At 50.2% G+C, this 68027-nt stretch overlaps 4 protein-coding genes and 1 long non-coding RNA gene across 10 annotated transcripts in view; 3 read left to right on the top strand and 2 right to left on the bottom strand.

Moving 5' to 3' along the window:
* Positions 1-3397, top strand: part of HNF1B (HNF1 homeobox B) — a 22511-nt gene extending 19114 nt beyond the window's left edge. For both annotated transcript variants that reach the window (XM_053995512.1, XM_053995511.1), the window contains exon 9: positions 1526-3397. In XM_053995512.1, coding sequence (XP_053851487.1) covers positions 1526-1546 — 21 coding nt within the window. In that variant the 3' untranslated portion in view covers positions 1547-3397. The remainder of the gene's footprint in view (positions 1-1525) is intronic.
* Positions 3398-9868: 6471 nt separating this feature from the next.
* Positions 9869-10685, bottom strand: LOC128817397 (uncharacterized). Its single transcript, XR_008440184.1, has 2 exons — positions 10299-10685; positions 9869-10004 (listed from the first exon to the last, which is right to left on the bottom strand). It is a non-coding gene; the product is annotated as an uncharacterized LOC128817397 (long non-coding RNA).
* An 89-nt stretch (positions 10686-10774) lies between these two features.
* Positions 10775-16729, top strand: DDX52 (DExD-box helicase 52). The gene is made up of 15 exons (XM_053995326.1): positions 10775-10892; positions 11010-11226; positions 11535-11665; positions 11864-12049; positions 12276-12419; positions 13194-13305; positions 13548-13620; positions 13696-13899; positions 14293-14383; positions 14570-14692; positions 14919-15069; positions 15303-15378; positions 15594-15665; positions 15784-15876; positions 16148-16729. The coding sequence occupies exons 1-15, from the start codon at positions 10806-10808 to the stop codon at positions 16233-16235; spliced, it is 1848 nt and encodes a 615-aa protein (XP_053851301.1). The 5' UTR covers positions 10775-10805; the 3' UTR covers positions 16236-16729.
* A 1790-nt stretch (positions 16730-18519) lies between these two features.
* Positions 18520-54520, top strand: SYNRG (synergin gamma). Of its 5 annotated transcripts, XM_053995321.1 has the most exons (23): positions 18520-18590; positions 22092-22132; positions 23465-23583; positions 24813-24943; positions 25230-25335; positions 25602-25713; positions 26839-27129; positions 27835-28062; positions 29441-29518; positions 30231-30427; positions 31076-31372; positions 32124-32251; positions 34188-34306; positions 34501-34563; positions 35985-36926; positions 43754-44356; positions 44713-44876; positions 45578-45631; positions 46321-46417; positions 46683-46831; positions 49410-49520; positions 50047-50082; positions 51016-54520. In XM_053995321.1, exons 1-23 carry the CDS (start codon positions 18520-18522, stop codon positions 51145-51147), a joined length of 4269 nt encoding a protein of 1422 aa, XP_053851296.1. In that variant the 3' UTR covers positions 51148-54520. The 5 variants fall into 5 exon arrangements, with proteins under 5 accessions (XP_053851296.1, XP_053851298.1, XP_053851297.1 ...); XM_053995323.1 differs by lacking the exon at positions 26839-27129; XM_053995322.1 differs by lacking the exon at positions 27835-28062.
* Positions 54521-56717: 2197 nt separating this feature from the next.
* Positions 56718-67733, bottom strand: DUSP14 (dual specificity phosphatase 14). The gene is made up of 3 exons (XM_053995918.1): positions 67556-67733; positions 59033-59127; positions 56718-57658 (listed from the first exon to the last, which is right to left on the bottom strand). Exon 3 carries the CDS (start codon positions 57538-57540, stop codon positions 56944-56946), a length of 597 nt encoding a protein of 198 aa, XP_053851893.1. The 5' UTR covers positions 57541-57658; positions 59033-59127; positions 67556-67733; the 3' UTR covers positions 56718-56943.
* Positions 67734-68027: the final 294 nt, after the last annotated feature.

Raw genomic sequence — 68027 nt, 5'->3', positions numbered from 1 at the left:
ATCCCACTCTGGGCAGGTCTCAGGGTGAGCATTCAGGCACGGCCGCCCCTGCGAGCTCCATTTCCTCCGCGCAGCTTTATCGGCCCATCTGCTGCGCGCTCAGCCCGAACTGCCCCTGATTAATCGAGCTCTCCTGCCTTTGATGCCGGGCTGGCCGCGGCAGCCCCGGGACACAGGAAATGTCCCTGGCAGGGAGATAGAGCCCGGCCATCCCCGCTGCCCGCGGGCCCTGCGATCAGCCTACCCTGACCAGCGCTGCCCGCCGGGCTGGGGCTCCCGGGGGTTCCTGCCTCCATCACGTTCTTGCTCTTTAGTCAAAGCAGGAGGAGGTGTCACGGCTCAGGAGGGGGGGTATGGGGCCAGGACCCTTCACCTGCTGTGGTGAAGGAGCACCCACCCCCCTGTTACCCCCAATACATGATAAACGTCCTGCAAGCACCAGGGCAGGATGTGTCCTGTCTCCAACAGCAAACCCTCCCAGCCCCCGGGGTCGCCTTTCCTACCAACCATTCTGTGCCCAAGCTACAGCTGGAAAAATTTATCTTTGGACATGGATCTCTTTCTTGGTGGTCAGCAGTTTCATTAGCCAGAGGTGAATGGAGTGTGACTCATGCAGCATAGGGGCCCCGTAAATGCTGCTCGCCACCCAAATTGCTCAAATGCCTGAATATTTCTGGTGATTTGGGTTTCTGTCATTGACTGGGGCTACCAGGGGCTGTGCCCTGGCTCCTCCACACCAGACCCCAAAACCTGTTCCGTGGTGGAGGGAGCTGCTCCGGGTCCTGCTGAGGGGACAGAGCTGGAGGGAGGTCCCTGGTCACCCCCCAGCCCTCCCCTCGCTTGCTGTGGGTCTCTTATCAGATGTTGTTATTAGACCTGGAAGGGGCAAATACCTCCCTGTTCCTCTGACAACGCTTGAGGCCGAGCCACCATGTTTATTACGTTGGCAAACACCTGATAGCCACGGCCAGTCCCTAATGACATGTCACGGGAGGCTCCTGGCGTCTCCTTATCTCCGCCTGACGATGTTTGCTGTGCGCTCCAGCCCCAAAGGTCACCCCCACCCCTGCCCCCCGCCCACCGGGGACTGGGGGGACCCCAGGGATGGAGGGGGATGGAGAAGGTGCCTCTGCAGTGGGGTGGATGTGGCACGGGGGGCTGCTTGGCTCTGTCCCTGGAGCTGACAGCGATGAGCCCCCGGCGCCGCTCCCACCCCAGCCGAGCTCAGCCTCACGCCTGGCTGCTCCTGGGCTGCCTGGCACAGCCTGGGCACAAACAGGACCTTTTTCAGTCTTATTATTTTTGGGAGGGGGTGGCAACAGCTGGCTAAGAAAGTATTTTCCCACTGCCTCCCCCACAGGGGTGCCGGGGAGGGCTCGGGGCCGGGCAGGGCAGCCCCAAGGTGGTCACGGAGCAGCGCAGGAGGTGATGCCTCCAAACGCTTTGTGGTGATGCCTCAAATGCTTTGTGGCGCTGCCTCCTCCTCCCGGCGCCGCTCACTGTGCTGCTCTCTCTCCCTCCCCAGTGTCCCCTGCAAGCCTGGTGATGCTCCACACCTCGCTGCTTTTGCACATAGCAACGGGATCTTATTTTCCACAACATCCCGCCGGCGAGCCGCGCTCACAGCCCGGGAGTCGCCTGCCTGCCAGAGCGCAGCCCAGCAGCGAGGAGCCCGACACGGAGCCGGGGCTCGGGGCTCCCCGCGGCCCTCCCGGGGACCTGCCCGGAGCCGCGGCGCCCAGCCGGGACCTGCCTCTCCTTCCCTCCACGCCGTGTTTCCAAGATGTGTCTTGGGGATTACTTTGCCGAAGTGTTTGCCTTCCGAGAGGCTCTCCCGAGGAGCAAGGCACGAGCTGTGCTGGGGACTGGCAGAAGGGGAAGATGGATCATGTTTTAAGTTATACTCCTCCACTCGGACTGAGAGGGACCGGGGTCTGTTACTTGGCGTTTGGAGGGAGGAATTGCATGTGTTGTTGAACTGAGCCAATTAAACTGTAAATATAGGTACAGTCTGCTCCATCCTTCCCCCGTCCCCACCCCTATACATAGAGATTTATATAAAAAAGAAGTAAATTTTGTCCAATGGATGTAAACTACTGTAATTAAGTGCAATTCCCCCATCTGTATATATTGGTCCTGAATATCTTCTTTTTCTCTTTTTTTTTTTTTTTATGGTAAAGGTCAGAGCTGAGGATGGTTTTGGTTTTGTATTCCTCTTTTTCCTTTAAATGAGTTAATTCCAGTCCTGGGGCTGGCAAGGACCCTGGTCAGGCAGCACTGGGCTCTGCTGTGCAGGGGGACAGGCAGACACGTGTCCCCTGCACGGTGACATCCCACGTGAAGGAAGGGCACAGGGTGAGCTGAGCGGAGCCCTGGCAGGACCTGGATGATCCATGTGGGGACAGCTGCGATTACCAATCAATCTCAATGGACTTCCCTGCTCTTGGGGACTCTGAGGTGGGCTCTGGTGGGGTGGGGAAGGACTCAGCAGCCTGGTGAACACATCCAGCTGCTGGGAAGTGCCAGCAGCTTCCAGGTGAGCCTGGAGCACTTGCTGCTACAGAGCGAATGAGGCCACAGGGAATTCTGATGGGATCTCCCCCATGGGTTCAGACACTCTCCCTTTTCTCCTCTCTTGGGGCACAGAAGGGAGTGCCCATCACTGCCTCATCTCCTGCCCAGTGAATGGCCAGTACAGGTGGCTTCTTTCCACCTTCAGCAGTTGATGATGAACCTTGTTAGCTCCACCCTTAGCTGTGCACAGGGTGCTCTCGTCCTCGTGGTGCCCTGGATGGATGGATGGAATATGGGCTGTGGTGTGAGCGCTCCAGCTGCTGCCCTGTCTCAGCTGGCAGCAGCTCCTGCATGGAAAGCTCTGCAGAAACATCTCCAGCCTGTGAATGATCCCAGCTCTGTGCTGAGGGCATGCCCAGCCCCTCAGGCACTCGCTGAGGACACACACCAGAGCCCTGGAGGAGTCTGGGTGCCCAAGTCCGACCTCCCAAAGCCATGGAAGCTGTTAAAGGCATCGTCTGCCCTCTGTGAGACACGAGCTCCTCTGTACCTGCTCCCCTCTGTAAATGGATCTAATGCTCCCCAGTTGTGCTGATTTTTCATTAACTGTGTGGCATGTGCCAACTGCTGAGAGGGATTTCGAGAGGTGGACAGCAGCAGAGGTGCCCATGGACAGATAGCCATGCTAAGAAGGAGAGCACTGGATGCTCTCTTTGGGCTGACAAAGGCTCTTTGACTCAGTTGTCTGCACAGTGGGACCCTCACCCTCGCTGGGACTGACAGGAGCTGCCCACCGGCGAATAAGTCATCAGGAATTTGGAGAACAATATTCAGAATTACATTTAATTTAATGTATACCATAATTAAACACCATTTCTTCTGAGCCCTTGCTGCTGCGTGGTCTGTGAATTCCACAGTGATCGTGTGTGGTGCTTTGGCAGAGGTGGGGCTGGCAGGGACACGGGCTGGTGGCACGTCCCTCCTGCTGTCCCTTGCAGTGACCATCTCCATTTGTACCTGCCTGCATGTGGGGAGTCCAGGGTTTCCTGTGAATGCCCAGGAGTCGCAGGAGGCTTTTGGAGGTGGGGAGACCCACGTCCTCACCCTCCTAATGATGGCCTAACGATGCTGCCCTTAGCCCAGCAGTGTCTCATCCCCTGCCAGCTTTAGCAGCCCGGGGCTAAGCAGTCCAATTAGGAGGGGAGTGCCAAAGCCGAGCCCTGTCTGCTCTGGATGCTGAGCCCGTGGGGCAGTGCAGCTCCAGGGGGAGGTGGCAGGGTGTGCTCCAGGGGCTGGAGAGCTTTTGAAGATCCTTGATTGTGAAGAGCTAACAGAGCTGAGTGACTCTGAGCACAGCAGTGGAAAAGGGTGGAACCTCTGTGAAGTTAATGGTAATGTGAAGTAATGTGAAGTTTTCCCTGGCTGATGCAAATCCGGGTTGAATTGACCCTGCAGAGGGAGGAATGGACAATCCAGTGGGAAGCAGGTGGGAGAAGGAGGCACTAGACCTGCTGCAGCTGAGTCTTCTGATGCAGTGCCTTTTGGGGCTTGATTTCTGCACCAGCTGTAAGAGAGTCGGAGACTGAAAGGCTGGAGCTTGGGGTGTGAAGAACCCCTTGGGAAATGGTCCAGGGTCAGTGCTGCTCTGCAGAGAAGGTAAGTGAAAACCTTTGGAAAAGGAGGCTTTGAGAATTGACCCCGCCACAGAGGGATGTGGTGAAGGAAGAGGGGACAGAGCCAAAAAATAAAGGGGGGGAAAGGACAAAGGATACATCCAAGTGAAGGCACAGAGGGAGCAGGTGGCTCCCACGGAGCACAGTGTGATGAAGCAGACAGGATAAAGTCAATAATGTGAGTAGAACAAATGATTAATAGCAGATACTTTCCCCAGAGGTGTGGGTTTCTGAAGCTGCTGAACAGGGATTGTGTGCTGTCACTTCCCATCCCTGGGCAGCAGGGTCTGGGAAGGGGGGAAGCAGGGCAGGTTGCTAAGGGTGCTGTGGGTGCTACACATACCTGTGTGGGGAGAAAGCTTCCTCTGATTTTGAGTTAACCTCTGGCTGAGGAAACCTTTCTGGATGGTAAATACCACACAAAACTCTTCAGGGCAGCCTCTGCAGCAGCTGGGCTGGGGCTGGGACTGTCCCTGGACCTCACCTTGCTCGGAGAAGCCCTGGGTGGGATGTTTGCTCCCACAGGTGCCCTGGCTGCCTCATTAAATTGCTGGAAAATGCGATGTCATGTCAAGTGAAGCTCCTGGAAGATACTTTTTTCCTCCTGTTGCTGTCGGGCACGTGGTGTTTGTGTCTGATGCAGTTGTTATGGGGCAAAGAAACTAGCAGAGCCATGACAAAGTTCGTTTATGACCAAAACAGTTTTACAGGGCTGGGTGACTATTTTACAGTTCAAAGCTGCTTACAAGGGAATTCCTTGCATGTAAGGATTCTCAGGTTGCCACGAGGCTTTAACATTGTCTTTTCACGTGAGCTGCAGCCTCCTTCATGGGCATAGGGACAAGGCTGCACTAAATTTAAAGTGCAGGTGTGGGTACAAAGGAATAATCCCCCAAATCCCAGCACTGCCAGGGGGTAACAGGTAACAGGTCAGGGCTGCTGTGGGTCTGTGTGACACAAGGACCTGCTCTGTCCATGGAGGTATCACCCAAAGCTCTCTCTGTTTTCATGCTGCTTCCCCAGCCCGTGGGCTGAGGGTCAGGGGAAGAGCACGGGGAAGCCTGAGATGTGCAGAGGTGGGGTGTGGAGGGCTGGGCAGGAGCAGGACCTCTCCTTCACCTCCAAGGAGAGCACAGCTGTGGCAGCTGCCCCGACGGGCAAGTCCCATGCCCCAACAGCCTCCTGTTTGTGCTGCCAGCAAAGTCACTGGGTCAGAAACAGATGGGCTGCCCTCGCTGCCCGCCCCAGAGCCACGACAAAGCCTTATCAAACCCTGGGCATGGGGCTCTGGCTGTCCCTCAGAGCAGTGATCACCTCCATCACTGTGGGGAGGAATGGAGACAGGGAAACGTGTCCAGGCAGAGCTCTGGGGGCCTGGTGCCTGGGTCCCTGTCCCCAGGGGTGTGACAGCAGCCTGGTGCTGGTGCCCACCTCGCTGCCAGGGCAGTGCTGGGGCTCAGCTGCCATCCAGGCCCCTGGTGCTGGCTGGGCTGCAGCCAGCCGGGCTCTCACGGGCCAGCAGCAAAGACTGGACTGCCAAGGAAGTGCCGGCTCTCCCCTGATGTTCTGCTGGCCAGGAAGGCATCGCACCGTCCTCCCTGGGGACACCAAAAGCCAGCTGAGCCATTTCAGTGGCTGTAAATGCTCTCGGAGTGCGTGCGCACGTAAGGAAGGCGCAGTTGCACAAGAGCACGGCTCACACTGCGGGCTTTGCAGACCCGTTCTGCCAGTCCGGCCAGGTGGCCGGATCTGCTGGGAGTGTCAGCAGCAAAGGCAGTGGCAGCAGAGCGGGGCTGTGCCAGGCCGGGCTGTGCCAGGCCGGGCTGTGCCAGGCGGGGCTGTGCCAGGCGGGGCTGTGCCAGGCGGGGCTGTGCCAGGCCGGGCTGCTCTCCCCGCGGAGCTCCCGGCGCTGCCGGACAGGTGACAGGGGGCAGCGCTGTCCCTCCCCGCGGACCGCACACAGGCTCAGCAGGTGAAGCCCTTGAGCTGCTGGCGGGGTTGAGGAGCACACAGAGCGGTGCAGAGGGTGCTCCCTGCCGAGGCCGGGCTGTGCAGGGCTGGCCCGGGGCAGGAGCCGCAGCCGGAGCGCTCCCTGTGCCCGGCGCTTGGCGCTGATCACCGCCCGCTGCCCTGCCCTGCCCTGCCCGTGCTGTGCCCGCAGCAGCTCCACTCGTCCGTGAAGGGGTTTGGTGGGGCACAGGTGTGAGCCAGGAAGAGAGCAGAACAGCTCGGGAACAGTTTGCTGTCCTGAACCAACGCGCTGCACCCAAACACTTCAAAAGGCACTCAGCATCCAGAGAAAAGCTCTCTGCCTGCTCCAGCGTGTCTGTGATTGTTCCTGCAGCTCCGGGCGCTGCCCTGCCCTGGCCTGGGCTCCCCGCAGCAGCCAGGGGACCAGTGAATCCGGCAGGATCCTTCTCCCCTGCTGCAGCCCCGAGGGAAAGGAGCAGCCCAGGCAGAACGGGAGTTCTGGGGGAGCCACCAGCACCAGCAGGGAGAGGTCTCTGAGCCCCTGGACTTTATTTCTCTGACCAAGAGAGAAAAATTAAAAGTCTAAAAACTCAATTGTGCCCTAGAGTTGTCCTGTCCCAGTGTAGGCGTAATGCAGAGCCACGGAAAAGCAAAGCCTCAGGCATTTTCGCTGTCTTCTAATTCAAGGAACTTTGATTTTACTTTTCTACTCAGCAAAACTAATCCTCCTCTCTGTAATTAATATGCTGCTCAAGTGGATTCTTAATTACAGATAAATCACAAATCTACACACTCAACTGTTATGCTTTTCAAGTAATAAAACAGATCATTTGTCTTCCTCAGATGAACAGAGCCCAACCAGCACACCATTTCCCCCTTTATGAAGAATTCATTTGCCTTAGAAAGAAAGTCTTTAAAAAAACATTGCAAGGATTTCTTGAATAGGGGATCAAAGCTCCCACACTGCTGGAAACCATTTTTTGCTAAATAAGATGTGAGTAAAGGGGAAAAAAGTAAAAGTTTTTTGGTAGTGGTTGGGATTACAACACCCTTGGGAGGGACGAGGACGTGGGGTCAAGAAGTGGTGACCAGGTTAGCAACACAGGGAACAGAAGGGCAGGACAAAGGGACAGAAAGTGGAAATGGACAGCTGAATGAGGACGCATGTTTCTGTGCTGCAAGAGAATGGATGCTACATCAATTCATACTGAGAGCTAAGGGCTGCGGGCCTGTTAATGGATCGGGGGACACAGCAGGGGTCAGAGGTCAGCAGGGCGCTGCGCCGGGCTAATTGACTCCTATGTGCATATCAGTGCTGCTGATGGAGCAGGGCAGGGCGTGGGGGGCACACGTGCAGCAGCCCCACCGTGCTGCCATCAGCTGTGCAACACACGGGCACACGCAGACACGTTGGCTTGGCTGGATTTCTCCAGGAGCTACGGGGACTCGGACCTGGCTGTGCACGTGGTGGAATAAATGCAGGCACCTGATCTGCTCGGCTGTATGATGGGATTTTATTTCAGCTCCGTGCCCAGGGCCTGCCCAGTGGCACATCTCACCTGAGCTGCTCTGCACCAGCCCGGAGATCCCTGAGCCCTGCAGGGCTGGGGCCGTGTCAGGGCCAGGAGAGCACCTATTCCCCAGCCACCCGTACCTGCTGCAGTCCTGCAAGGATAACCAGTGACACCGGGAGCCTGGGCTCTGCCCCACATCCCGTGCAGCTCACGGGCATCTAATGTTTTGTCTGTTTGAGCCAGGTCTTGTAAGCTCTCATAGACAATCATCATACCCTTGATAGCTCAGCTACCTCAGGTGGCATAAAAGTACCAGGATGGCTCCTGTGACAGTGTTGGAAACAAAAAAGTTTTAATAAAAGGCAAAATAAAAAAGCTCTTTACAGAGAAAAACCGAGCCAGGGCTAGAGGTTCTTGCTCCTGCTAAAACACTTCACAAAAGCGATTTACTTCTTTTGTTCTCTTCTTTTTCTGGTGAATTGCTCAGGAGGGACTTTTTGGCTCCTGTCCAGTTGGCTATCCTTAAGTTTGAGGTGAAGTCTCCAAGGTCCTATGAGGTGTCTTTGAACCAAATTGAGGAGAGAAACTTCTGGGCTTTTTTCCTTTTTTAAGGAGACAAAGGGTAACTTTTTTACTCCGTCAAGAGGGGGCACATTCCTCCAGGCAGAACGGGCAGCGCTCTGTTCCCTGCCACGGCTACAGCCAGCCCAGGGGCTCAGGGGAACACAGCAGCTGCTGCCATGAAGGCTGTCGGCCCCTGTGGGTGCCCCCTTAGCCTGGCACAGGAGGATGTTTCCTCACAGGGTTGGATCAGGGGCAGGGAACAAAGCACGGCGTCCTTTGCTGTGTGGGGTTTCTGCTGCTGGCACCTGAGGGAGGCCGTGTCTGCATGGCTTTAGGTCACTGGGGGTAGCAGGCAGAGGCCCTGCAAGGCCTCCCTGGCGGTCACTCGCCTAAGATAAGAAATGCCTGGTCATGGTGAGTGGACCAAAGCAGCCCCTCTTCCACATTCGGACCCTCGTTATCTCTCTGTAAGACCATAGGTCATATTCACCTCAACCCTTACTGTTGGACAATTTCCAACACCCCTGTACCCTATATAAACCCCATTTCTGCCCAGTTTGGCAGAAGAGCTGTCACTGGAACCCTTCGCAGGAGCTGCGGATAAAGACACTGCTGTGGAACCTCACACAGCCTTCTCCCCTCTCTATCCCTGCGTCTGCCGAGGCACTCAGCGAGCAAAGAGCTGAAATCACCAAAGAGCTGAATTCACTGAAGAGCTGAAATCACTGAAGAGCTGAATTCAACAAAGAGCTGAATTCAACAAAGAGCTGAAATCACTGAAGAGCTGAATTCAACAAAGAGCTGAATTCACCAAGGAGCTGAATTCACCAAAGAGCTGAATTCACCAAAGAGCTGAAATCACCAAAGAGCTGAATTCACCAAAGAGCTGAAATCACTGAAGAGCTGAATTCAACAAAGAGCTGAATTCACCAAAGAGCTGAAATCACCAAGGAGCTGAATTCAACAAAGAGCTGAAATCATTGAAGAGCTGAAATCACTGAAGAGCTGAATTCACCAAGGAGCTGAATTCACCAAAGAGCTGATCTCAAGAGCTGAGCTGCTTGCTGAGATTGCCCGTGGCTGGGAGCTCGCCTGGGGGACCTGGGCAGGTTGTGTTTATCAGCCCAGAGCTATCTGGGACACCTACAGCAGCCGGGGTCGGATGGACCCCGGGAACCCCGGGCTGTAAGAACTGTGCTCAGAGCAGGAGAGTGAGGAGAGCCCCAGGAGCTGCAGAGCGTGGTCAGGGCTGGAACAGGCTCCCCAGAGCTCCAGGAGCTTTCGGACAATGCTCTCAGGGTGGGATTGTTGGGGTGTGTGGGCAGGTCTGGACGGTCCCAGCTCGGGATGTTCCACGGTGCCTCGCTCCTGGCACGGGGCTCTCTGCCCTGGGAAGCAGAGCTGCTCACTCACCCCTGACACAGAGGGATTTCCCGGCTGACCGATGGAGAGAATATTCCCTGTTTCCTCACTCTTGAATCTGCCAGCAGCATCCCTCGGCGAGTGATGGATATTGGAGATGATTTATAGTTCTTTGTCACACAAATGCCCCCACATTCTTCCCCATCCTCTCGCAGCAACCATCAGTCACTGCTCCCGGCAGAAAGCAGGAGCCTCAGCCTGGGAACTGCACCGAGGATGCAGAGCTGGGTCTTTATTCACTGTAAATACACCGCTGGGGACACAAGAAAGGGAAATGTCACCGCTGTGCTGCTCTGCACCCCGGTCCCTGGCTCTGCTTCCACCCATTGGCTGGGAAGTTAAAGGTCTGGCAAAGAAAAAAGAGCTATAAATCAGGCAGAGAAGGGCGGAGGGGAGGATCAGGTTTACCCAATTCTTCATCTCAAAGTTTGTTATTAAAGTTGTGAATGTTACAGGAGGAACAGCCATGGCCTATATGTCTCGGAGCTCTTGGAATTCAGCAACATACACCTTTAGCCCTCTAGACTTTTATTACATTAAATAATTGTTGTTCCTGCTAATTAAATTTCTGTTTGTTTTCCTTCATGAACAACCAGGAAAAATCTGCATTCTTTGATCTGATAGAGAGTACTAGATTTACCTGCATTATTGGATCTCGCAGCTTATCATAATGAATAAATACATTAATTAAATAAATTCTGATCTTAATCTGGGCAAACTTTCTTGAATGCCCTGAGGAGCTCAGCCAGTTGCCAGGCTGCTCCTGCCACGGCCTCAAGCATTTCTCTCCTCAGGCGGGCTCGCCAGGCTGGATTGTAGGAGTACAAATCAAGGACTGAGCGAAGCGGTCGCGCCCAGGGCAGCACCCACACCCTCCTGGCTGCTCCCTGCCAGACTCCAGCACTGCGGCAGGGCCGGACGGGGCCGCACGGAGGCATCCACAGAGGGAAGGAATGCTCCCTCGTCGCCTCCGTGCTGTCGCGACAGCCGTTCCCATCGCGCTGCGGCCTAGGGAAGGCCGCCCGCGCTGTCGCCATGGTAACGGGCCGCCATGCCGCCCGCGGGCCGTTGCCATGGCACCCGGCCCCCCGCCGGAAGTGCTCCCCGCTTCCGGCGGCGGCGCGGGGGCCGCCGGGAGCGCGGCAGCATGGAGACCCACGAGCTGTTCCGCCGCTTGGGAGCCGGGGCTCGCTTTGACGTGCGGCGCTTCGGGCTGGACGCGCGGCGCTTCGGGGTGCGGGGACAGCGAGGGGAGGGCTCGGGGAGCGGCCCGTGCGCGGTTCAGGCTCCGGAGCCCCGCGGCGCTGAGGAACGGGGCCTGGCCGTGGCGTCTCACCCTGTTCTCCCGCAGGTGCTTAAAGGGAACCGCGGCAGCGTCTCGCTGGAGAGCCTCGACTTCTTCGGGAGCAAGGAGGGAGCCCCTCAGGGATCTGCCGAGGAGGCCGGGGGGCTCGCAGGGGCTGAAGAGGAGGTGAAGCAGCAGAAAGGTGGAGCAGGGGAAAACGATGGAAAGAGGAAAAGAACGGCAGAAAGCAGTGGAGGGAAAAGAAAGAAGAAAAAGACACGAGGTATCTGTACACACACACACACACGTGTATCCCTGGCAGAATCATCAAAGGATCCCAGAATGGTTTGGGTTGGAAGGGACCTTCAAGCCCATCCAGTTCTGGGGTCCTTGGCTGGCCTGGCTCAGAGCTGATCTCATCACTGGGCCAAGGTTCAGTGCTGAGAGCTGGGGCTGTGGTTGCCATCCTTCTGGAGTCTTCCTTAGCTTCATTGGGAATGAGAGAAAAAAGGTTCTGAGATTCTGTCTGTCTCCAAATAATGCCTGTCTGTATTTTACTAAAGGAAATTTCAACTTGTCTGCAACTTCCAGGAGCAGCATCAATGCCAGAGCTGTCAGAAAACGATGGAATAAAGTGGATGTCCTCTCTGGAAGCAAAACTTGAAGATGCAAAGGACAAAAAGCCTTCTGCAGAGAAGCTCGAACGCTTGAGGAGAGAAAAGGTGGGACCAGGGAATTCTGATGCAGCAAGAGGTTCCTGGTGTTCTGTGGGTGTTTGATCTAAAACTGAGGTGTGTTTGTGGTGATGCCTCACTGGAGGAGGGTGACTGAGAGTGGGGGAAGGAGCCAGGAGAGGAATGCACACGTGGTGAGCTTCGTGGTGCAAATGCAAAAGAAGGAGTTTGCCTTTTGCCTCGCAGATCAATCGCTTCAGGCACCAGCACAGGATCAACGTGCAGGGAACAGATCTCCCTGACCCCATTGCCACCTTTGGGCAGCTTCAGGAGGAGTACAAAGTGCACCCTAAAATCATGGAGAATATCCAGGCTGCAGGCTTCCACGTCCCAACAGCCATCCAGATGCAGGCAATTCCTGTCATGCTGCACGTGAGTTCTCTGGGGTTTCAGGGGCTCTGCCCAGATCTGGGCCATGGCTGCCTCTGGGGCAGTTCCAAAGCTTCATCAAAATTGAAAGCTTGGCTTTTTCAGTTTGCCTCATCTATGCTTTTCCTAAAGTCAGTTTGCAGCATTGATATTTATGGGAATGGAATTTTTTACTCTTTTTTTTTTTTTTCCTACTGAAATATAAGTTTGGTTTTTTTTTTTCTTACAGGGTCGGGAGCTTCTGGCTTCAGCTCCTACAGGGTCTGGAAAAACACTGGCATTTTGTATCCCTCTCTTAACACATCTGAAACAGCCCAGGAACAAAGGATTCAGGGCTCTGATCATATCACCCACCCGAGAACTTGCCAGCCAGGTGTGTGTTGAGGGAATCTCACACTGATGGGCTTCAGTGTTTCCACCCTGCATCAGCAAAATAGCACCTTTGTAAATATTTCCTTTCCTTTATTGCCCTCACATATCAGAGAAAGCTAATTTAAATGTTTCTTTCAAGTCTCCTGACTTTTGTGGAGTAGGTACATATCTATTATCTGAGTCTAATCTAAATGATTAGATTAGAGGCTCGAGATTCTTTGATCATCTTTTAAACTGCCCAGTGCTCAGATGCTCTTAAAACCTCCTTTCCTACTTGAGATTGCTATGAGAGGTTTATCTGTTTGTCCCAAACTTGGAATTTCAAGGGATAACGTTCTAACAAAGCTGTGTTAGTGAAATGAAATAAAAATGACACCTTTGGGCAGTTCTTGTTCATGTGAAAGAGGGAGCCACATATGGTAGTGATGTGAATAATGCTTGTTAGAGAGCTGCATTCTATGATGCTAAGGGAACCAGAGAGCTTTCTCCTAACACTGAAATCAGGGTGGGGTTTGAAGCTCTGGCTTCAGGATTAGGTTGCCCAGAGCAGCTGTGGCTGCCCCTGGATCCCTGGCAGTGCCCAAGGCTGGGCTGGACAGGGCTTGGAGCAGCCTGGGACAGTGGGAGGTGTCCCTGCCATGGCAGGGGGAGCTGGATGAGCTTTAATGTCCCTTCCAACCCAAAGCATTCCAAGACTCCACGATGGCCAGCAGTTTTTTGGTTAGAAAAAGCTCATCAGCTCAGTTGGGAAATCCAATCTCTGCTGCCTTTTCAGACCCACCGGGAGCTGGTGAAGCTGGCAGAGGGCACAGGCTTCAGAATCCACATGATCCACAAGGCAGCTGAGGCAGCCAAGAAGTTTGGGCCCAAGTCTTCCAAGAAATTTGGTAACTGTTCTAATGACTGAAGTACTTCTAAAAAATTAAAAAGTGTCACTGACCTTTCTCTTTGGGCTGTGTGGTTTTAAAGAGATGGTTAAAAAGTGGCACGGAAGAAATGGGAAGTGAGCCTGACATGGGCTCTGCTAAACTGTACCTCTGGCAGGCTGGCTTGGATCTGGTGTTTCTTAGGGCTCTGTTTGGTTTATTTTGTGTCTTTCTTAGACATTTTGCTTCTTTTCTTTTAACAGATATACTGGTTACTACTCCTAACAGACTCATTTATTTGCTGAAAGAAGATCCTCCAGCAATAGACTTGAGCAGGTAGGAGAGTCTGTTCCAATTGTGCTTTGCCACTCCGAAGTGGCTCTCCTGAAAATCAAACCTCCCTGTTCCTAGTGTGGAGTGGCTGGTGGTGGATGAGTCGGACAAGCTGTTTGAGGATGGCAAGTCAGGATTCAGGGAGCAGCTGGGTACAATCTTCCTGGCATGCACCTCCCACCTGGCCAGGAGAGCCCTGTTCAGTGCTACCTTTGCCCACGACGTGGAGGAGTGGTGTAAGCTCAACCTGGACAACGTTGTGCTGGTGTCTGTTGGGGCAAGGTAGGTGTTTTCTGCTTCTTTTTCTTTTTTTTTTTTTTTTTTAATTTCCTGGGAAATTGTTTTCTTTGCATCATCAGCCTGCTTGGTTTTGTGGCTGTTGTTAGTCAGCACTGCAGGTTGTTTGTCTCCAGAGAAATTTGTGTAGGCACATAGATGTTTTTCTTGTGTTGAATAAAGTGTTCTTTTCCTTTGCCAAGTACTTTATCATCAAATAAACATCAATCTTAGGAGCGTGCACTGGTGAAGTAGGTTTTGTTGTACAGTATTTCTCATCCACCAGGTTATATTTTTATGGGGGTTATATATATATATTGCATATATTTATTAATATATAAGTTTTTGTTAATGTATATTAAAAATACTGAAGTGTTTCTGTTGGATTTCTGGTTTCAGAAACTCTGCAGCAGAGACAGTAGAACAAGAGCTGCTGTTTGTTGGATCTGAGACAGGAAAACTAACAGCAATGAGAGAGCTCGTTAAAAAGGTATTTTGGAGAGACTGGGCATGTTCTTCTTCCTGTTCAACTGAGCTATGGTCTGTCAGAGACTTCCAATTTCCCAGGTCAAACACTTCTCTGTGCCACATGTTAAACCATTGCCCAAATCTGCCGTGTCTCAGTTTCTGCAAGGAAAAGGACTTTGGAACCTGAGATCAACTTACTCTTTTGCAGGGTTTTGCTCCTCCAGTCCTTGTTTTTGTACAGTCTATTGAGAGGGCTAAAGAGCTTTTCCATGAGCTTATTTATGAAGGCATCAATGTGGATGTCATCCATGCAGACAAGACTCAGCAACAGGTAGGAGGATTTTATTTCTTTTCAAGAAATGCTTTAGAAAGAAAGGTAAAAGCAAGAGTGTTGGAATGCAACTCCAGGTAACCGTGGCACCAAATTCCTGCAGGTTTTTGTTCAGGTGTTTAGTTTTATTCCTTAACATCATGACAACTTTAAGGAAACAAGTTCACCTCCTTTCTCAATTTGCTACTGGGACTCTTTCCAAATATCTTTTCTGTTCTTTTCCTAGAGAGACAAAGTAGTGCAGAGTTTCAGAGCTGGGAAGATCTGGGTGCTCATCTGCTCCGCGTTACTGGCTCGAGGGATGGACTTCAAAGGTGTGAATATGGTCATCAATTATGATTTGCCAACGAGTGCAGTGGAATACATCCACAGGATAGGTGAGGCATGGCTCACAAATCACCTCCTTTTCCCCATTTCTGAGGTCTTTAGATGCTCTTGTTTTTGTCAGCTCTCTGTGAACTTTATTTAGATGTTTCAGACATAGCTGTGCTTTTATTCACTGGGAGCAATGTTTGGGGATTGGCTGCTTGGTATATCCTTAGTCTGTGAGGAGGAATAAAGGGAGATGTCTGAAGTAAAATCTCTGCTCTGCAAAATGTGTGCTTGGCAGGTCGTACTGGAAGAGCAGGACACAGAGGAAAGGCAGTCACTTTCTTTACAGAAGATGATAAACCTTTATTACGGAGGTAATATGTCTTTTTATTAATGATGTCTTTATTTCTTGCTTTAAAAAAAAATCACCACAAAACAAAAGACCAACAACAAACAAGCCGTTGTTTTGTTGTTGGTTTTTTTTTGGTTTTTTTTGTTTGTTTGTTTGTTTGTTTGCTATTTTCCACAAAAAAATATTTATCACTTGTCCAAGTACTGGGGATGATCTCTTCCCTCCTCTCCTTTCCAGTATTGCCAACGTTATCCAGCGAGCTGGCTGTCCTGTGCCAGAATACATAAAACATTTGCCCAAACTGCAGAGGTATGTTCATCTGAGCAGTTAACCAGTCTTTTAATCAGTGCTTTTTAATAACTTATGGTAGTTTCTAGAACTAGAAACCCTAGTAATTTCATCTTTCTTCACTAAATGTTGTTCTCAGCAAACAAAAGAAGAAATTAATTAAGAAACCTTTGACAAGAGAATCCATTTGTACCACCCCAAAGTGCTTCTTGAAAAAAGGCAAAAGAAAAATGTAAGTAGGTTTTGCTGAAGAGGAGGTAAGAGATGCTGTTTATCCAGAAACAGCCCAGAAAATTCAAGCCAAGTAGCAGATAACTTGTTGGGATGAACCACCCAGTCGTAAAGATTTTAGTGATGAAGTTTTAGTGTCAGTATCTGTCTGCTGGAGCTTGGATTAATGACAACATTTTGCCTTGTGTGGTGCCATGTGTCAGGTGACAGCAGCCTGAGTTTAAGCCACTGGTTATGTTCAGGTGTCTTGATCTCCGATGTGTTTCTTGTAGGAAAACTACAAAGGAAAATACTAAGGGAAAGAAGAAAGGTATAGAAGACAAAAATGGCAGTAAATTACAGACTGTTTCAGAAAGCTGAATTCAGGCTGGCGAGCTGGGGCTGACACCTCTGTCTGTGCTGGAACAGAAGAATGAAGATGGCAGCGATGGTGAAGGGAGAAAAACATTTCTCATGTTTCCTTTGGAGTGAGGGTGGAGGTTTACATGCTAGAAATTCTCTACTGCAATGCCAGAAGAGAATTCCTGGATGCTTCTTATAGAAGCTGGAGCATGTGCTCGTGCAGTGAATGCCGTGTATTTCTGACAATAGTTCAAAACCAGCATCAGTTTGTGTTACTTTCACACAGTTTTGTACTGCTCCTTGAAAATATTGTCTGTGTTAAGATTGCCCCAATACATTTTTTAGACACTTCCAGGAGATTCAGAGACAAAAACCACACAATGTTTACTGTCAGTTTTGATAAACACAGCTGTCAGAGACTTCCCTGGACACTTAAAAAAAGCCAAAACAAACCCACTTGTATGTGAAAGTAAAGTCTACTGTTTTTCTTCAATAAAATTATATTGAAATAACTAATACTTTACATGTCCAGTAATTTTGTACGGTTTTATAACTGAGCCTGAAACTAGAATAAACAAGGTCATAAGATGCTAATTCAGAGACCTGTGAGTCTGTGCAGCCTCGGTGGAAAAAGTCTGCAGGCAAAAAAGGCCCAGCTCTGTGTGTTTTCCCTGTCTTCATCTGCCCAGTGTGTTCTCAGCCCACCCTGCTTTTGTCATCAGAATTCCAGTCGGGCAGGAATGGCTTCTTTGTAACTACAATCCTTTAAGGAAGAATTTCTGGACAGGATTGTCTTGGTTTAATCTGGTTTGGATGGGGCAGGCACAGCACCCTGTGCCATGGCCTCAGCACCCTCACAGGGAGGAATTTATTCCCAATATCCCGTCTAACCCTCCCTCTGTCGCTGTGAATCCATTGCCCCTTGTCCTGTCACTTCAGGCTCTTGTTGCATGTCCCCAGGTGACCCCGGGGGGAGGTCGGGCACAAAGGTGGCACTTTCTTTTCCTTTTTACGGAAAAGCAGTGGTTTGGATGCTGGAAATCGGCGGGAGCGAGGGGAGCGAGGGGCCACTCATCCCCATCCAGGCCGTTCCCGGGTGACCGCGGGGTTGTGGAGCCGAGGAATCGAGGGGATATGGGGCTGAGGGGATGTGGGGCTGAGGGGGGATGTGGGGCTGAGGGCATATGGGGCTGAGGAACCAAGGGGATGTGGGGCTGAGGAACTGAGGGGCTGTGGGGGTGTGAAAGCGAGAACCCGCGGGGCTTTGGGTCGGTGGAGCGGAGGAATCGAGGGCCTGTGGAATGGAGGAATGGAGTTGGGCTGTGGAACCAAGGGGCTCTGTGGATGTGGAAGCGAGGATCGTGGGGCTGTGGAAGCGAGGGGATGTAGGGCTGTGGCTCTGTGTGGCCGCGACACAGAGGAGCTGTGGGGCCGTGGAACGGAGGAGCCGTGGGACTGTGGCTCTGTGGGGCTGTGGAACGGAAGAACCGAGAGGCCGTGACTCTGTGGGGCTGTGGCTCTGTGGGGCTGTGGAATGGAAACACCGAGGGGCCGTGGCTCTGTGGGGCTGTGGCTCTGTGGGGCTGTGGAATGGAAACACCGAGGGGCCGTGGCTCTGTGGGGCTGTGGCTCTGTGGGGCTGTGGAATGGAAACACCAAGGGGCCGTGGCTCTGTGGAACGGAGGAACCGAGGGGCCGTGGCTCTGTGGGGCTGTGGCTCTGTGTGGTTGTGGAATGGAAACACCGAGGGGCCGTGGCTCTGTGGGGCTGTGGAGCGGAGGAACCGAGGGCCGTGGCTCTGTGGGGCTGTGGAATGGAAACACCGAGGGGCCGTGGCTCTGTGGGGCTGTGGAAGGGAGACACCGAGGGGCCGTGGCTCTGTGGAGCTGTGCACCCGTGGGGCTGTGGAACAGAGACACCGAGGGGCCGTGGCTCTGTGGAGCAGAGGAACCGAAGGGCCGTGGCTCTGTGGAGCTGTGGGATGGAAACACCGAGGGGCCCTGGCTCTGTGGGGCTGTGCACCCGTGGGGCCGTGGCTCTGTGGAGCTTTGCAGCCGTGGGGCCGTGGAACAGAGACACCGAGGGGCCGTGGCTCTGTGGGGCTGTGCACCCGCGGGGCCGTGGAACGGAGACACCGAGGGGCCGTGGCTCTGTGGGGCTGTGCACCCGCGGGGCCGTGGAACGGAGACACCGAGGGGCTGTAGAACGGGGGAGCGGCGGGGCCGAGGGCGGTGCCTGCCCGGGCCGGCCCCGGAAGCCGCCGCCGCCGCTCCGCTGACAGACGGCGGGGCCGAGCGCGAAGATGGCGCTGCGGCCCGGGCCCGGCGCGGGGGGCGCCGGCGGGGCGGGCGGCGGAGCGGCCGGGGCCGCCAGGTCGGTGGTGACCGGGAGCAGCGGGCGAGGGGCTGCGGAGAGGGAGCGGACAAAGCGGGGCGGCGATGATGGGGAATTAAGGGGACGCGGGGAGGGGCAAGAGATGGGGGGCGATGAGGGGGCTGGGGTGGGGGCTCGGAGTGCAGGTGGGATGTGAGGGCAGGGGGGGGTCAGGGGCCAGGTGGGCTGTGCGGGGTTTCGGACTGGGGTGTGGCGGGGGGGTCCCAGGTTGGGTGCGTAGGCTCTCAGGTGTGCTACATCCCGGGTGGGATGTGGGGGTCGCAGGTGGGGTCTCGGGTGAGGTTCGTGGGGTCCTGGGTGGGGGTCCCAGGTGGGGTTCGTGGGTTGTCAGGTGAGCTTTGTGGGGTGTTGGGTAGGACGGGTGGGTCTCAGGTGTAGTACCTGTGATCCTGGATGGAACATCAGGGTCCCAGGCAGGATGTGGCGGGGTCCTGGGTGGAGTACGTGGGGTCCTGGGTGGGGTGGGGAGGTCCCAGGTGTGTTGTTGGGAATGCAGCCACGGTAGCTCTGCGCTTTGCCGAGATTTATTCACATTTTTGGGGGCCCAGCTGATTTCCCCCCCCGGTGTGTCCAGGCTTGGGCAGTTGCGCCCCGCTTGCCGTCAGGCTCAGCTGCAATCTCAGATATTGGGGTGGGAAGGATTTGGGGGCTCTGCCAGCCCCGCTCGGCGCCGCCGGTGTCGGCAGGCAGCAGTAAATGTCCCTGTCACTGCCGGGCAGGTCTGGCTGTGGCCTCCTGGGACCCAGCCTCCCTGGGGACTTCCCTTTTCCCCTCCTTCTCACAAAGGGCACCTTGGCCACTGGGAGGACTGAGGAATCCTGTCAGGAGGAGAAAAAACAGTGTTAAAAGAGACGTTGTTGTGTTTCTGGAAAGGTTGGAAAACTGGATTTCACCACCTTTGAAGACTCTAGTAATGTTTTTTTTTCAATGTAGGCTCTCGTCTGCTATTTATCTCTTGTCCTACTTCCAGGGAGGCTGAGGAAATTTTGCATTTGACAATTAAGCTCGTTGAGTTGTCTTGGATATCCAAAGCCCACGGTTTTGTCAGTGTTATTGGGAGCGTTGTCACTGTTGTCAGTTTCAGAAATAAAGGTTTTGAAAAATAAAAGGATTTACAAATCACCATTGCCCATTGATAGTATTTTGGTTTCTTTGAGGACAAAGTCTGGAGGAAAAGTTCTGTTCTGTGTCTGTGTGAGTTCTTTGCCTGATTTCACTTCAATTTTTTGCGCATTTCTGCCACTCAAAAATACTCTGACAGTCTGTTGCATCAATGGAGTTGTACTGCTTGGGAATTAAGGGGTTTAAAAAATCCACTTGTAGATGGGAAAACGTTCTGTGTGGTTTGGAGCTGTTATGGTGAAGTTTCAATTCAGAAAAGGAGTTGCTTCTCCCCACGCTCCTGCGTTTTGGCTGAAGCTGTTGCTTGGTCGGTTTGGGGCTTCTTATTTAAGCTCCATATTTAAAATACTCATTTAGTAGGAATTTACAGGTTTCTAGTACTGCTTTGAGAGGTCTGTTGTAGGGTGATCGCTTTGTTCCCTTCTCTTTACTGTATTTGTGCAGCGTACCCAGGGCGGTCTCACACAGGACCGTCCCTTCGCTGGCTCCCTCAGCCACGAGAACCAGCTGCTTTCACTGATTGCTCTGGGCAATTTTGCATCTCCAAAAAAGCAGTCCAGTAATATTTCCCATTGGTGGAGTGGTTTGTGGCCGTGCCAGTGTGGCTGGTGCTGGCAGTTCCACACTGAATCCTGGAGAGAATACGGACAGGGCTGTGCTGCCAGAGCTTGCTTTGCTACTTTGGAATAGCTCCTCTTCCAGTGCCCTGTAATCAGCTGAGGGTTTTTTGGTTGATTGTTTCTTTTTATTTTTTTCAGCAGAGACTTATAAATAAACCAGGAGCTCTGTAGAAAGGGATAAATATTTAATAGTTTGGCCTTTACTTGCTCCCAACAAGCAGTGGTACCTCCTGACGCTTGTTCAGTTTACATTGCATTTGCTGGTTTGGAGAATTCTTGTTCAGGTTCCCCAACACGAAGGGAAGCAGGAAGCTTAGATCACTTCTACATGCTTAGGAAATCTTCAGAAATTACATTTAGTATTTAATCATTCTGACTAAAGTAAGTCTGTTTGTTTTCATGTTGATACTGTATGCCAAGGAATGGATTCAAATGACTGAATAGAGTTAAACAGATCTTGGCTGTGGTGAGAACCAAGCCCTGCACACGTTTGGGGCTGAGCTCTTTGAGTCTGCAGAGTTCCTCAGAGGGAGAACCCCAAGTGGAGGGGGTGGAGGATAGCAAGACTAGGCCATTGGGAAGCACAGGTGTGTGATAGTTGTGGAAGGAGGAATCAGCACACAGTGGTCAGGGCTGAAGAAGAAGCTTCAGGATGATGAAGATCCTGATTAGAGAATGAAGTGAAAAGCAAATGGGTCTTGGTGACCGTGTGACCCGCTGCCTGTACAGTGAGGAGGTGCAATTTGCTCCTGGATAAATGCATAATTTAAATTCCTTATTTTATCTTAGTGCTCACATTACACAGCTCTTTTATATTTATAAACCAGGTTGGCTTTCAGGACTTCCTGCAGCCATTTCTGATGGCATTTTCTCTTGTACTCTTCGGCAGTTTCTTTTACATCCACCCTTGGAATTGAACATTGAATATCTATAAGTGTGTTTCTCTTCCACAGCATTTTGATGTAATAACTGCCTGGGACACTGAGTGAGATTCTTGTTTGGGAAATTGCTGCTGATGTGGGTTTCTGCAAGTTGCTTGCAAATGAGAATTTTAAACTAGGTCCTTTTTTACTGTTTGGCAGCTGTTTGAGAGTGAGGGCTAGCAATTTCCATTAGGATTTCAGTTGAAATTTTAATAGTTCTTCCTCTAGGTGCACTTGACCCTTGATATGTGAATGAAGGTTTTCTCCAAGGTGCTATTTTTGTTGTAATTAGATAACTGAGAAAATAGAAAATCCATTATTTTGTGATACTTAATGTTTCTAAAGGGGGCAAAAAGTGATGGGTTTTTTTGGATAGTTTATTTTTCTTCAGAAAAGCTGCTCCTAAGCAGCTGAGAAGTGTTCTCTGGTGGTCCTGCTGAGTCAGGCACTTCCAAGAGGAGATGTTTATTCATTCCGTGCTTAGCCCACACAACAAACTGACCTGTTCCCAAGCTGTGTGGGTGCTGAAAGTCTCTTGTGGGTGATGTGGATGAGTCAAAGCCGTGTCAGGGCTGCTGGGAGGATCAGATCTGAGTTTCCTGGCTCTGCAGCCGGGGCGCTTTGGGGGATCCCACTGAGGGGTAACAGTTTTTTCCTTGGATGGGGTTGGGTTCTGTGGGACCTGCAGGAGCAGCTGCAAGTGCTGACCAGAAGGTGGGAGGCTCCTGGTGATGGTGCTGCTGTGGAAGTCGAGGTGGATTTTCCATTTGCACTAAAGTGACAGAATTTCACATACTCTTGTTTTCCTCCTGCAGCTTCATGTTTCCCGTCGCAGGCGGTTTGGGCCCCCCTCAAGGTACGCATCAGCTTCACTTTTTGAGCACAAAGTTCTTGACTTTGTTTAGACAAATTAGACCTAAACCAGGTCTGCAGTGATGTTCAGAGGTGTGATTATTAATTGAACTCCATGGCTGGTTTTTGCCCTTGAATTCAGCTCTGCTCAAATGACTCTCACTCCTCTGCTGGGAAAACCTCCAGTGTGTTGTTGAAGCAGCACCACCAGAATCTGGATTAAAGGTCCAGGAAAAGTACATCTCCCTTTTTAACCTGAATTGGCCTTTTAGATTCTGGTGTTATTTTGAGTGTGGCATTTCACCTCTCTCTGCTTCATCTCCCAGCTGTGTATACCCATACTGTGTGGGTGTTGCAAGACCTGGTAAATATTTACAAAGCACATCAAGACCCCAGGACAAGAGTCACAACCTGTGTGGAAAGTATTAATACAATGGGGGAGCCTCAGCCTTAAATTGCCTTTGTTCTCATTCCTGATGCAGTGCTGTTTGTTTAATTAGGGGAAAATATGCAGAGAATTTATGGGGGAAATAGAGAGTTTTTTATTAAAATCTCGGGGACTGATTCATGGATTATTCCTGCCTGTGTCATGCCCTCCTGGAGTGTTTTTGCATAATTTTCTCCATGGTGTGCTGGTAACAAGTGCATGTTAGTGTTTGTCTCCCAAGACAGCAAAATGTGAGACAGGAAGATGCTGAAACATAACACACTTGCTTTATTCAGTGAATTAATACATTCCAGCTTGATTTGTCCAATTTTGTGCACGTTTAGCTTTTACTGACAAGTATTGTTACCATTCTAATACATGTAGTGGGCTAATTAACCTAAAGTGTGCTAATTAACCTACAGACAAGTTATCCAGCCAGGTCAGAGTGTGAATTTGCTTTGTGAAAGGTTGACTTTATTTCCCAAGATTTATTTTGAGAAGCTGCTGGTTTCAAGAGAAATGGGAATTACCAGCACCAGTCACCCTGGTTAATTAAATCTTTTTAATTGGAAATGACCCTTCCAAAATCATATGGGAAAAGACCCACAGAGAATCATTAGGATGGTGGGATAATTCATCAGTTTAGTTACTGAAAAGCCCTGTAATATTTTTCCCTGTAGACTGACCAGTGTCTAAACTAAGGAGATTCTGTGGCTGCCTGCAGTGCAGCAAATGTTATTATTTGTATTTTTAAACAGTCCAGCTCATCTCAGAGTTTTTTACTTTCCTTCGCTGGTTTAGTAAACAAAAAAGAACAATTAAATGGGGGAGGCAGAGTTAGGGAAGGGAAAAAAAAAAAAAGCTTTTAACATTAACTGGGCACTTAGCTTGTTTAATGTTTCATTGCAGGGATGATTCCTATGCAACAGCAAGGGTTTCCAATGGTTCCTGTCATGCAGACCAACATGCCAGGGATGATGGGAATGAATTATGGCTCTCAGATGCCTCCTGGACCCATGGCCATGCAGGTGTGTGGCAATGAAATGTGGCCTGAAAGTGCAGAGCCCCAGACTGGTTTGGGTTGAAAAGGGTTTGGGTTGAAAGGGACATTAAAGCTCATCCAGTTCCACCCCCTGCCTTGGGCAGGGACACCTTTCACCCTCCCAGGCTGCTCCAAGCTCCATCCAGCCTGGCCTGGGACACTTCCAGGGATGGGGAATCCACAACCTCTCTGGGCACCCTGTGCCAGGGCCTCACCACCCTCACAGGGAAGAATTTCTCTCTAATATCCAATCTAAGCCTGCCCTCCTTCAGGTTAAGGCCTTTCCCTCTGTCCTATCACTGTCATTCTTCTTTTTCCTCAAAGTAACTTTGTCTTTAGTGCTGCTGTTGCTAATTGAGGAATAAGAATGAAATATTAGCAGATAATATTATGTTTTCTCTCTTTTAATCTGTTGTCTTCTATTTAGCACCGTATGTGCTTATGTACAAATTTGCACTATGCTGAAATTCAATGTTTTTGCATGACTTTCTAACCAAATTGCTGTGTCACAAATGGAATTTATTGTTTTGCCATCTCCTTACACTCCCTTCCCTCCCCCAGCTGCAATTTATTATGTTATTGTGGTGAAATTTATAGTAGGAAGATGTTTTTATGAGAGCTGGTCTAAAAATAATAAACAACTTTTGTTCTCTTCCTACGTGTTCTGAGACCAAATGCAAAATGAATGGTAAGAAAAATAATTATTTTCTGGCTCCTTCTATATTAGGCAGCTTTGCTGCTCTAAATGTCCCAGAATATATTTTTCAGCAAATGCTTCTGATACAGTTTATTCAGACAAGGTTCCTCTTGGCTGTTGTCATATCTTGTTGGTTCCCTGGATATGTCTGGGAAATGCCTAGACCACATTTTCCAGCATCTCTGGTTGGTAGGAGGGAGCATAAAAACATTATGAAATCCCTTAGAATAGGAACCAAAAACCCCAAGAAAACCCGTGCTGAGCGGTGTGGGATGGCTGTTGCCTTCCTGCTCTTGGGGCAGGCTGGATTTGAAGGGCTGATTTTTGACAGTTTTTCCCAAATGCTGTGAGGCTGAGCGCTTGTGGAGAGGAAGAGTGCCATCTACTGAGGGCACTGCTCCTCCAGCACTCCCTAACACTCTATCGGCTCTGCCAGTGGTTTGGCTTTTTCTACGGGGGGGAAAAAAAATGCATTGGAGCTGAAAAAAACTCCCCTGGAGCTGTGTGTTTGGTTGTAGGGTGGCATGGCCCTAGGGCCGATGCCAGCAGCTGGGATGCCCTACATGGGACAGGCCTCCTTCCTGGGAATGCGCCCGGCCGCCCCGCAGTACAGCCCCGACATGCAGAAGCAGTTTGCAGAGGAGCAGCAGTAAGTGACACTTCACTGACTCTTGGGGGATCCTTCTGTGAGGGGGAGAAGTGGTTTCTCTGGAGCAGCATTGTTTGGGGCTGTAGGATATTGCTGGATATTGCGCTGCCTCTGAAGTCCGTGGTGCTTGTCCAGGTCTGAGAAGAAGCAGGAGTGCGTGCACCAAACCATCTGAATTTGAGACAGTGGAAACGGAGAAATCAAGCACAAACCTGATGTGAAAAGTCTCATAAAAATTATTTTTATTTATTTATTTATTTATTTATTTAAAATAATTTTCCTTCAGGAAGAGGTTTGAGCACCAGCAGAAGTTCTTAGAGGAAGAGAGAAAACGGCGGCAGTTTGAAGAGCAGAAACAAAAGCTGAGACTCCTGAGCAGTGTGAAACCCAAGGTATGGCTTGAAAATGAGTGGGGTGTTTCTTTCTTCAGGTTTTCTTTTAATAGCTTTTGATGGGAGGGTCTCTTTCAACCAGCAAATCAGTGGGAATTGCATGAGATGCCAGATTATTGCTTGAAAAAACCTCTGGAAGAGTCAGTCGTTTCCACACTCTGCCAGCGGCAGGCGTTGCTAGTTCTGGTACTGAAGAAGTGTGTGGGTATTGGAAGAAAACTGAGCTGTTCTGTCCATTTTTCAAAACGTTTTCTGTGCTGTTTCAGACAGGTGAAAAAAGCAGAGATGATGCTTTGGAAGCCATTAAAGGGAACTTAGATGGCTTTTCTAGAGATGCTAAAATGCACCCAACACCAGCAACACATGCAAAAAAGCCAGGTTTGTAATTTTCCTCATTTTCCAACTGAAAATAAAACTCCAACGTTTGAAATCCTCAGCAGAGGGACCAATTTCAACAAGTATTTTTATTTGCTGGTACAAATTGAGTGGATTGACAGTTTTGTAAAATCAAATGTCATTCTGGCAGCTGTTTGCTTGGTCCGGATATGAGGGTGAAATGTTAGATACCAGCTGTTATTAAAAGACTAGAAATCTTTAACAGAAAGCCTCATGTGCTGTGCTAAATGTGAAGCATCAAGGAAATTGATAAAGCGTTTGTTCTTTTCTAGTCAGAGCATTAATTAATGTTTTGCAGAGTGCTTTTGAAGATGAGAAGTGGTATTTAAGTGCTAAGAATGATCAAAACCATGCATAAAGACTTGAGTGCAGTGTCACAGCTGGCTGATGTGTCGTTGGGCATGGTCAAACCAAGCCTCTGTGTTCTCAGTAATTACACTGGCAACAATTGCCACTTAAGATTTCTTGTGGTCTGTAGTGTAGTTTTTTTAGTGTCTAGCCTGAAACAAAGCTTATCTAGGTCAGCTTTTTCCTATATAAAATTTGTGTCTCTGCTGTGGATTCACTCCTTGGTAAGTTTGCACTTACAGGTGGTCTCTGACAACTTCCCTCTGTCTGTAGACTTGCCTGTCCTTCACCAGTTCTGTTGAAATGAGTAACACTGGAAGGGATCAAGCAGAAAATTGTCTACATGAGCAGACATTTCTTTTGTATTTATGATCCATTGCTGAGTTTCTGTGGATAAAGCATTCCTTTGAAGGAGAATGTCCCCCTGACAGACTCCATTATGTCCAGTTGGAAATATTACCTCTGGATTTTTTTTTGACCCTGTCTGCTTAAAACAGACAGAATACTTTCACAGCCAGCGTGAAGAACCAAGTTTCAGTGTTTACATCCTGAACACCTGGGAGAGAAGATGCGTGGTTGGAAGGGGCTGCTCAGTTTTACCTTGTGCCAATGACACCCTTCACATGTCACCACACAGCCTCCACGCTGCTCCTCCTCGCCCCTTTGCTGTGTATTCCCAGTGTTTGCCACTTCCCCCACATTCCCACCCATGACCCTTATTCCTCATCACTTTGCCTTGTGTGTTCATTCCATTTGCAGATCATCCCACACCATCCCATTGTGCTGTGTCTGTTTCCCATTCTGCTTTTCTCGATGATGAAGAATTTAGTGACTTTATGCAAGGGCCTGTTGAAACCCCCAAACTGGTGCCTCAATCCACCTCTCAGCCTTTCCATCCTGCCACTGAGGCTGGGCAGCTGCTTTCAGAGAGGGCTGTGCTCCACCCTGGCCCTCCAGCCCAGGCTCCAGTGTTATCCACCCTGCATGGTACAACTGGGCAGGTTCCTTATTTTCCTACCTCTGCATCTCCATCCAATACCCATAAAACAGGTAACTCTAAAGTATCTTCTTTTACATGTCACCCTCTGAGCTACACAGAGTCTTTACCTAATTTGTTGGTTTTTTTTTTTTTTCAGCCTGGCTGGAAAAAATAATTTAGGCAATTAAGCAGAAACCTGCTGATCCATGGGAAAAGATGATTTTAGTCCCCTTCTTGCTTCCCTTAGAACTGCCTGTAAAAGCAAGTCATGTGTGGATCCAAATACACACATACCTGACCTTAGGTGAATTAAATCTTGTGTTTTAGCATCATCCTAAATCTGTGGGGTAGAAAAAAACACAGTTGAGATGGTGATATATGAAATAATGATTATGGTGCTGTGGAGCACTTGTGTGCTTCCTCCCTTGGAGGCTGAAGGGATGTTGGTGAGATGAACATGAAGAGTTTTGGAGCTGTAAGTAGATACTGGGCACTTCTGCTCCTGATGCCTGGATGATTACGCAACAGTAATTGTAATACAGGAAATAGTTTTGTGTCTTCCTCCTCTTACTTTGAATTTGCTGTGTTTGTGGTAAGTAAAGGGCAGAACCAGGCTCTGAAAGTGTCCAGAGAGGGTGGTGCTGTTGGTCTGAGCTGGGGCTGATCATCTCTAACTCATCAGTTGTACCAAAAGTGCTTCTCCTTTGAAAAGTGCGGAACTGCAGTCTGGGCAGTTCATAACAAAGTATAAATAATTCCTCCTGCTGTTTATTCAGGCTCTTCCTTGGAGGAGAAAGCCTTAGCTAATGGCTCAGATGAATCTGAACAAGAGCAAACCAAACTTAAAACGTCCGAAGTTGGGCACAAAGCCTCGGCTGCAAGCCAAGCCCATCCCAGTCTCACCAGCAGTGACTGGGATGTTGTAGGTGGACATGAAAGTGGTCCCACTGCTGCTGCAGAGGTGCACAAGGCTTCAGAACAAAACAGAGCAGTTGAAGAGTGTGGTGAGCAATCAAAACGTTTGACAGAATTTCAATCTAATGAGATGCTGCTTGGTGCTAACGCTCTGTTCACTAATTCCAAGGCCAACCCTGCGTAATTTTGCTCTGAACGCCTGCTTGAATAATATGTCAGTGCCTCCTGCTCCTTGCTCAAAGTGTAACTGCCATGATTTTGCTCTGAACTTTCTCCATGTGAGTTTATTGTTGTAATCACTTTTAACATGTTTGTTTAATCAGGTTCGCTGTTTTAAAATATTCTGTCCTGTCTTGGGGAAAAAGAAGTTGTGCTGTCTGAAGATATTTTTAAAAAACTGTTTAGGGAAACTGGAGGGGATAAAATCTTGCCAGGTTAAAACTCTTAGCTAGTTAATACTCGTTTCTCAAGTATTTGCTGCTCATACACATTATGTGTAAAACTACCTGTGCTTTAGGGGTGAATATTCAAAAGGTAGTCTAGAGGAAAACTTGAAACAAGGCTTTGTTCCAGTTTGGATTTTGTTAAAACTGTTGACTGAGTATGGAAGGGGGGTTAAAACTGAAGAATAACGAGATCTGAGGAAGTGGCAAATTTATTTTACTTGGTTGGTGAAATGGAAGGAATTGCTTATATTAGAATGTGCTTGGAGTTGTGGGATAATTAGAAATTAGACTGCAGTCAAGAGGGAATCCATGTGGAAGATGAGGAGATGCAAGGGTACTGGGAAAGACAATGAAATCTGAAATGATGCTGATTTTGGTCAGAGCTCCTTCCAAGGTGAGCATAAAATCTGCTGAGGGAGACTGAGGGGAAGAGTCCACATAGTGAAGAAGGAAATAACCGATTTTCAGGGAGTGAAGCGGGGCAGGTCATGTTACAAAAGCCTGTAGTGGTGAAGGTGGCTGTGGTGTCCCCTGGAGCTGCAGACTGGATACAGGTTTGTGGATGTGGGATACGATCTTGCTGAAGGTTCAGTCCCTGGGCTCTTTGTGGATTTCCCAGGGGAGGATGTTGTGGGGTTTATGGTAGGTATGGATTTATTTATTCCACTAATAGCCCTAATAGCAGGGAGCTGATGGGAAGCTGAATTTGTTATGACACAGAACTGCTGTGAAACTTGAAGACAGTGAGACTTTAGGTTCTGTACATCTGCACGTTGAGGGAGGCACGTGAGGAGCTCCTAATTTCATTACATAAATAACTATAATCTATTACTGCCACATCATTCTAGTTATTATTTCATATTCCTGCAGTATCTGTTTTTCCTCTGAGCACAGTGATTCCAATCTGAAATCTTTGCCTGAAATGCTGAATGATGCTGACCAGCTGTGGTGTAGCCTCTTAAGATCATTGTACTCTGTATCCTAATGCAACTGTTTTCCTTACTGAATGGAATACCTTTAGGAGTTGGAGTGTTCCCTCCCCAGGACCCCATCCAGCAAATTATGCCTCCCTGGATTTACAACGACAGCTTGGTCCCAGGTAAAGCAACCAGTGGGCATTTGGCCAGGTGGGCAGTGCAAAGTGTGAATGTACCCGTGCTTGCATGGCCACTTACTGATCAAAGCCTTATTCCCTCATCAAAAGAATCCTGGATCTTTGATATGGTACATATTTATGGTGTCTTAGCTGCATTTGAAGAAACAGGGGGTTTGACATTTGAGCATGTTAACAAATTCTGGATTAAACATTTATGGCAGCAGCTTATCCCAGCAGAGGGTGCATTGCTGATAATGCTGCTTTCGTGGGTATTCTGGTTTTTGGCATGTCTTGTAATTAGGCAGGCTCATTTCTGAAAGCTGCGTGTCTTCTATGTGTAAATAACACAGTGAATAGAAAATGAATTGCTGTAGTAAATATTGATTACACTGAGGTTTAAGTACATAAGGCTCTTAGAACTATCTTTTCATCTGGGTTATTCTGCAATTTCATTAAAGAAAAGTGGTTTGAAATGCAGCACTAAGTGTACTTTATTTAAAATATTTCTCAGTTTGAGTTAAACTTGTCTGTAAAGACCATCCAATAACACATTTAGATGAAACATGGTGATATAATGCAGTGCCAGAATGCTCTTGCTTTACCTTACACTGAGTGCTCCTGATTTGATATCATGTTGAGTTTGAGACAGCATAAAAAAGCAATAATAATTGAAAAGAGCAGTTGTCAGTGTCTAACGCTGCCTCCCTCACGACAGAGCTGTATAAGAAGATCTTAGAAACCACTCTGACTCCTGCTGGAATTGACACAGCCAAGCTCTACCCCATCCTGATGTCCTCGGGACTGCCCAGGGAGACGCTGGGGCAGATCTGGGCCTTGGCCAACCGCACCACGCCCGGGAAGCTCACCAAGGAGGAGCTCTACTCCGTGCTGGCCATGATAGCAGTGACCCAGGTATGCTCTCCCCTGGCAGCCCCCTGAGCAGCTGCCCTGGGCCTGCACACCTCCTGTAAAACACTGCTTCTGTTGGAGTCCAGCGGAGAAACTGCCCTGGTGACTTCAGTGGGGTTCTAATCTAAGCAATTTCATCACTTACATTTCAATTACTCTCTCCTTTAGTGTCAACTGAAGTTCTTAGAAATAGGTACAAATCTCATGTGTATGTATTTTTAATATCAAATGCAACAAGTGACAGGATAAGAATGTGTGGCCTCAAGCTGTGCCAGGGGAGTTTCAGCTGGAACATGAGGAAGAATTTATTAATGGAAAAGTTTATTAAGCACTGGAAGGGGCTGCCCAGGGAGGTGGTGGAGTCCCCATCCCTGGAGGTGTCCAAGGAAGGACAATGCTCTGGGCTGGGTCACAGGGTGGGTCAAAAGATGGACTCAATGGCCTTGAAGGCCTTTTCCTACCTCAGGAATTCTGTGTTGAATATAATTCACCTACATGAACCTTGATGGCATGTTTGGATGTGGGAGCTTGACCAGTACCCTGCTCCTCGTTGGCTTCAGCACAACGAGCTGCAGACTGGAACTGAGAACACACTGCACCCTTTGATCAGCACTGCAGCTGTAAGTAACTGTGTGCTTGTTGCCTCTGCAGAGAGGGATCCCTGCCGTGAGCCCTGACGTGCTGAACCAGTTTCCAGCCGCGCCCGTCCCCACCCTGTCCGGCTTCCCGGTGCCGCTGCCCGGCGGGGTGAGCCAGCCCCCGCTGCTGCCCGCGGCTCCCCCGGCCTCCGTGGGGCTGGGCATCGGGCCCTCCGTGATGGGCATGAGCATCCCCGGCCCTGCTCCTGCTCCTGCCCCTGCTCCTGCTCCAGCCCCGGCCCCGGCTCCAGCGGTTGGAGCTGCAGCACAGCCTTCCGGAGCCTTCCTGCCCTCCTACCCGCCCGGCCAGGTGAGCTCGCTCCCAGCCTGGAAAACCCCCTTCCCTGGAAGGGAAATTAGCCTGGCACTTACATGGTGAGAACAGGTTTTAAGTAAATGGCAAAAAAAAAAACAAAAACAGAGCTGAAATCCAGCATGTGACGTCTGAAAATGTGAAGTGCCGCTAAGGGTGTACTTTCTTTTTTCAGTTCTTTCTGGTGGCATTAGAAGAGGTACAAAAGTGTTCTGTATTCCAAAGAGGATTTTAGTTGTAGTTAGGATTTTGTAACGCACATAAAATGGAATTTTAGGTTAAACTGCACAGCAAACTCTAATAGCTGGTAAAATAGGAGTTTCAGGAGCAGCTGAGAGCACTGAAAACCTTCAGTTTACAAAGGTAAATCGTGTGGGGGATACATTTTGCTGTTTGCAGACATGCTTCATCCTTCAGAAAATATTTTTTGTGCTGCTATTAATTTTAAATTATGCATTGATTTAGATTATTAATATTTGTCCTGTATTAAAAGATTATATGTCTATGATCAATAACACATTTATTGTGAAATAATGATCTGTTGTTCATTCTTGCTCCCTGTAATCCTGTGTGTGTTTGAGTAGGGTGAGGTGCAAACATAGCAGAAGTGCTGATGATGCTGGTGTTGAAAAGTTCTTTTCCTTCTTTTCTTCCCCTCTAAATCACACACTGCTCCAAGCTGATTTCTTGTTGTATGACAACTTGAAGAGCCAGCTGCATAGCAATTCATGTGTTGTTTGTAACCCAGGTAGTAAAACCAGAAGATGATGACTTCCAGGAGTTTCAGGATGCCTCAAAGTCTGGCTCCCTGGATGAGTCCTTCACTGATTTCCAGGGGGAGGCAGCCAAAGCAGCCAATTCCCAGCACCGGAGCAGGTACCAGGTCCTTGGTGTTTCTGTCATTTCTCTGGCCAGTGCCTAAACTTTGGATGCCTGACTATAAATCTCAATTGATTCAGATTCCAGCAATCTTGGCTTTTCCTTTGGGAGACAAGATGTAATTCCTGATCAGGCAGGTTTTGTATAACAAAATAAATAAATATCTTTCCTCCCTTTGATAGTTTACAATCAACCTTTCAACATCTACAAAGACTACAGAATTTCAGCCTTCTTTCCTCTTTATGCACCTCCCAGGTGTCTAATTGTAGGCAGACACATATTGTGGGTAGGAGCTGGCTGTTCTTTGTGGCAAACAGAGCTCTGAATTCCATCAGATTCCATCCTTGATTACCAGGTGCTTCCTCAGCAGTGACATCAAATGGGGATGTTCAACCCTTATGCTAAGGCAAATGGCTTCTGTGTAAGAAATAAAATTTTCCTGATGGCACAGAAGTCCAGAATGTTTTGGTTTGGAAGGGACATTAAAGATCATCAGTTCCACCCCCTACCCGGGGCCAGAGGCACCTTCCATTAGACCAAATTGCTTCAAACCCTGTCCAGCCTGGCCTTGGGCACTCCCAGGGATGTCAGTCAATGCCACATGGGTCTGAAGATGCTGATTTAAGTATGTCTTGTGTTAGATGTCATTTTGCAGCTGAAGCTAATCTGTTACTGAAAGTTTTGACAGAAAACTGTTGCACAATGGGGAAGTAGAGGATCATAAAGAAATATTTCAAAAATGGTGTTCCTTTTTCACTGCAGCAGTTCTCTTTATTCAGTTGTGAAAGCGTTCAGTTTTGAACAAAATGTTACAATGAGCTATAATCTAATTGCTTATGGAGCTTTATTTTAAAAAAAGCCATCTGTGGAGTACAGCTGATTAACCATTCCATTTGCCAAGATTGCATATCTAATAGCCTGCTTTGCAGGGATGGGAAATTTAATTATATTACCATAAGCTCTGTTATTTTGCCGTTGCACTGTCTGCCTGCAAGCACCACAGACCAGCATCAGCACACGTGTGCAAGTGCTTGGTTTGTGTGTTGCTTGTAGGCTGCTGATAAGGAGATTTAAATGTCTCTGGAAAGATTCTTGCTCCAGGCTGAAGAATGCAGTAGAAATTCATTCAGGTTTTCAATGTGAATGACACAAACTGGAGGTAGAAGGCATCGTTCATATGTAAAGGATGTTGTTGTGTGGAGCTGCCAAGGCCTGATAACGGGGGCTTGTGTGGAGGGCAAGCAAAGCTCTCTCCTAAATCTTCCAGCATTTGCTAACAAGGTGTTAGGTTGTTGTGGCAGTTTTACTGGATAAAATAGAGTGTGTTTATGCAAAAAGACTTGCTTGTGTAACTGTGCACTAATCCTTATTTTGCTGACTAGATACCTGCCTAAACTTCCTGATTGGCACTGACAGAAATTCAGAGTTATTATTTTCCTTCCTTTGAACAGTGATCCCACTTTATTATCTTAATTTTACAATATGTAATGAGATATAATCAGAATTAGATAAGCTGAAAGTATGGAGCTGTTAAAATCTCGTGCAGTTTTAACTCTTTACTGTACCTAGTTCAATCAGGGGGAATTTTCATAGGGATAAATTAAGCAGGAGTGATTCCTGGCGTGTGTCTGTGTGCTTGTTCTCTCCTGGGCTACGAATTCCTTGGCATAAAGTTCTGGAGTTTTGTTCATGGTTTTGATAGAAATTAAAATCAAGAATGGTGCAGATTGACTTTGAACTAAAGAAATATGATTAGGTGAGATAAGGTGGGAATTTACCCAGCTGAGGTCACTTACATCAGGGGCTGGATTAAACATAGGTTTAGGAATGAAATTGTGTAGGCATAATAAGAGGCTCCTTTAAATAAAACCTGGAAATGCAGATTTCTTATGGATAAATTAAGGAACTTTGCTTTTCTCTCTTTTGTTTTTAGTGTTCCTTCTTTACTAATGCCACTCCCAGGTACTAAGCCACTTTCACCAGCTGACAAATACGCTGTGTTTAAAGGAATGGCAGCTGAGAAGCCTTCTGAGAGTGCAGCTGCTTTTGGAGGTAAAAGGACAAATACACAACCATTATGAGCAATTTATTGTACAGTTTCATATATCTTCTTTTTTGCATTGATAAGATATTCATATTTAAAAATCGGAGCAATGAATGTAACGTTTGCTGTATGAATTCATAATTTTGCTGTATGAATTCGTAATTTCTCTGTGTAAATGTATTTCTTTTCTCCTCTTCTCTAGATGGAGGGGACAAGTACAGCGCTTTCCGGGAATTAGAGCAACCAGCAGAAAGCAAATACTTGGGTAAGCACTGGGGCTTTATTGGATTTTCATTATCATTTGTAGCATTTCTCTTTGAGCTGCAGAATTTCCATCTCTGCAATTCTAAAATAATGGTGGTGCTGCTTCTCTAAAAAACTTGGTAGGAAGTATCTTGAAAAAACAGGGCAATATCCTATTGGAACAATGTGCTGATGGTATTTCTGGAAGGCTGGCATCTCTTCTGGGTGCTCCTGAGTTTTATTTTAAAGTGATGATGTGGTTGGAATTTGTTTTAAGTAAGGAGTCATTCATTTATGAAACCCCTGTGGTGTTTTGTGAGCTTCTCATGCTTGGAACCTCTTCAGGATTAAATGCTTGCAGTAAAATGAAATAACATTTGATCTCTTTCTGTACATGTTCTATAATATAGAAAGTTGCTGTATTTGCCTGCTGTCAAGGTCTGACCACTCTTAACCCTTTCACCAGCTTACATTTCTAATGGAAAAGTTTGCAATTCTTCAGTAAGTTTACTTTGCTGTGCTGTTGCAGTTTTGATCAATGAGTTGCAATTTCAGGAATATTTATATTGTTGCTGAGCCAAATGAATTGGTTTGGAGGGGAGGGAGAATGCAATAAAAGGTCAGGTGTAGTGGTCCTTTACTGCCATTACTAAGAGTATTGTTTTAAATCTCAGTTAAACTGATTTAAAGTGTGACACTGTGGTAGCTTAATAATGAAATGCTAGTGGTGTGTTTCTAAAGAGAAAAAACCTATTTATTGGGCACTTGTCTTAAAGTAAGCATCAATACTTTAAAATTACAAGTAGTCCAAGTATGTACATGCTGGTGAATGGGTTAAACAATGTTTTCATGTTCAAAACAAGAAAGCTATAAAATTAGCACACCAAAATATTGAATGTAAATTCAGTGAAAACATTCTTACCTCATGTTGGTTTTGTCTCAGCCATCTGGTGATCCCCCTGAAAAAGCTGCAATATTTCAGAGGGAGGAAGGGAAGAATTGCTTCCATAGAAAGCAAATACTGTATTGGTATAAGTGAAATTTAAAATTACATTCATTGTTTGGCAAACATGAGGAGGGTGAGGTGGGGAGAAGAACTTGCATGGAAGCCTCATGCAGGCAGTATTGATCTCCTTTTGAATCCATTTGTCATGGTGTGTTTTGATATTAAGTCAGTGTAAAGGGAGTTTAATGTCACTTTGAGGCAATTTGAGAGAATCAGGTGTTTGCTGGGGTGAAAAGTAGAATCAGTGCTCTTGACACCTGTGTGGCTCATGGAAGTGGAGTTTGCAGTTCCCTGTGCATCCCGAGGCCTTCCATTTAAACAGTTTGTGTAAAACCTTCTGACCCTGCATGAAGTAATTTGCTTGCTCGCATGGTGTGAACGTGCTGTGTTTGTTGTGCAGGGTTTAATTGTTGTTTTCTCCCTGTTTCCATTCCCAGGAGAGAACCTTGCAGAGTTCAAGCCCACAGGAGCCGACGATGGTTTCACGGATTTCAAAACCGCTGACAGCATCTCCCCGTTAGAGGCACCCTCAAAAGACAAAACCTTCCCTGCACCCTTCCCTCCTCTGCCCGCTCAGCCAAAACAGCCAGCACAAGCCAAGACCCCTTTGAATCTGGCAGACCTGGAGCTCTTTTCCTCTCCTGGAGAAAACAAGCAGCCATCCTTCCCACCTGCATTTAACACCTCAAAACCGGGCTCCTTTCCCCCCCCACCCCTTCCATCTGCCTCTGCCCAGCCAGCACCCAGCAAAACTTCAAGCTTAGCTGATGACTTTGGAGAGTTCAACCTTTTTGGGGAATTTTCTAACGGCGCATCAGCCAGTGGACAAGATGACTTTGCAGATTTTATGGCTTTCAACAACAGCGGGGGGTTTTCCGAACAAAAGCCTGACGACAAATACAATGCACTCAAGCTGGAGGCCAGCCCTGGTGCTCAGGCTGGCTCCTCAGGCAGCACAGTGAAGGGTGGGCAGAGCTCTGCCACCACTGCTACGCCCACCAAGTATGACATCTTCAAGCAGCTGTCCCTGGAAGGCTCCGGAGCGGGCTTCGAGGAGGCCAAGGACAGCGCGCTCTGCTCGGTGAAGAGCGATGATGACTTTGCCGACTTCCACTCCAAGTTTTCTTCCAGCGGCGCCGAGAAGTCGCTGGTGGACAAAGTGGCAGCTTTCAAGCAGGCCAAAGAAGACTCTGCTTCGGTGAAATCCCTGGATCTGCCTTCCATCGGCGGCAGCAGCGTGGGCAAGGAGGACTCCGAAGACGCGCTGTCGGTTCAGTTTGACATGAAACTGGCTGATGTGGGAGGAGATCTTAAGCATGTCATGTCTGATAGCTCTTTGGATTTGCCTACAGTTAGTGGCCAGCATCCACCAGCAGCAGGTGAGGAACTGGTTAGATTGCTCTGGTAACGTAGGTGGTGCAGATTCCGTGTTCTCTGTGCTCAATTACAGTATTATGCACTCGTCTTTCAGTAGTGGAAGACTCCTCAGTGTGTGTCCCCGCCAGCCACGGCCCCTCAGCAGGGCACCCTTTTGTTTTTGTCTTAGAAGACTATAAATATAACTAGCTGGAACAGCTTGAACTCCAGGCCAGTTTATTTTTGAGATTTAACATCATCATACTGGTACCTGTTTGCTATTGGCACTTAAGGGACTCGAGTGGAAAATATTCCGGTGCAAACAGTGTCATTCCATTGATATCAGCAAGATGATGGCAGAGCCTCACTTTAATCTCTTGTTTTCCACAAAGCATTTGGCCTGGGGACTTCCCCATCGGCGCTTCCCAAGGGTCACTAATTGGGGCTGTTAATGAGAAGCTGACTAATCACCAACACCAGTGTGTTCCCCTTACAGTGGGACTCAGTCTGGGTAGGCAGGACTTTGCAGGACTGCAGCTGTAGAGTATTTCACACACCTTCCAGTGTTAAATCCCTCGTGGAAATCATTGTGCCAAGGGGCTGCAAGTGCTGATTGGGAGCTCTTGGACCTAAATTTAAACCATGGGACTTTCACTTTATCCTTATCAGGTTTCCACCTTCTTTAATTTCCCTTTATGACAACATTCCTGAGGGAGTGAACTGTCCATCTCTGACCTGATCACATACCATAAAACAAATTTCCCAAGTGTCCTGCTTTTTCTTTTCATATATACATAGGAGATAAGCTGTAGTTAAATGTTCTGTGGCCTTCAACAACATGGGAACCATTACTGTGTTCTAGGACAAGTTTTATGCAGTCAAAGGCTTTTCTGAACAGGGGGAACATACAAACTGTAACTGTAAAAGCTCTTGCTGCAGGAATTGGTTATTTCCACATGAACTATTTCTTCCATTTTTTGCAGATATGGGTAGAGAAAAAATATACAGTACTGTAATTTTGCATTATATGATATTTTTAAGTAGGGGAGAGAATTAAGTCGGCAACTTTGATGTGGAAGATACTCTCTAACAGGGTACAAAATATCAGGAATAATTTATTAGCAAAGACATTTAATTTTCATATTACTGCTTGGGAAAACTCCAAGTTGAGTGAGCTGTCAAAACGTAGCACCAACAGTGTATTCTTGAATGTTTACTTTGGGTTTGAAAGCACTTTTTCCTAATATTTTTCTAGCCTCTTTTGGTGGTAGTTTGACTTCTGTAGCTCTTTACAGGACGTGTGATTTTGCCACAGCAATCCCTGATGAATAATTGCTGATTGTGGCAGGAAAGCCTCTTTTTTTTTTGGTTTGTTTAAAGGGGTTAGCCCTTCATGTGCTTGTTGCTAAACTTTCGAACTCTGAAGTATTAATTAGAAGTTATTTTTATTAAACTTAACCAAGTCTGTATTCTCCTATGGTGCCAAGTTAGATGTTATTCCTAAAGGGAGAGTTTTGCTCCATTTAACTGTTTGGATTTGGTAGCAGGACGTGCTCTGGACACTCTGCTACAAACACTCCTGTGCTCATGTGTTCCTTTCTGTGTGTTTGATGCATTTCAAGCTGTGAACTGCTGATGGTCAAGTCCTTTTTTTTTTTCTTTTTTTTCTTTTTTTCAGTTTACATGAAGTTAAAAAGCAGATTTTTTTTTTCCCTTTTTTTCCTCATCCTTTCCTTCGATCTGTAAATCTAATGTCAAAAAGGGACAGTATCCTTTTGGCACCTCCCTGCTGGGAGAGATTGTCCCGGGGAGCTGCACGTGTGCAAGCCCTGTGTCACATCTCCAGGGGAGCAGCAGCAGGACAGAGGTGCTGAGACATGGTTTGGCTTTGTGACGTGCCCACACAGAGGTGTTTGTCCCTTGGCTGTGAGCTTTGACATTTGTAGCTTCCAGGTATGGGCAGGTAGGTGCTTATGCTGGGAATTAGGGAGAAATCCTTGGCTTGCTTCCCATGCCAGGGCCCTGTGGTCTCCTGAGGGGTGAAAGGTTTCCAGATTTTCTCTCTCCAAAGGGGATACAGTCTCTTTAAACTCTTAACTCTCTGTGTGGAAGGTAGATGATACTAATGTTGCCTGATTTCTCCTGCATTTACTCCGTATAACCCTTTGAGCACTGGCTGCATGCTGTTAGTTTGAACCAGGCTGCTTCTTTTACACCAAATTTACATTTCACTCCGAGCTGAGAGCATTTGAATGGGCACCTGCTCCTGTTGGGTGAACCTGATTTGTTCTTCCTGCCAAAGGTTGCAGCCAGAGGAGCCCTGCCCCAGGCACCCTCAAAGGGTTATCTGCTGCACTGACACACCTGTAAAGTACCTTTTTCTTTGGCATTACTGGAGATTCTCTGTATATTTTAATCAACTTCAGGTTTTTTTTTTGCTGCTTTTTCTAATGTCTGATTTCAACTAAACATTTCCTGTGTGAATGTGCCTTTTCAGATCTGCTTTGATATCTCTCTTCTGCAAGTATTGACCTGCATGCTTTACTCTGATACCGCCCTTCCGAGCTCCTCTGTATCCCTATCTTTTGTGATCTGTAAGTCCTGCTGTGTTAATAAATATTATCTTGGCATATTTTGAAAACGTGGGGGTGTGTGTGATTTGTTGCAAACTAGCAATGTATCTCTTCTTCCTCAAAAATGCAGAGTTTAAGGTTCTAGTATCCCCTTAAGCTGGTGGGTGCCTTTCTCTGGCAGAGCAGGGTGTGGGTGAGCTTCCTTCTCCTCTTCCAATGCTTTGACCTCGCTCCCTGTGACCTCCTGAATCTTTACCTGTCAACCTAAATAATATTTTTTCCAAAGATCTGTGTTTGAGAGGGATGGAGTGGAGCAAATGTGTGGTGGCAGGGTTGTTCTTGTGAGTTGGCACTGAAAAACTGTGTTGCTGTCTAGACTTTTATGAGTAGAAGCCCACTCAATAATATTCTGATATTTATTTAGCTAATCCAGTGTGAGTTAACCAGAACCCCAAAGTAAATTTTCCATTTGGGAAGTTCTACCTTTTAAATATTGAAACTTTCAAACATGGATGACAGCTGCAAATTTTTGGCATGCAATTATGTCACTTCAAATTCCTCCAGCTCCTGAGCCACTGACAGCTTGGGATTAGCATCAAATTAGCAGACAAGGAAAAAAGCTAAAAATAATTGGGATGTGGAATAGTTAAAATGTTGTGGGGTTTTGGAGTTGCCACAAGAGCAGAAACCAGCCCAGGAAGCAGAATGTGGCTTTTCTTCTTTACACCGAGCTGGAGAGACTTTAAAAGGGAAAAAAGGGGAGAAAAACATAACACCCCTCCTTGGTTCTGCAGATCAGTAGGTCATGCCCAGCCCTAAAGGTTTTTAAATCAAATATAAAGCTGAGACCTAATTCTGCAGGGCTGGTGCAGCTTGTGTTTGTTCAGCCAGTCATTCCTGGAGGAGGCAGAGGAACGTTCATGACTGTATTTATGATGTTTTTGTCCAGACTTGACAGTCAGATTGACTCCCTTGCCCTCATTTGGGTTAATTCTGCACACAGAAGAGCTGATCCACCCTGGTTTATCCCGGGAAGGCTCTGACAGGGAGGGTGTGGATGTGTTTGCCATGGGCCTCTGTGGGACTGAGCTCCCAGTGTCAGCCCAGGGGTTTTGTTCTGCTGTGAAACGTTGTTTATCATGACCATTTCAAAATAATTACCAAATCCTGTAATTCCACAAGGTTTGGAGCCTTTTCTCTCTTATTTCCTTCATTTATGTCACAGTCAGCATTCTTGATGGTTTCCACCTTAGCTACAGCCATTCTTTGGAGAAAGCAAGTGGCAATAATTCCCTTACTGTTAACAGTTCCAGGCTTCCCCAGCTGAGAATGGGGCTTGGGATTTCTCTGCTTGCTGACAGGCTGGTAGCAGCAGTGCATGAGGCTCCTGCAGTCTCCTGTCCCTTTCTGAGGCAGCAGGGAGCAGGTGGTGCCTGTCCCCGGGGCTGCTGCTCAGGCTGCAGGGGACGTTCCCAGGGTAACAGCACTGGCTGATCTGCTCTGCTGGGAGCCTGTGTCACCCTAACAACCACAACGTGACACCAGAGCTGGGTTTATTCATCAGGCTCTAATATCCACTGAAACACAAAACCCTGAAAGTCTCCTTTGCTGGCTGAAATCCCTACATTTATACCAATGTCCCTGAGTTGTCTCTCTCAGTTTTCTTCAGGTAGTCACTAATGCTGTCAAGGGTTTTCCTTAAATGATTAAACTGTTGACATTGAAGGCTCCAGCTTGTAATTTGCCTCCAGCCATAACTTAATCCTTGGTAGTTGAAATAAATTATTATAGTTGGCTCAAATCAGGGGTGACAAGTTTTTCTGCAGATGAGATAAGACTGGGAAACAGTATTTTTAGCTGCATTTCATCCTGCTGTATGTTCCTTGCAGCCAGTGCTTTCCCTTGGCTGGCTCCTGCAGGTGCATCTGGTCCCAGGTGATGATCTGGCACCTTGGACTTTGGGTTCCACATTCTTATTTTTCATACTTCTCACTAAATTGTTTTAGGACTGCTTGAGCTGTTAACACTGACTCTGAATGCAGTGTTTTTCCAGTAATATAATATTCCTAGAAAAAGGTTTATTCAGTGGAGTGATCCTTCTGGAATTATCAAAAAAAAAAAAAAAAAATCAAATGTACAGAATTGAACCATTGCATTTCACCTGAGCCCTTGCACCTCTTCAGAGGTTTTGTGTCTGCCTGAGTTCACACACAGAGAATCTTGACTCTTGGGTTGTGAATAATTAAACTATTGTTCTGCCTCCCCTGCCCTATTGATTGCAGGTCAGTTCAGGATTCCCCCTGGAGCCTGCTGCTGATCCTGCCTGTGCCTGAGCCAGGATTGGCTCAGCAGTGCCCTGACCTGGGCCTCTAGGACGTGTTTGCAGCTCAAAATCTCAGCAGTTACCAAAGGAATGATTCCCGACAGGATGTGAGCGTGCAGGTGCCGGGGTGGGATCCCCACTCCTCCCTCTCTCTCCCAGGGGCACTGCAACAGTGGCCAGGCTCAGATCTTTGCTGCCTTTTGGAGCCAGCACAAAGTGAAGGGAAACAGAGGTTGCCTGGTAGCTGGTGGTATTTGCAGGATGCCAGGATTAATTACAGCTGGCTCACGTGCTGGAGCTGGTTCTGGCTCTCTCTTTCATGCAAAGCTTTCGTTTCCCTTCTTTAAACAAAAACTTGAGAGCACAGGGTGTGGTGTGTGGTGATAAATCACCGGCCCCTTTCACTTCAGAGCCTTCTTTCTGTGCCGGGAGCAGGTGATTTCATCCCTTTCTGTTTACCCTCTGCAGGCTGCTGCTCTGCACATCCACAGTTCCAGTGGCACTTGGAGATGTGTGTGCAGGGGCTCAGCTCTGGGTTTGGGATGCTGGCGAGGACCAAGCAGCTGCAGGAGGGCCCTGGGGAGGGGCTGGTGGGTGCCTCGCTGGCCCATGGCAGTGGCCACTGAACTGGGCCATGTGTTGCTTGGGTTTTTCATTAGCCATGTATGTGGGTCATGCCTGGGAAGCAGCCTGGAGCCTGGCCTGCTCTCCCCCTCCAGTGGGATGAATAAACCAAGGCAGAAAAGGTTGGTTAGAATGGTTTCATCCTCGGGCTGGTGGCTGGAGTGCAGGAAGAGGACAGCTGGGAATTCAGCTTGTTCTTGTTCCCCCCGTGGCTCTGTCAGAGCCCAGTGTGCCAGCCCGTTCATCCCTTGGTGTTCAGCACCAGATCTCAGCCCCAGGCAGGCTCAGGGAAAACTCTCTGTGGTCTGGGTTTGCTGTTCCCGCAGCTGCTGGACCCCGGGCAATCCAAACTGGCAATTGTTCCTGCTGGAAAACAGATGCCAAAAGTAGGGTAGGGAGGGCTGGTTTGCTGGGGAGGGGGGGCTCATGCCCTCATGCAGACTGGCCAGCCCTGGCTCCGTGTGCCTTCACTGGGATCAGTGTCAGTCTGGAGCTGAAAGATCAGTGGGGTGGGAGCAGCCAGAGCCCCCGGGCACTGCAGGCTCTGAGCTCACACCTGCCCCTGGCAGGGAGAAGAACCTATTGGGCCATGTAACCACCAGGTGGGTATAAATGTTCGGAGCTTTCTGCAAAATAATTGGATTTTCTCTGGACTTAGCTTTTACAAACTATTTATTCAGTTAGAACATGATCTCTGCAATATCCCTGTCAGTGCTGGCACCTGGAAGTTTGACGAGTCGGCCGTGCGGCACTGCAGGAGCCCTGATAAGCTCAAACAGGATTTCTAGGCTTTTTTAGATCCTTGCAGCACATTTTTACATGTTATTTGTATCAAAGCATGAATATAAAATTAAAGTGTATTAATACTTTATCAGAGGAACGGAAAAGTCAGCCCAGTCTTCTGTGTGGTTGGATTCGATAAGATGAAATAACGCATTAAAGGTGTTTGACTTGTAACATTTATATTTTGATTGTAGATTCTGCAGCCAGAAAACTCAACTGGTGATCTGTGCAGCCTGGACTGGCCAGAAATTCTGTTTTTTTTTTTTTTTAGTGTTTCTTCACTACCATAGTGGTATGGTGACTTTCAGCTTAAAATGTAAGACGGCATTCAAAGGTCAAGGCTTGCATTCATTGAACAGAGAAATTTTTGTATGAAATGCTCAGGTATTTTCCAGATTATTTTTGTGCAAACTCCAATCCTCAGCGAGTACAACAATTCCCTGTGTCTGTTCTTGCAGTTCCTCCAGGCTCTCAGCAAGTCGTTCTTAGGCGGCGTAGAGAGTTTAAGGTTTGAACTTCAGCTCCTAATTGTGGGGGTTTGTTTCAGATGTGGATGACTTAAAGGGTGGCCCGTTGGGAAGCTGTCACAGTGGCTCTGCAGTCAGCAGCCTGGCGAGCTACGACTGGTCCGGCTCCGACAGGGACGACGGCCAGCAGGGCAAGAGGCTCTCCTGCTTCGCCCAGCCCGCGGGGAGCGGCTCCTCCGCGGCCACCTCTGTCCTCCAGAAGAAGGAGACCTTCTTTGGCAGCTCAGAAAACATCACCATGACAACAGTTTCCAAAGTGACAACCTTCTCCAGCGAGGATGCTTTGCAGGATGTTTCCTTCGCAGCCTTTGCGAACTTTAAGGACTCAGGGCCGGTCTCCAGCGGCCCCAGCGACGACGACGTCGGGGACTTTGGGGATTTTGCCAGACTTCCCTCGGAAGCTCAGGATGCAGCGGCAGCTGACACAGCCCCGGGCGCGGATTTCCTCGCTGGAGTCTCCTCTGAGCTGCGGAGAGAGGCCGCAGATGACTTTGGAGAGTTCCAAAGTGAAAAACCGAAAATCAGCAAGTTTGATTTCTTGGTGGCAACTTCCCAAGGCAAGGTGAAATCCAGTGAGGAGATGATCAAGAGTGAGCTGGCCACCTTTGACCTGTCTGTGCAAGGTAAGCCTGCCCACGGTGGAGGAACCTCATGATGCATGTGCTCATCAAAGGCTGGTTTTCCTAATTGAATTATAAATTAGCTAATGGGGATTGTTCCAAAGGCTGCTGGAAACGACCTGAACCTTCTCATTGATTTCTGTGGCATTTGGAGCAGGTCTTTTTCTACAAGGAAAATATTTGTTGTGCCAAAAACCTGTAAGAATTGAGGGACTTGGGGAAATCTGCAGCAGTCACTGAGTAAAGAGAAATATTTGTTCTTCTGGAGGAGCGGGACAGCCCTTGCTGCCACTTCATTCATTTTAAACAGCCTGGGTCTTTAGAGTGAAGGAATAACTTTTTACAACCTGACTTTTTAGGGTCTCATAAGAGGAGCCTGAGCCTGGGGGACAGAGAAATCAGTCGCTCCTCACCTCTGCCAGCCCTGGAGCAGCCGTTCAGGGACCGCTCGAACACTCTGAGCGAGAAGCCAGCGCTGCCCGTGATCAGGGACAAGTACAAGGACCTCACTGGGGAGGTGGAGGTAAGGAGCTGGCTGGAACACACCTGAGCTGGCACTGACATCAAGGGGCTTCTGTATCCAACTTTTTGGGACTTTGCCTGTTGGAGTATGGGCGTGACTGTGAGATGTGTCCGGGCGCAGTCGGATGTTGTGAGTGGAACCTGGAAGTTCCTTCTCTCACATCTTTAAAGGGAAGTGGGAAAACAGAGAAAGTTGTCTGAAACACAGAATCACTTGACCTTGCAGCCTAAGCTTATGACTGGAAATTAGTTACAGTTTAAATCTAATCCCAGCTTTGGCAGAGACCGTTTGCTTTGGGAAATGGCATCACTTTTTGGCTGTGTGGTAGTTATTTCTCTTACTCATCCTGAGAAGAGATGGGAAAAGGACTCGGATTAAATTCTGCTAATCCCCATTGCTAGAACAGCAGACTGTAACAAATGTGTCAGCAGGAGGTGTGTGCAATGAAACCTTTTACCCACCCCTATACATTCTCCTTTTGAAACTCATTCCCACTCCCAGAAATCAAATTTTAGAGTTCAGGTGCATAGAGAGTCTTGGAAGAATGGGGGAGAAATTAGGAACAGATCTGTTAAAAGTTCACACAGCTGATCTGCAAATAGTCTTTTGAAATGCCTGTCTGCTGTGTGTCTGTTGTGTAGGAGAGAGGGAGAGAAATGTGTGTAGGAACAAGACTGAGCCTGTCCTTCTCTTTGCTCTAGGAGAGTGAGAGGTACGCCTACGAGTGGCAGAGGTGCCTGGAGAGTGCCCTGCAGGTGAGTGTGGCTCCTCCAGATCCTTCCCTCCCTGCCTCACTCAGTGTTTGAGACCAACAGGCAGAAAAGTGGGGGGAATCAGCCCTGGGAATTACAGTTTTTAAACCAAAAGCTGCCACCTCCTCAGCTGAACACCCTACACTAATCTCCCCATCGCTGGGGATTAGTTTGGCTTTTCCCTAAATATTCCACATCTCTGGTTAGTGGGGTGGTCCCGTGTTTGGGTGCCCAGTATTGTGTGCTCAGGGCACTGGTACCAGTGCCTGGCTCCTCAGGGCTTCCTGAGGGACAGAACTGTTGGTGTGCTGTGCCCAGGGACTGTTCATGTGCTGCTGGGGATATTTCACAGCCAGATCAGTGCTGCTGAACATTTCTTCTTTGCACTTCAGTATTAGAGAGCCCAAACTGTGAATGCTCTTATTAAATTAGACAGCAAGGCATGCATGCTCCTAAAACTCTTAATTTGGTAATGAAACTATTGGGGGGAATACATTAAGGTTTTAAATGTTCACACTTTCCCCTGATCTACTTAAGCAGGAGTGTATAAAAACGTGTGATGGAGTGTGGCAATCATTTCTTTTTTAATTTGCCTCCTTTTCCAAATAACACTTTCTGCTGGGGGCAATCTTATTTGTAATGATTATTTAAAGATGGAAACCCCGTCATTTTATGAAATTCATTCCCACCAGGTCATAAAGAAAGCAAACGACACCTTAAATGGAATCAGCAGTTCATCTGTTTGCACTGAAGTTATCCAGTCTGCTCAAGGCATGGAATATTTACAGGGTATGTTTTAATTTTCCACATGTTCTACACTGAAAGTTCTTCCCCGAAAAACAAGAATATAGAATCACTCTTCCCCAAGTGGCATTATTTTTAATCCTAACCTTTGCCTGCATCTGAATAATGAAGAGCTCTTCTGCCAAATAAATGTAACTCCAGCTTTGAACTGACCCTCCACGGCCACCCCTCCTGTGCCACTCTGGTTTTGCCATTTCTGAATTCTGATCCTGTGCATTCTCTGCAATCCTCCCCTGTTTTACATCCACAGGGGTTGTTGAAGTCTACAGAGTGACAAAGAGGGTGGAGCTGGGCATCAAAGCAACTGCTGTTTGCAGTGAGAAGCTGCAGCAGCTGCTGAAGGATATTGATAAAGTGTGGAACAACCTGATCAGCTTCATGTCCCTGGCTGCTCTAACGGTAAGACCCAAATAAGCTGCCTGGTCACTAAAACAAATGTCATAATTTTATTTAAAGAGGCTTTGCAGGCTGTGGCGAGTTCATTGTTTGTGTTTCTTGTCTTGGAAAATGGAAATGAACTTATTTGTGAAAGCCAGTTCAGAAACCTCTAAGAAAACTGTTATTTGTGCACAAACATGATGTTGTCTTACTTGTACCTTAGTGATTTAGGTGATATCCTGGGTGTCTGTGGACATCTCCAGTAAGGCAAATTTAATACAATCCAAATAAGCCATTTTACAAAGGCAGAATGACAAGGACAAGTCTTGTTTTTAATATCCCTGCAATTGGTTTTAATGCTCACAATTCCATAACACTCAGTGGAGCAACACAGAACAACTAAACTGTTTTCCCTTCTCTCTGCATTTGGAAATGCCTGAGCTTGTTCTGGTTCCTGCCATGGACTAAACAGCTTTTCCTGCTCTGCCCTGCCAGGAAAAGCTCCCAGCCAGGCTGGTAGGAGCTGGAGAGCTTTGGGCATGGCTGGGTGAGGGGGACAGGCAGGGAAGGCCCTTTGGAGCAGGAGCATCCCATGGGAAGGGTCTGCAGAGGAGCTGGGATAGAGGGGGGCACACAGAGGTGCAGAACAGACACAAAGGGAAGGCAGGAAAACCACCCTGCCAGTAAATACCTTGTGGGGTTTGTGTTGCAGGAGATACAATGTGCAAAATCACTTCCTTTAACCGTGGAAACTCATCATTTTAGAGAATCACCCATTTTTGTGTGCTTTATATTGAGTGACACAGTGGATCTTTTGACTCAGTGCATATCCAAGGAGCCTTCAGGATCAGCACATCCCACCAAGCATCACTGAGCAGGTCATTACCATGGGGAGGTTTCCTCTGAGCATTTTAATTTGTGGCTTCCTCCTTGCACTGCAGCTGTGGCCACAAAAGGTTTTTCCTTCCCAATAAACACTTATTTATTAGTAAGGCTTGGAATTCTTGGTTTCTGCTTGAAATGCCCATCTCCAGCTCACTGTCATTCCCTGCAAGGCAGGTGTCATAAATGATCAGTCCCTTTTTACACACCTTGTGCACATTTTAAACCTCCCCAGGTATTTTGGTGATGTCCTGTGATGCACAGAGCCTGCCATCCTAGGAAATTTATATCCTCAGTGTTTTTCCTGCCTGGCAGAGGATTCACCTGTTTGAACTCTGGCATTGCTGATAGGAGCAACCCCAAGAGCTGCCAGGATCTTTTCCCAATTTAAACAGGTGGATTAAAATGCAGTTGCTAAAGTGCTTTTCCTTGGGAGATTACAGGGATTACCTGCAAGTCCAGAGCTTGGCCCCGTGTCCTCTGAGCAGCTCCTGGCTCGTAGCTCCAGCTGAAGGTGAAGCAGGGACTGCAAACAGGGACTTCTCACATGCACACAGAGTCCAGAGGGACTCGTGCCTCCTGTGATTCTCCAGATCCCCCCTGTTCTTGCCTCCCTTGCCCACGGGGTTCACGGGGAGGGTGGAACCCACACTTCTCCTAAATGCTGCAGAGGTGCCAATTAACTGCAGAGAAGGATTCCAGCTCCCAGGCATGGCTTGGAAAGGTTAATTTTATCTTTTAAAGGATTTTGTTACAAGGTAATTTTATGCACAGCCTTGTGGTTTTTCACAGCAAATTGCAGGATGACCTTCTCATTTGCTTCACTCATGCATTTGGTAAACAAATATTAGAGTGCCTTTATTAATTTGATTGATCTACTTAGAGTTTAAAGTGTGTTTTTTTTCAGGATTCCAGTTTCTCTCCAGCCATTCAGCAGGGCAGCATGAGCAGCATACCCACAGTGTGGATTAAGACACACATGGCCTGGGATCACACCCTTTTTTAAGCTTCTTGCATTTCTAGTCATTGTTTTTATTTGCATTACTATCTTCAGTGAAAAACTTGAACAGTTTTGTATCATCTTTGTGCATTGCTTTAATTGATCATTTATCCTGTGGCTGAAATGTGAGGTTAAGTACTGGAAAAGTGACACAATAATTCATTATTTACAGGCTTATTCTCCCACCCTTTGCCTGTCTTTAACCTGAGCTTGTGTGTGGCTGGTGGCCTGAATTCCATGGTTTGGTTAACCTTAATATCCCATTTTGTGCTGCTCTGCCATATTGTAGGGTCAAAAAAAAAAAAAAAAAAAACAACCCAAAAAGAGAAAACCAGCTGCCCTTTCTTGCTGAGGCAGTACCAGGACAATGAGCCCTGCTGCAGCCACCTCCCCAGGCTGGCTGGGAGAGCCAGCACAAACACCTGCACAAACACCTGCAGATCCTCTCTTTGCCTTCCCCCAGTTCCCAGTGCTCCTTCCCCTTTGGATGTGGGGCTGTGCAGCTCAAGGGTTCCTTCCTTGGTAGCTGAGGCCTTTTTAAAGACTTTGAGTGTTATAAATTGGAGCTGGTGGAGATGGCAAATCCATCCTGACAGCTCTGCTGGTTGTCACCCTGCCATGCCACGTGACATGCTGCCTCTTGGTGCTCAGTAATTCTTATCATGAAACTTTCTCAGGCACTGAAAATGCCCAAAAGTTCCTGTCTCCTCTCTTTAGCCAGATGAAAACTCCCTGGATTTCTCTTCCTGTATGCTGCGCCCCGGGATTAAAAATGCCCAGGACCTTGCCTGTGGAGTGTGTCTCCTAAACGTGGATTCCAGAAGCAAAGTAAGTGTGTGGTGCTTGAACTCCTTCTGAATTCACACTTTGGGCTTCCATTTGTAGCATCCCAGCCTGGTTTGGGTTGGAAGGGACCTTAAAGCCCATCCAGTGCCCCCTGAGCCATGGCAGGGACACCTCCCACTGTCCCAGCCTGCCCTTGGACACTTCCAGGGATGGGTGTACTGAAAAAAATATTCATGGTTATAATTTCTAAACTCAGACCTGTAGATGGGTCTCAGTATAATGGCATGTCCAGTGTTCCTTGGGCTTTGGTGTGACACAGATGTGGAGAAAGGGTTGAGTTTAATTGTTGGTAATGGGCAAGAAACAGAGATACTAAGATTGAAAAATACATACTTTTTTAACAAATAAACATCTTTTAATGACTTTTTCTTCACGAAATGGCTCACCAGAGGGGACTGTTGCCATGAACAGAGCTGGGAGGGACTCCCAGGACATGTGCAGAGTTGTGCCAACCAGTTAAAACTAGAGGCACTTTTCCTGACTTTTTTTGGTTTCAACGTTATTTCAGAAAGAAGAGAAACCTGTGGAAGAACTTCCCAAAAAAGTATGACTCTGTAAAAAACATTCTTTCTGGACTCATTCTTCCTGAGTGTGGAAGGCTGAGCTGCTCATGGGCTCTCAGCTGTCATTCTCAGTTGTACCAATCATTAATCCTCTTCTCCAGTCATGTTTTGTGGCCGTTAACTCTTGATCTGATCAACTAACATGCTCCAGAGCCTCCCCCTGTCTGTCTGCATGCCTGTACCTTGTGCCCAGCTCTCTGGTTTTGTGCTCCTTCTGTTGTGTGGTAGAAAAATCCCCGAGTCCCTGAATTTGTGCTGCCTGGGTGTCTGTAGCAAGAGAGGGGGGATTTCAGGGGCTTTGTGCTAGAAATATTGACTTTTGGCTTTGTGTAGCAGGCAGTGGCATTTTTAGAAATCTCTGCAGGAAATCCAGGGTGTGGAGAGCAGGGCTGGGTTATTTTTTTTTTAAACAGGGAGCTGTGAGGCATTGGAAAATATCTCCTAGCAACAAACAGCGAGGTGGTTTCAGCCTGTTCATGGCTTCACACGCTCAGAGGCTCCTATTGTAAAGCAGCTTCAATTAACAGGAGGAAGTAGATCAAATTCTACCTGAAATAACACTAATAGCAAGAATTGCACCTGCCTAACCCACAGCCAGGCTGGAGCCAGGGAAATAAATGCAGGAGCTGTCTGCTGGCAAGCAGGACAAGCTTCTCCTGCAGTAGGGAGGTGGAACAGAACCAGAAGATGCAGGGAGCAAGGTGAGTGAGCTGCCAGGGCTCAGGCCAGGGCTCCCTTCCTGCAGGTGTAGGTTGGCTCAGCTGTGATGGCTGAAGGTTTTGTCCACCTGCAGCTGAAATCAAAAGGGGTTGATGGGGTGCAGTGCTCAGGGGAGAGTCCTGTGCTGTTTCCCACTCTGGGTTTAGAGCCTGGAGGGGATCAGGCTGTCACACTTGTTTCAATTCTTCTTGCAGGCCTTTAATTCCGAGACAGATAACTTCAAGCTGGCATATGGAGGGCACCAGTACCACGCCAGCTGTGCCAACTTCTGGATCAACTGCGTGGAGCCCAAACCCCCCGGTCTCATCCTGCCAGACCTGCTCTGAGAGCAGCTGCACTGCAGGTGGAGCTTTGGGTCTCACCGTGCAGGACTTGGGGTGACTGCTCTGGTGGAGAGGCTGCAGCTGGGGTCAGGGCTTGAAACCTTTGGGGCTGATTTTTGGTCCAAAAATCAACGGGTTAAAGCCACTGTTACAGGTGGTGAAGAATTCACTTGTAATGGCCAAGGTTTCAGGAATAACTGGAAAGTATGTAGTATGGCAAAAAAAAAAAAAAAAAAGAAGTGGCATTTCAGTCTTTCTGAAGATGAAAACGTTATCCTGTGTAAAAGCAGCCTGGTAACCATGTCATAAACCTGGGAGAGGCCAGCATGGAGCTTCCCAGAGAACCTGGAATGCTGGGCTGATTTGCATAGAAGCAACCACTTAAATACTTGAAGTCTGCATTTGCAAGCAAATCTTTAACGTTTTTGGGAAACAGACCTTGATGTTCTTTAAGTATTTGCTGCTGTGGTATCACAGCACATGAGTCACAGCAGCATCCAGGCAGAATGAATTATTGACTCAGGAGGAGAAGCTGCTGGGTGTTTGTGCTTCCACTGCTCTGTGCTGGAAGTTGTGCTGGATGCAGAACTGGTTAGTGCTGGAAGGTGAGGACTGGAAAACTGCTGTAATTTTCCCTGTGCTGTGTGGATTCTGTAGTGCAGGCAGCTGGAGTTCAAAACTCACAGTCTTTGTTGTAAATACAGACAAACTTCCCTGGATTTGTCCTGAGCTCCAGGCAGGGTTTTGTCTCTCCTGACCTTTTGGGAGCTGTGTGGCTGCAGCACTGCTGAAAGCTGGACTCTGCTGATGCAGCACATCTGCTGCTGTGGAGATTCCTTCCCTTTTTTGGCTGTGGAGATGCTGTTCCTGATGGGATGGGATGGCTGTGTGTTAATCCTGCAGTCTGCTGCTACCTGTAGCAACGTGTTCCTGTGACTCAGAGCTGGCAGCACAAGGTGGCCCCTGGCTCCTGCAGCAGGGAGTGGGATTTAACACCCAAAGGGATTTAACCCTGGAATTTGGTGGTCTCAGCAAGCTGTGTTTGAAGCAGGCATTGTGTCCCTGCTGGTTGGTGGCTTTTGTAGGTGCCTCTCTGGACAGGTTTGTGTCACAGACTCTCACTAAATATTACCTGTACATCTAAAGTACCTGGTTCGTGCTTCAGATCCAATATCCAGAGGCCAGTGCAGTCAATGGAGTGCTGCTTACAGGATTTTAAACCTGGGGGAGCTTCATGGTGTTAAAAGAGACATCCCAGGGCCCTGTCTAGGTCTGCAGGGAATGAAGTGGGGTGTAAATCCATAGGGTGCAACTTTCTCCTTAATTCTTTGGCTTAGTCTCTCAGATCTGTTCCTTTCCTCCAGAGAGCTCAACAGCTTCTCCAAGTTAATCCTGCCCCCATTACAAGTACCTGACACTGACCTGTGGTTATTTGCTGAAACAGAAACTACAATGAGGAAAACGATGCTTTGTATTTCAAAAACAAACAGGCTTAGTTATACAAAACTATTAATTAGCCCAAATGAAAGAATCTTGGCTCAGAGGTGTCTGGCTCCTTCCTTACACCAATTACCATAAATCTCCTTGCTGCCTCAAATTAGCTCATTCATGAAATAAAGCACCGTGTGCCTCCAGCTCCAGCTGATCCAGAGGCAGATTTCCCGTGCTGTGCCTCCCACGTCCTGCCCAGTAATTACCAAAAAAAGCAGGGAAACAACTCCTTGCTTCTCTGCCTTTCATTTATTAGGTGGGAGAGAGCTCCAGCACCACAGCTCGTGCCCACAGCCCTTGTTTTGCAGCACTGTGAGGCTGCTGTGCCCCTCACCAGTGTTCCCACAGGAGTCTGGGGGCAGGGAGCCACTGGCAGGTATTCTCCAGTGGCTGGGAGAGGCTGGTGCTGAGGGAATGCTGTACTGGGAAAAGGGAGTTTACTGTCAGCCACCACAGCTCCCCAGCACTTTGCTAGAGAGGAATTTCTTCCCCCAGTTTAAAGAAAATGCCACAATTAAGAGGCCATGGTGTGAAATTTAAAGCATTGTCACAGGAGCATCTTCCATGCTGGCTTTTCTGTGCCTGTTACCAGGTGAGCCCCTCTCTGAGCTGCAGCCAGCGTCTCTTTTGGCCCATAAAAAAAGGAATGGACGTTCACAATTCCAGCTGCAGCAGAGCTCACTGAAGGGTGACACTGCTGCTCTCCTGCCCCCACAGCAGGGACAGCAGCAGGCACCATCCCTGCCCTTGTGGGGCAGGAAGGGCTCTGCTCCAGCAGCTTCAGCCATGGGAACACAGGGAGGGTTTCATGGAGATCCCCTGGATAAAGGCATCGCACAAGGAGGATCAGCTGCAGATCCCAGTCATTCCAATGACTCACTGGAGCATTCAGCATCCTCTCGGATGTTGTTGCCAGCCAAAGCCCAGTGTCCTTCCAAGCTGTATCCAAGGTGACAGGATTGTCACAGCCCACCTTCCCCCGCTGCCTTCCCTTTGCTTGTGTCCAATTTCAGACCTGTAACTCCTTTTCCTGCATGGATTCTCTCACTGGAAAAGAGAAACGAGATTTTCTTTGGTTTTTTTATCTATGTGTAGATAAATAAAAGGGGCTGCCTTGGCGTGACCTGTGGGGAGTGGGGTTTCTGTCTCTTTGTGTACATTTGGAGTTCTGAGGAATTATTTGCTCGGTTATTTAATGTATTTATGGCTTAACCCCGTTGTGTTCCTGGTGCTCCCCTGCCCTGGCAGCTGCTCCAGCCTCTCCCCTGCCCCTCCCTCCTGGTGTTTGGCCTCCCTGCAGCCCCTGGGAGGTCACCTGTGCCCTGGGCACTGTCACCTCCTGCACTCACCATTCATTCCAAGGACTTTTCCTCCTGGCTGGGTTTGGTGGGAGCAGCTCCTTCCCTGAAATCCCTGCAGGCTGTGGGGTGAGGGTGAGGTTCAGCCCAAGGCTGAGCAGGAGCTCATGTCCTGTCAGCTGCACTGGGAATCATAAACTTGAAACAAAACCTGCCTTTCCAATAAAAGCTGCTATTGTACAAACTGCTGCTTTGGATTTAATTCTGCACCTGTATTTAATTCCAGTTCTCAATGTTAAAATAGGAATGTCATAATTTTATGAAGAAGAGCAATCAGAAAACTTCTCTTTGTATTGTGATTCTTCTCCTGCCCTCTGGGCAAATGTTATTTTTCTTCCAGAAGTGGTTTTGTGATTATTTGGGTTTGTGCTGTGCTGGAGTTGCTGCTGATATTTTAAATCCAGTGAGAATAAGTGTTATTAATTGACTTTAGTACCTTGTTTACTCCCTTAATTCCTGCAATGATTTATAAATCCTCTGTTGAGATTCAAACCTGGTGTTCAATAAAAAGCTCGTTTCATATCTGACCAGCCTGGGAAGCTGAAATATTTATATTGTAATGTAAAAGAAACCTGCTCTGTGGCTGGGATGGGGAAGGTGTCTCACCAAATAGTGGAAGATATAAAATATTTTTCAGACAATTAAGATACCATTTGGAAAAGCCTGTGGGGAGCAGGAGAAGGGGTGTTCCTCTCAAAGCCAGTGGGTGTGCTCACAGCAATCCAAGCTAAACCAGGGCTCTCTTTTCTTTGGTTGCTCTACATTTGAGAATGGAGAAAAAAAATGGATTTTTGAGGGGGAAAACACTTGTGTAAAATCTTTGCTGTAGTGGATACAAGAGGAGCTTTTGCAGTGAAATCCCCACAAGCACTAAGGCTGTAATATAACCTTGAATGGGGATTTCAGGTGAATTGTTGCCTCATGTGTTTTATTAGGCAATTTCACTTTTTATAGGTCTAACTTTCCCTTGTGTTTAAAGCCAGCCTTTGGTGCCTTCTTGGCTGAAGATCAGCATCTCCCTCTCCCCTCAGTCCTCAGGCAGTGTGTGCATAAAATCTAAAGAATAATTCAAAGGGGAGAATTTTTACCCTTCCCTTCTTTTATACAAAAAATGCTGTTAAAACCCGACTTTGCCCATTTTTAGGTAAAGTTTAATTTTGTGAGCAGATTTCAGTTTTTTTAAGTGTTCAGTTTTTTAAAATGTCATGTGTTGGAACATCTCCAGACCAGTGATTAATCTTGATTTTCACTCTCTAGTTCCTCGCTTACCATTTCCCTGGTTGAAGTTTAATTCCTGATAAATTTGGGAGATGAGTCTCCCGTGTCTGCCTGCCACTGGAACTGAGGTCCAGCCATGGAACCTGAGCTGGGAGCAGCTGATGGCAAACATCACCTTTATTTCAGTGGGGCAAAACTCATCTGGAAAAGCCAGAGAAAACATCCTTCAGCCACCATGGTTTAAAGGCACTGCTGGGCCTTAGGCTGCTGCTGGAGCTCCATTAGCACAGTTTGGAACAGGAGACCAACACATGTTCTGGTTTAATCTTTATTGATTTTTTTAATTTTTTTTTTACAAGTATAGAATCTCATTTAAATCAGACAGCGATCGCAGCAATCTGCCTGCTCCTCCTCCAGAGGCAACAGAAACTCTGGTGCCTCCTCAGGAGCGGGGCTCTCCTGGGCTCCAGTCACACTCCAGGGAAGTGACCCTGCCTCCACACAGTCCCTGCCCCTGGAGCCACGAGAAGGCTTCTCCCAGGGAAGGGCTGGGGCTGGAGTCGCTCCCGGCACACTCTGAGCGAGGCCAGGCCTCTGTCACCCACCCTGGGGACAGAGAGGAGCAACCCTGGAATGCAGCATAACCTCGAGGACGGAATGGAGAGAGGCAGGAATGGGCTAAGGCAGGTCCAGAGCAGAGCCAGAGCTGAGGAGCCCAGGGGATTCACCCTGTCCCAGGGCTGGGCTGGCTGCAGGGATGCTGGCACAGCCCAGCTGAGGAGCCCAGGGGATTCACCCTGTCCCAGGGCTGGGCTGGCTGCAGGGATGCTGGCACACACAGCCCAGCCCGGGCAGGGCCCTGCACACATTCCTGAGCGTCTCTTTGGCTGCCCAGTGGCTTCAACCCTCTCGCTTCTGCCTCGAGCCACATCTGGACAAGATCTGTCAACTTTCCACCCACAAAACACACCAGCATTTTCCAGTAGTTGAAGTGTATTCCAAGACTATTGCCCTGGCATGGAATGAGTGAAAAAGGATCTTGTATTTATTTGATTTGAATTGCTCAATTTTTATTTTACTCGTGGCCGACACGGACTGATTCAATCTTGTTTGTTTGATTGGTTTTTTTCCCTTTTTTTTCCCCCTAACTTTGAATACGATTAAGAGCTGACTAAAGATCTCAAACACTATATACTGAGAGTCACTACGGATGTTAAAGAAAACACCAGCACTAGCACCACAGCCCCTGTATTCCTGCCTCCCTGGTGCTTGGAAAACCTGCTGCTGTGGAGCAGGGCCTCGCTGGTGCTGCTCCTGAGCCACTACAGGGTTTTGCAAGGAAGCAAACAAGCTAGAACAAAATATCCAGGCTACTACTGCGGCACAAAGCGCACTTGGGTCATCCACTCTGCCCAGTGCCTCTTAGGCCCTTCCTCGGAGGATCCTAATAAACTTGACTAAAAAAAAAAAAAAAAAAAAAAAAGAAAAAAAGACGGAGGCTTTATGGAAGGAATAAACTTATAATGAGACTTGGTTTTGCTAAATCAGAGATGCAGATGGGAAATCCCCATAGAGAAAAATGCTTTGAAGGGAATCGTTGGCCTTGCGGGTTAGTGAGGTGAGAACTGAGGTTCTGCTGTATGGTAAAGAACCAAAGTTGGCCGTGGAAGGAGAAGGGAACGTCTCCAGGAACAGCGCGTCCCTTCTGTTGTGCTTCCCGTCTGCAGTCCCGTTAAATTCCCCAGTAAGGCATCAGGGGTCTCCTCTCTCTCTCGTAAACGTCTGGGATGATGCCATAGGGTGTCTGTACCATTTTAACCGTGGTCTTCCCAAAGAGCTTCCTCTCGTAGTCTATCAGCTGCCTCCAGAAGCCCACGTTGGGCCGGATCACGGGGCGCCGCGACTTGACCCAGTTGTAGGCCTCGAAGAGGGAGACCTTGTGGTACTTCATGAGGAAGGCGATGCAGAGCGTGGCCGACCTGCTGACGCCGGCGGCGCAGTGCACCAGCGTGGCGCCGTGCTTCCGCGCCACGCTGTGGATCTTGTCGGCCACGCTGTCGAAGTACAGCGAGATGGGGGCGTTGGGCATGTCAGCCAAAGGCACTTTCACGTACTCAAACTGGGGCCAGTTGAAGTTGGGGATCTCGATGGTGGCGTTGATGATGCAGGTGATGCCCCGGGACAGCAGCAGGTGCCGGTTGGAGGCGACGCTGCCCCGGCTCAGGTACAGCGAGGGCGTGATCTGAGCGATGCCCCCCAGGGCACCTTCGGAGAGCATTCGCGGAGCCATCAGAGTTCTCGGCAGGGAGTTGTGGCTTCTGGAGGTCATGGAGGATCTTGGCACTCAGGCTTCCATTATGGGAAGAGAGCCAAGGGGATCTGCAGCCAAGGGAGGGATTGTCTGGCCTGGTGGCGGCAGGACAGCGAGAGCTCCCACTGCTTAGTCACTGCAAAACACAAGTGAGGCCACGTGAGCGGGGAGCCGTCCCTCACCTGCGTCTGTGCCAGGCAACAGGAAAGCCCAGCTCGCCCTGCTGCGGCCTGGCAAAGCTCCGTGGGGAATGTGGGGCTGGGCTCACAGTGCTCGTCACTGCTGTCCCCCAGGCGCTGCCTGGACAGATAGCAACAAAAAAAAAATCTTCCAGCCTAATTAACGCCAATTACTCGCCAAGGGTTTACCTGTGGGCCCGGACAGCATCTCACCCGGAGCAGCACGTGGAGGATGAGCTACACCTTTTCCATACTTAAACGCAGCAGCTTCACAGCTGGCCACAGTTCAAAGGGATGGTGAGGAACAGCAGATGCCAGCAATTTCCAGCACCCTGCCTTCTCCCCAGTGCCACCCTTCTCCTTTTTAGGTGCAGGAAAGGCCCCGCCAAAGCACATAAACAGAGGAAAATCGCTCATTAGGAAAGGCGGTGAGTCACGTCCATCCCCATCAGTCATTGGCTCTCACGGAAGCAGGGGAAGTGTGGAAAGAGTGACCTGGTTATGTCAGAAGCTGGGAGTAAAACCCAAGAGCAGAGGCTGGGACAGGGGAGGCTCTTGTCCTGCTTCAATGCCTGTCTAATGCTTGGCAGAGAGACACGCTCTGCCGAGGCCTGGCATCACCCACGAGAGCCACACGGGCCTGGAGGGTCCCTGCTCTGACTCCCCCTGCTCCTTTGGGGCGCCTCCAAAGCCAGGGGAGAAGCTGCAGGCGAGGGGTTGAGCCCTGGAGTATCAATAATTTGCCAGTTTGTGTGTTCTCTGTTTGGAGAAGGGCATGGGAAAGGCTCCACTCTGTGCAGGCTGGGGAGTCCCTGCCCAGGTACCTCTGAGCCCACCCTGGTGGCACTGGCAGAGCTGAGGGGACTTGGGGGATGCTCAGGGCCTTGGGGACAGGAATCTGTCCCTCCAGCAATTCCTAATTATGTTAAGAGGGTCCTTTAAAGGGCTGTGGCTTCCCCAGCCCTCAGCTGTCTGCCCTCATGTCATGCTCTGGGAAGCACCCGCAGGTCCCAGCAGTGGCTGGTGGTGCTGCCAGTGGATTCCTGGCTCTGTGGTACAGAAACTTAATGAGCATAACGTGGCCTCCTCCGTAGCTCTTCCCTGGGCAGCTACTGAGCAGCTCCTGAAGCTGTGGACCTAAAGCTGCAAAAGTTCCTGCCCCAACAAGGTTTTTGCTGCAGCTACGAGTGCCCAGCTTCCCCCCACTGCAGTCACCCAGCTGGAGCAGCAAGGAAAGGTGTGTTTCTTCAGAGGAATAAAGTTCTTTGAGCAGGGGAAATCCCTGCTCTCAAGCAGCTCTTACTGACAATGCAAAGGGTTTGGGCACTTACACTTAGTAAAAAGTCCTGCTCTAAGTCACGGACGGCACCGCGGCGCTCTGGGCTGCTGAGGCTGGGATGGCTCAGAGAGTGTGTCCAACGCTGAGCTGGGGAGACAAAAGAGCACGGATTGTACTGGGGTCTGCACTGCACTCTAACAGTATAGGTGGGTGTCCAAGAACTGGGAGGGAGGGCCACGGCTTCCCCACACAGAGACTGAGGACTCAGGGTGGCGCTTGCTGCCAACACCACAATGTCACCAATTCCTGCCAACACGGCACTCAAAATCATGGTGAGCCCAGAGGAATCTGAGCCTGGCACAGAAGTCATGGCTCGAAAAAAAATTAAGTCACTTAAGTAATTAATTTGCTCTATTGTCTCCTTTAGCATCTGCCCAGGCCCAGACAGCTGGGGCAGGTCTGTGTCCTTCTGATGGTGCCCAAGCCACCCACTGGAGACCCCCTGTTCCTGGGAATGGGAAGGGGCAGAGCTGATGCCAGAGCCACAGCACCGTGCTCCTGAAAAGCTGAGGATGGGGCCAGCATCCCCTTCCTTTTCTGGAAGCCCCCAGAGTGGAGGTGAATCACCTGGGAAACGCTGCTGGGTGAGAGCAGTGCCACCCCAAAGCTGCCCTGAGCAAGGCAGAGCCTCCAGCTGCTCCCGGGGGAGCCAGAGTGCTCCTGAGGCGGTTTGGGAAGGGCTCTGCTGCTTTCCATAAAGTGGTTCCTGTTTGCAGGCAGGAACTTATCCGGGGATTTGCATGTGACAGGCTGGGCTCGCTCTGCAAACTCTGGGGCTGCCGGATAAACACCTGCTCATCTCATCCCATCCCATCCCATCCCATCCCATCCCATCCCATCCCATCCCATCCCATCCCATCCCAGGTGGCTCCAAGCCCCATCCAGCCTGGCCTTGGACACCTCCAGGGACCCAGGGGCAGCCACAGCTGCTCCGTCCACCCTGTTACACCCCAGGTACACAGGACATCCCCGGGGCTCGCAATGGCCGGCACAGCTCCCCCCCCGATCCAGAGCAGCTCTCAGCCAGGAGGACGGAATATTTTGAGGAGAATCTCATTCTTGCAGCGGGAGATAAGGCTGCTATGCCCACAATCCACGTGCCTGGGGGCTGATGGTGCCCGGCGCTGGGGGACAGCCACCAGGGCACCCGCTGCCGCGTCCCCTCCCGTGCTGCGCTCGCAGCGGGAGCTGGCTGGGATGCCACCGGCTGCGCCGTGCTGGCTCAGGCATGTGACAGAGCCACGCTGCTGCCCACACACACCAGGCTGAGCAGCTGCTGGCGTGCAGGGAGCTGGGAATGGAAGGGGCTCGTCTGCCTGGGCTGGCAGCGGCTCCGGCTGAGATCGGGAGCTTCCCCAGGCTCGCAGGTGTGAGCCTTCATCTGTCCCCAGGGCTGCAGCCCTGCGTCCCCTCTGCCCAGCCCAAAGTCCCCTGCTTTGCTCCCGTGAGAGTCCCTTTGCCTCTCCCAGCACACCCGCGTTATCCCGCTGTAATCCAACACTGTTGCTCTTCGCGCAGCCATTCCCGCCATTGTGCTGGGGCAGAGGAAGAGAAAAGGAATGAAAAGCCTCTTGCCAGGCGCTGCTGAGTGCAGGAAAAAAAAGGAGAAAATCGCCGAAGATGGAACAAAGCACTCGCACAGCCCGGCGTGGCTGTGCCTGGGAAGGCTGATGGCACAAGAGGCTCCTGGCAGGGCACAGGGAGGGGCACCGGCTGCCCCTTCAGCCTCTGCACTGCCAGGTACAGCCAGGGTGCACCACCTCACGTGAAATAAAAACCCCATCTCTTCTCCCACTGCTCCTTGGTTGGGGTTTCTGAGTGCTGGCATAGCCCAAAGCCGGTGCCCCGGGGTGCTGGAGCCTGTCCAAGGGCTGGATCCAGAACTGTCACTAAAGCAGCACTGGAAGTGCTCTCCAAAGGAGCTGGAATGTCACTGGAGTGTCCTGCAAAGGGCTGACATCCCCAGAGGGTGCAGATGGCCCTTTGGGAGAAGACTGGCTGGCAGTGGGCCGGTGGCAACCAGGTGTTCCTGCCATCACATCCTCCTTTTTCTGGGCTGACTCCAGTTAACGAATTAATTAATCTTGCAGCAGCCCTGACCCACAGTAAATCCCTTTCCAGACTGTGCCTTGGTCTTGCCCACGTGCAGAGCCCAGACAGTGCCCCGTGGGGTGGCAGGGGGTCCCTGGGGTGGCAGGGGGCAGGACTGGAGCTGCCTCCTCCCTCCCTGACAGACTGGTGGGTTCTGCCATTTCCCTCCTCTGCATAATCAGGGGTGGGGGAAGCCAGTGGCTAATTACAGCCTGGAGAACACTCTGCTCCTCAAAGCCTCCAGGTCCTTTCCCAGCGCTCCTGGCCAGCACCATCCTCAGGTTTATGGCGAGAGGACACTTCTCCAGCCCCATCCAACCTGGATCTCATCCTGCACCCACCAGCTCTCCACAGCTTTCAGGTGTGCCTCCAGGCTGAGCTTCGTGCTTCCCCGGTCTCAGGAGAAGGGGCAGTGCCTAGCCTGGGTAGCTGCTCCCGTGGAAGGCTGGCTGTATCCCACCTGGGCTGGATCTCCTGGCCCCAGAGCAGCTCCTTTCCAGGTAAGAGGATCTCCAAAGCAATGCAGCAATCCCGATGCCGAGGTTGGTGTTTTGTGGTGCAGCCCCTTGGAAAGGTTGCTGCCGGCAACGCTCGTGGCTCTGCTCTGCCAAATCCTGCAACAGCTGGAGTTTGTTTCTCTTGTTTTCATTCCTGGGAACGCAGTCCTGTTAACAAAGGCTGAAATTCCCACGGGAAAGCATTGCTGGTTCCTGGACCTCCTGAGAAAGACTTGAAAACACCTCTGGAAGCTCAAATGACAAACAGGGTGAGTTTGTGAGTTGAGTACTGTGATCTCCAGGACAGGAGGGAGAACTGGTCGGGCTCTAGACAATGAGTTGGCAAGTCTGAGCTTCTGCCTTCTTATTCTGGTGCTGCCGGGTGGTTTGCTCTGATTTTTAAGGGTTTGTTTGTTTGTTTGTTAACGCAGCTCCTCTGCCTTGAGAGCTGAGGCTGTGGCTCATCCCTGAGGCACTTGAGTTTCTGTTGGGTTGTGTGGCAGGAACACAACCATGGGGCTGGTACCTGGGCAGGTGAGAGCTCCCCCAGGCTTCTCTCCCTCTGGAGTGTGGGTTTAATGCAGGGTGGGCCCTGCTCTGCTCTTGGAACAGAGACACTGAAGCCCCTGGTTTAATTCCCAGATCATCATCTGGGATTTGAAGCAGGTTTGTGGGCTGGGTGTGCAAAATGTCAGTACTGAGGCAAGGCTTCTCCCCCCTCCCAGGAGAGGAAAAGTTATTCATTTTGGAGATGACAAATGCTCTCTAATCCTGCAGTAAAGAGAAGAGTCAATATCGCAGGCGCTGAATGAACGAGCCTGCTCAGGGCTCTTCCCAGCCAGGCTGAACAGCAAATTGCTTCAGAAATGGTCCTGAAGAGTGGCATTTCAAATAAATTTCAGCAGACAGCACAAACTGCAGCCATTCTGGGGTCAGGGCTTGCTTTTGCTGAGTCCCAGGGAGCCCAAAGCAGAGCCGGGAGGGGAGAGAACGAGTGGGAGCCGCCGGCTCCTCTTCCCAGCCCTTGGCTCTGCTCTCCTGCCTTTGGTTGTGCTCCTGGAGCCATTACAGGCTCCTCCCGCGTGGGTCAGAGCCATCAGCACATCCTCACCATGGACAGGTCGAGTGGCTGGGGTTTGGAATGGGAAAGGAGGAAGGGGAGCAGGCAGGGTGATCTGGGCTGAGCCGGAGGATGCTGTGACCAACCCCCGACTGATTCTGCTGGCAGCCCGGGCTGGCCTCTCGGAGCAGGATGGGAGCTGTCAGATGTTAAATCAAGATAATAATCTGTCTGCCCGGAGCTCTGAGCAGGCCTGGCTGCTTGTGCAGCTCTCAGCACAGCTGGGTCCCCGCGCTTGCCAGAACACACCAGTAACTTCCCAGAGGATCCACAACAAGGGGAATCATGCCCCAAACGCACAACAAGGCACCCTGCAACCAGTCCCGGGCTCTCCTGGGAAGCTCAGCGACCCCAGATCAAGCAGTTTAGTCCTGCCTGCAAGCACAGAGTCCTGCCTGCCCCCCGTGCCTGGAATGCAGGCTGCTCCCGGAGCCGAGGCAGCTCCCCGGGCTGCAGGGCTGGCAATCCCTCAGGAGCCTGTCCCAGCCTGCTGCCTTCAGAGGGGTGACAGCTGACACTCCTGTGTCCCTCCTGCTGGCACCAGCGGGGTGCCCTTGGTGAGGCCAGGGCTTGGCAAGGCTCACCCGCTGCCTCCTGCCTCTGCTGAGGATGAGCCACCCTCGCTCCACAGCCAGGCTCTGCTCCCACATGGCAGCACCGAGCCTCGGGCTGGCACCAGGCTCAGGGGTGGTGACTCTAACCCAGCCCGAGGTGCCCAGCTGAGCAGTGTCTGAGTGCTCTGCCAGCCAAAATCACTCCCTGATTGCCAATTCTCCCAGCAGGAAAAATGGGCGGCGATGTTTTTGCAAGGACTCATCTGAGGATGCCACTTGGCACCACGGGCAGAGTCCCAGGCTGCCAGGCAGGGCAGCAGCTCAGCAGCATCTCAATTCCCACTGCCACCAACTCCTGTGACAGCGGCGCTGCCCACGGCCACGCTGTGATCCCTGTCACCCTGTGATCCATGCAGCCACCCCCTTCCACAGCAGGAACAGGCACTGCTCCCTCTCCAGCAGGATCCTGCCAGCTGCCAGCCAAACCTCTGGCCACAGGGAGAGCTCCCGGCCGCAGGGACGGAGCGAGACGGGCAGCGGGCACGACCTGGGGCAAGGATTTATAAATCCTTGCTCTGCTCTGAGGACAAGCCTCCCTCGGCAAGCAGCGAGAGGATTTGATGCAAGGAAAACAAACCATCTTTCTTTCAAACGCCACGTCTGTGCTTTCAGAGCCACGGGCTCCGTGTGCTGCTCGCTGGGAGAGCGCCGCGGGGGCACGGGGCTCCCCCAGCACGGAGCAGTGCCGTGGCCACCTGCATCCTGCTTAAAAAACTCCTGGGAGGCACGTGAAATGCTTTTAAAACCAGAAGTGAGCTGTGAGGAGGCACGAACGAGATGAGACTGTTGCGTGCAGCATCAGTTCCCTACTCGGCTGAGCACTGGGGGCTGTTTTCCAGCCCCCAATGGTGATACCGCCTCTTCTGGAGCACCACAGATTATTCCAGCGCCAGCTGATGGCATCTGGATTGCAGGTGGAGTTTAGGAAAGCTCCATCCCCTGCTCCCTGTGTCCAAGTGTGACCCCGGGAGACGTGGATGGAGAGCAGGGGGGGGCACATTCAGGGAGCAGACCCACGCCTGGCTCTGGCTTCCGGGGTGCTGCAAGATGGAGCCTTGTTTTTCCCGGAGCCGTGCCCTGCGCAGTCACAGCTGACAGGAGGGACACAATCTCTTCCCTGTTAGCAGAACAAAACACAGGGACCTGGTGTGTTTGCTCGTGTGTGACCCCGCCGGGCCCAGGGCTGTGCCTGCTGCTCGTGGGGCTCTGCCCCAGCCCACCCCAGAGCCCATAAAATTGAAGGCAGCTGCAAATTCACTGCAACGTGTCCTGGAAACAGTCCGGTGCCTCCACGCTGGCCTCACCCGGGCCTTTTCCAGGGGCAGTGCCAACTGCTGCATGCTCTCAGCTGCCTGCCTTCTCAGGGGGGCTCAAAGCTGGTGAACCTGATGGTGACACATTCCCCTCCGGAGGCATTCCCGGCGGGCAGGGGCTGCCCACGCCTTCCCCACGCTTCCCAAGGCCGGGCAGGGGCTGGCTGGGCAAGGGTGGGAGCAGAGGGATGTGCCCGCGGCAGCTGTAAGGAGTGAGGTCAGCTCTGAGCACATCCCTGGGGTTGTGTCGGGTAACAGGAAGAGAGGCCAATCTTAATCAGTTAGGGGGAGATGGAGTTTGCACGTGGAGCTTCCCCTGTGAGCACCCCTCGGCTCCCAGGAGGTCGCTCTGGCTGCTCCAGGCTGGGGGGAATTCTCTTTTCCAGGGATGCTGTGCAAATTCACATGTCCTCCATGAAGGACTCCTGCCCCCCCCGAAGGGAGGGACCTGCAGACCCCCCCCACACTGCAGGGTGGGATGGTGAAAATAAATGAGAATTAATTCGCATTGGCCTGGGAACCCTGACCCGCCTGGCCTGTGGCAGCACCTGTTGATCCTTCCTGCTGGGAACCCCAAACCTGCCTGGTTATTATCATTTTATACTATTTTTAAAGCAGGGCAGTAGCTGTGTGAGCTGAGCCCACGCACTGCCTGCACTACAGGTGCCCTGGGAAGGGTGGGCAGTGCCTTTGCCTCCCAGCTCCTGGCCTTATTCCCGAGCATCCAGGGAGCTGGGACTCCTGTTCAGAGATTCCTCAGCTATTTCCAAATGCCAGAGCCCTCTCAGCAGGTTATGGCTGCTCAGAGTGTCCTTTTTGAAGTGATAAATGGGTGTGTGTGTGCTGAGGGCTGTGTACCTGGAGAGGAAGGGCTGGGAGAAGCTCCCGTGCCTGCTTTGAGGTGTTATCCCTCCCTTCTAGGGAAAACCACCCTGGAAGGAAAGTCCTGCAGTGGTGGCAGGAAGCCTGGAAGGCTTCTCTGGTGAACAGCCTGTAGTAGATGGCTGTGGTGGGGTCAGTGTGTGCTGCTCCCAGGCCCCACTGCCCTGCCCAGGTGCCTTTTCCCCACTCCTCATTCCCAGCCTTTTCCTGCATGCCCAGGCGTGCAGGTGGCTGGTTCCGTGGGACAAAGCTGGTTCTGGCTCCCAGAGCAGAGACCTGAGACTTCTTTGTGGCAGCTCTGCATCCCTTTCCTCCCTCCCATGGAGCAGAAGATTCCCCCCCACACACCCTGAACGTTTCTAGCACTAGAGCAGCGTGAGCTCTCCGGCTTTCCAGCTCCGAGATTCCAGCTGGGATCAGGTATTGAATTAAGCCATGCAAATTTCCATCTTGCCCTGACCAACGAGGAAGCAGTGCCAGAGCCCAGAGCAGACCCCGCAGCGAGGGCTCGGATGAAATCCCCGGGATTTGTTCCTGAAGGAACCCGGGATATGTCCGTGTCCCTGTCCAGGACCCAGGCGAGCCCTCGAGGGCAGGAAGGACAGGCAGAGCTGCACGTTCACACCTTCCAGGCACAAATCGATTAAAACCTGCTGCATTACTGCTCCCCTGACGTTCACCAGGGTCACGTCAGCCAAGTCGTGGCAGCAGATCTCTGTGCCAGCGGGGAACAGCACGTGTCCCCCAAATTAGGGATCCTTCCTTCTCATTCCTTGGGAACCAGAGTGCCACAGAGCCCGTCCCAACCACCGGGAACACAGCAAACACCAAGGTTTACAGCAAGGCCTGGGGGAGGAATCCAGTCCCTGCCAGAGCAGGGGCAGCTGATCCGGTGTATGGTAAGGGAAAACTGTTTTGTCAGTGCTAATCCTCCACCATTCCTGAGGCAGGGGCATTAGGGATAAACTGAACTTGCAACATGATATTAAGGCATCTGCCAACACTCGAACCTCCAGAATAAAAGGCTCATTTGCTGCCCAGTCGAACAGGTTATAATCCTGCCCCATCTCCCTACAGCCAAATGCCACTCATTGATTACCGGTGTTGCTCAAAGCAGCTGCTCCGGAGCTGAGTCAAGGGCCGTGCATGCAACCGGGCTGGATGTGAGGCCGGGCAGCTGCAGGCACCCGCCGGGGCTTGGGGGCACCGGGGAGCCCTGGGAGCTGGGGGTGTGGAGGGCAGGAGCCAGGGATGGGAGCCAGGGCAGGAGCCAGGGATGGGAGCCCAGAGCAGGAGTGCAAGGGCAGGATCAGGGAAGGATGCCCAGAGCAGGAGTGCAAGGGCAGGATCCAGGGAAGGATGCTGAGCTGGGGGTGCCGAGGGCAGGATCCAGGGAAGGATTCCCAGAGCAGGAGTGCAAGGGCAGGATCAGGGAAGGATGCTGAGCTGAGGGTGCCGAGGGCAGGATCCAGGGAAGGATTCCCAGAGCAGGAGTGCAAGGGCAGGATCCAGGGAAGGATGCTGAGCAGGGGGTGCCGAGGGCAGGAGCCAGAGGTGGGTGCTGAGCCGGGAATGGGTGCCGACGGCAGGATGCAGGGATGGAGCCCTGTTACAGCACAGCCCGTGGTGGGGCTGGCTACACGTCGAGGAAGCCCCCGGAGCCGTGCCCGCGGCTGCTGTGGTGCAGCTCGGAGGTGCCCCCCGCTCTGAGCAGCGGCCACCGCGTTCCCTGCCGCGTCCCGCTCCTTGGGGCAGCCCCGGCAGCGCCGCCGCTGCCCCGTCCCGCCGCGGCGGGGCCGCTGTCCCACGGCACGGCCCCGGTACCCTGAGCCCGGCGGGGATCCGAACCTCCCCAAGTCCCGTCCCGCCCGCCGGGGGCCCCTCCGGAGGCACCGTAGGCGGGCTGGGGACAGCGAACACAGCGGGGCCCCCAGCCCCAGCGCCCCGGCTCCCCCCGCCCGGCCCGGCCCGGCCCGGCCCGGCCCGGCCCGTCCCTACCATGGCTCCCGGGCGGCGGCTCCGCGCTCCCTCGCGGCCGTGGCGGCGGCGGGCCGGGACTTTTATCGTGCTCGGCCGGCTCCGTCTCGGCGGTGCCACCTGACCGCGGCTGCCGGGGCCGCCCCCGCCCGCAGAGCCGCCGTTACCAGGCTACGGGGGGCGGCCCGGCCCGGCCCCCGGGCGGGGGCTCCGGGAGACCGGCCCCGCTTAAAGGCGCCGCCGCCGGGCCCGCGGGGCCTGTGGGGACGGGACAAAGGGGGCTCCCGGTGGGGACATGACGGGGTCGCTGTGGGGACGGGGACAGCTGAGGGTCACTGTGGAGAAAACACGGGGTGCCTGTGGGGAACGGGGAGAGCGGGGTGTGCTGTGGGGCGCGTCAGGGTCCCGGGGGATGTGACTCTGTGTGGGGATGAGTGGGGGTCCCTGTGGGGATGGAAACGAGTGGGGGTTTCGGTGGGGACGTGACGGGGTC

This window comes from Vidua macroura, chromosome 20 (genome assembly GCF_024509145.1).
Source record: "Vidua macroura isolate BioBank_ID:100142 chromosome 20, ASM2450914v1, whole genome shotgun sequence".
Classification (NCBI taxonomy): Eukaryota; Metazoa; Chordata; class Aves; order Passeriformes; family Viduidae; genus Vidua; species Vidua macroura.
The sequence above is the reverse complement of the archived record's forward strand: the minus strand, read 5'-3'. Positions and strand labels throughout refer to the sequence as shown.

Excerpts from the sequence above, each read along its gene's own strand:
- DDX52 (XM_053995326.1), top strand. The coding sequence starts at position 10,806 with ATGGAGACCCACGAGCTGTTCCGCCGCTTGGGAGCCGGGGCTCGCTTT. Across the intron at positions 12,420-13,193 it reads CCCGAGAACTTGCCAGCCAG|ACCCACCGGGAGCTGGTGAA; the intron begins GTGTGTGTTGAG and ends CTGCCTTTTCAG. Across the intron at positions 13,900-14,292 it reads CTGGTGTCTGTTGGGGCAAG|AAACTCTGCAGCAGAGACAG; the intron begins GTAGGTGTTTTC and ends TTCTGGTTTCAG.
- SYNRG (XM_053995321.1), top strand. The coding sequence starts at position 18,520 with ATGGCGCTGCGGCCCGGGCCCGGCGCGGGGGGCGCCGGCGGGGCGGGC. Across the intron at positions 22,133-23,464 it reads CGGTTTGGGCCCCCCTCAAG|GGATGATTCCTATGCAACAG; the intron begins GTACGCATCAGC and ends GTTTCATTGCAG. Across the intron at positions 49,521-50,046 it reads ACGTGGATTCCAGAAGCAAA|AAAGAAGAGAAACCTGTGGA; the intron begins GTAAGTGTGTGG and ends ACGTTATTTCAG.
- DUSP14 (XM_053995918.1), bottom strand. The coding sequence starts at position 57,540 with ATGACCTCCAGAAGCCACAACTCCCTGCCGAGAACTCTGATGGCTCCG.